The sequence below is a fragment of the Podarcis liolepis genome, assembly GCF_965112155.1.
Source record: "Podarcis liolepis genome assembly, chromosome: 6".
Taxonomy (NCBI): domain Eukaryota; kingdom Metazoa; phylum Chordata; class Lepidosauria; order Squamata; family Lacertidae; genus Podarcis; species Podarcis liolepis.
Window position 1 is genome coordinate 97,874,331 of NC_139559.1, and position 62,808 is coordinate 97,937,138.

The 62,808-nt window shown below is 42.9% G+C and overlaps 3 protein-coding genes across 5 annotated transcripts; 2 read left to right on the forward strand and 1 right to left on the reverse strand.

Annotated features, from left to right (window-relative positions):
* Positions 1-3,365: 3,365 nt before the first annotated feature.
* Positions 3,366-4,350, forward strand: LOC310709914 (uncharacterized protein). Its single transcript, XM_083510031.1, has 3 exons — positions 3,366-3,742; positions 3,860-4,071; positions 4,211-4,350. Exons 1-3 carry the CDS (start codon positions 3,702-3,704, stop codon positions 4,300-4,302), a joined length of 345 nt encoding a protein of 114 aa, XP_083366157.1. The 5' UTR covers positions 3,366-3,701; the 3' UTR covers positions 4,303-4,350.
* An 8,242-nt stretch (positions 4,351-12,592) lies between these two features.
* Positions 12,593-31,184, forward strand: SHCBP1L (SHC binding and spindle associated 1 like; the record flags this gene model as incomplete). Its single annotated transcript, XM_083509863.1, has 10 exons — positions 12,593-12,814; positions 13,852-14,001; positions 19,390-19,604; positions 22,453-22,539; positions 24,268-24,486; positions 27,031-27,136; positions 28,055-28,208; positions 29,418-29,668; positions 30,100-30,222; positions 30,353-31,184. 10 exons carry the CDS (start codon positions 12,593-12,595, stop codon positions 30,587-30,589), a joined length of 1,764 nt encoding a protein of 587 aa, XP_083365989.1. The 3' UTR covers positions 30,590-31,184.
* Positions 31,185-32,026: 842 nt separating this feature from the next.
* On the reverse strand, positions 32,027-60,627 carry DHX9 (DExH-box helicase 9). 3 transcript variants are annotated; one of them, XM_083507048.1, is made up of 28 exons: positions 60,501-60,627; positions 59,137-59,278; positions 58,485-58,625; positions 57,649-57,766; positions 57,356-57,468; positions 56,710-56,858; positions 52,549-52,595; positions 50,847-50,983; positions 50,253-50,342; positions 49,988-50,149; positions 49,762-49,839; positions 48,976-49,167; positions 46,106-46,247; positions 45,610-45,692; positions 44,400-44,556; positions 43,612-43,712; positions 42,015-42,228; positions 41,707-41,801; positions 41,542-41,615; positions 40,150-40,302; positions 39,261-39,421; positions 38,230-38,341; positions 37,695-37,856; positions 37,414-37,541; positions 36,477-36,706; positions 35,451-35,566; positions 34,308-34,508; positions 32,027-32,499 (listed from the first exon to the last, which is right to left on the reverse strand). In XM_083507048.1, the coding sequence occupies exons 2-28, from the start codon at positions 59,245-59,247 to the stop codon at positions 32,235-32,237; spliced, it is 3,732 nt and encodes a 1,243-aa protein (XP_083363174.1). In that variant the 5' UTR covers positions 59,248-59,278; positions 60,501-60,627; the 3' UTR covers positions 32,027-32,234. The 3 variants fall into 3 exon arrangements, with proteins under 3 accessions (XP_083363174.1, XP_083363175.1, XP_083363176.1); XM_083507049.1 differs by having other exon boundaries at positions 59,137-59,275; positions 60,501-60,619; XM_083507050.1 differs by lacking the exons at positions 56,710-56,858; positions 57,356-57,468; positions 57,649-57,766; ... (1 more) ...; positions 59,137-59,278; positions 60,501-60,627 and adding an exon at positions 53,980-54,116.
* Positions 60,628-62,808: the final 2,181 nt, after the last annotated feature.

Here is a 62,808-nt window from a genome sequence, read left to right on the forward strand (position 1 = left end):
TTGGCCCATAGATGATGATGATTTCTTATTTATACCCCGCCCATCTGGCTGAGTTTCCCCAGCCACTCTGGGCAGCTCCCAATCGAGTGTTAAAACAATACAGCATTAAATATTAAAAACTTCCCCAAACAGGGCTGCCTTCAGATGTATTTTAAAGATAAGATAGCTGCTTATTTCCTTCACAACTGATGGGAGGGCATTCCACGGGGGGGGGCACCACTACCAAGAAGGCCCTCTGTCTGGTTCCCTGTAACCTCACTTCTCGCAATGAGGGAATTGCCAGAAGGCCCTCGGCGCTGGATCTCAGTGTCCAGACTAAATGATGGGGGTGGACCGAGGCCGTTTAGGGCTTTAAAGATCAGCACCAACACTTTGAATTGTGCTCGGAAACGTACTGGGAGCCAATGCAGATCTCTCAGGACTGGTGTTATGTGGTCCCGGCGGCCACTCCCAGTCACCAGTCTAGCTGCCACATTCTGGATTAATTGCAGTTTCTGGGCCACCTTCAAAGGTATCCCCACATAGAGCGCATTGCAGTAGTCCAAGCGGGAGATAACTAGAGCATGCACCACTCTGGCAAGACAGTCCACGGGCAGGTAGGGTCTCCGCCTGCATACCAAGTGGAGCTGGTAGACAGCTGCCCTGGACACAGAATTAACCTGCACCTCCATGGACAGCTGTGAGTCCAAAATGACTCCCAGGCTGCGCACCTGGTCCTTCAGGGGCACAGTTGCCCCATTCAGGACCAGGGAGTCCCCCACACCCGTCTGCCCCTTGTCCCCCCAAAACAGTACTTCTGTCTTGTCAGGAATCAACCTCAATCTGTTAGCCGCCATCCATCCTCCAACCGCCTCCAGACACTCACACAGGACCTTCACCGCCTTCACTGGTTCTGATTTGAAAGAGAGGTAGAGCTGGGTATCATCCGCATACTGATGAACACCCAGCCCAAACCCCCTGATGATCTCTCCCAGCGGCTTCATATAGATATTAAAAAGCATGGGGGAGAGGATGGAACCCTGAGGCACCCCACAAGTGAGAGCCCAGGGGTCTGAACACTCATCCCCCAAAACCACTTTCTGGACACGGCCCAGGAGAAAGGAGCAAAACCACCGTATAACAGTGCCCCCTGCTCCCAGCCCCTCTAGATGGTCCAGAAGGATGTTATGGTCGATGGTGTCAAAGGCCGCTGAGAGATCCAGTAGAAGTAGGAAACAGCTCTCACCTTTGTCCCTAGCCCACCGGAGATCATCAACCAGCGTGACCAAAGCAGTTTCAGTCCCATGATGAGGCCTGAATCCCGATTGGAAGGGATCCAAATGGTCCACATCCTCCAGGCGTGCTTGGGAGTTGTTCAGCAACCACCCGCTCAATCACCTTGCCCAAGAATGGCAGATTTGAGACTGGGCGATAGTTGGCCATATTGGCTGGGTCTAAAGATGTTTTTTTAAGAAGCAGTTTAATGACCGCCTCTTTCAGCGGGTCTGGGAAGGCTCCCCCACAGAGGGAAGCATTCACCACCCCACAGAGCCCATTGCCCAGCCCTTCCCGGCTTGCTTTTATTAGCCAGGATGGGCAAGGATCAAGGAGACAGGTGGTCGGTTTCACTCGTCCAAGCAGCCGGTCCACATGGTCTTTGTGGCTTTAAAGAAACTGTGCATCATGAGTGTCGGCTAAGTGCTGGATCTCTTGAGCTTTTTTTTTTATCCACCAGGTGTTTTTTAGTTCTCTGGTTCTTCTTTGAACCTCAGCTTTAGCGTTGGCATAGGTTTTTTTTCTTAGTGGCACAGTTTCTATCTCTTTGCCAGATCTGAAAGGCCTTCCTTTTCTTGTCCATCATGCAGTCAATCTCACTGTCATTCTCATCAAACCAGTCCTGGTGTTTCTTGGTTTGGTATCCAATAGTTTGTTCACAGGCTGCAATAATGGATGTTTTTAGCTTGGTCCTGTGTTCCTCGATTTTATCAGAGAGCAAAGCAGATGGTCCTTAAGAGTCGTTTGGAAGCAATCCCGCTTAATTGGATCTTGAAGGGCTTGAGTGTTCATTTTGCACCTTGGTTTCCTTCCTTGAAGCTTGCACTGAGGTATAATCTTGATAGCCATTGTGGAGCGTATTAGTCGTGATCTGTCCAGCAGTTGTCGGAGCTCGTCATAGCTCTGGTGAGGAGCACATCATGGCGATCTTTAGCACAGACAATAACATAGTTTTAAATTTATTTTTCTGTCGAAAGAGTGTGTTGGTAATAACAAGCTTGTGCGCTGCACATCTCGTCAAAAGTAAGATTCCATTCTGGTTGCTGTTGCCAATTCCTTCTTTCCCAATAGTCCCAGGCCACAGATAGAAATCTCACCCAACTCTTGCATCCAGGAGAATAATTTTATCTTCTGATAGGATGGTATCCAGCTGAGAGTAAAATTTTTCTTTAATGCCTTCATCGGCATCCAGTGTTGGTGCATGAGCGCTTATAATAGTAGCCTGTTGTTTTTTGGTGAGTTTTATTCGAAGGGTTGAGAGATGCTCATTTATGCCGGTAGGGACTTCTGACAGGAGCTTCACAAGATCGTTTTTGATAGCAAAGCCTATCCCATGCATTCAATGTTCTTGTTCAGATAGACCTTTCCAGAATAATGTGTAGCCTCCTTTTTCTTCCTTCAGTTGTCCCTCGCCTGCTCTTTGAGTCTCTTGAAGCGCTGCAATATTGAAGCACTGCAATATTGAAGCACTGCACTCTTGAAGCACTGCAATATATGTTTAGCCTGGAAAAGAGGAGACTGAGAGGAGATCTTCAGCTATCTTAAGGCCTGTCACATGGAAGAGGGAGGATGCTTGTTTTATCCTGCTCTGGACGGGAGGACTCGAACAGATGGCTTCAAGTTCAAAGAAAGGAGATTCCGACTAAACATTAATGAAAACCTTTCTGACACTAAGAGCTGTTTGGCAGTCGAACAGACTCCCTTGGAAGGTGGTGGACTCTCCTTCCTTGGAGGTTTCTAACCAGAGGCTGGATGGCCATCTGTCACGGATGCTGTTGCTGAAATTCCTGCGTTGCAGGGGGTTGGACTAGATGACCCTTGGCTCCCTTCCAACTCTAGGATTCCATGATTCTATGAAATGGATCTGAACTCATGACAGCCACCCACCAGTTTCATATTCAAATCTGCTTCCCACCCCAACCCCTTCTTGATTACTAATAATAACTTACAAAAAGGATCAATAAAGGTCTCACCCATTGTCTATAAACCTTGATCAGAATCCCATGTCAGGTTTTCTTTTGTGAATGAATTAAAAACTAGTTAAAACCATTTTATTTCATTCACAAAAGAAAACCTGACATGGGACAGATTACTACAGGGTAATCACTATGAAGTGAGAAACAGCAGCCGTAGTTGAGGCCAGAAGTGCTTTCCCTTGGTGACCCCGCCGTGTTTGCAAGGGGTTTCCTGTCCTGTCCAGAAATGCTCCGGGCTGGATGAAGCCAGCTCGAGATCTTTTCTAAATAAATGGAATAAAACCGCTTAAGCCACTGAAAGATAGATTTGAAAAGTGACTGTGAAGGGGAACAATGCCCCTTATTATTAAGCAAGATAGCTAAAGTAAGGGGGTCACGTCCTCCATTGTGACACGTCCCCCTGCTGAGTGACTTGGCTGAGCACTTTGGGAAGAGCAACCATTTGAGGATAGGAAGTGAGGGAGATCAGAGATGTTGTGGGAGAGATTTCAGAGACTCTCTTCATGTCAAGTGTAAGTAGGATTTCTCCTTCTTTCTGAAACGTAGGGGAGGTTTAGCTGCCAGGTGCCCCAAATCCAGCACAGAGATCTCTAGAACCCATTTCCTCATTGTTTCCTCTTCTTCCCTAGGTTCCGAAATCTGAGGCGGCTCCGCGGGCTGCTGGTCTCCTGCTGCCGGTTGCCCAAGATACATCCCCTGGTCTGCCAGAAGGAGGAAGGAGATGAGTGGAAGGAGGAGGTAAACATCATGAAGGACGGAAAGGAGGAGGTGGTGAAGATAAGATCGATTTTTGTGAGACCATGCGACCAGGGGATGGAGTCCACCGATACCAACGTGGATGGTGAGTGTTGATCTTTCTTCATCAGGAACAGAGAGGCCAGAGAAAATCTGGCAGTGGGGCGGAGGGTGCAGAAAGATGGGTTATCAGCATAATAATCAATTAAAATATTAAGAATCCTTTCTCTTCTTTTCTCTTCCAGGCAACGGCAGCAGTGAGACCAGCAGCTCGAGCGGAGCTCTTACCCCCCCTCCCACGCCCAGTTCCCCCCTCCCCACAATTCCAAATATATAAATAAATATAGAAATCATTTTTGTATGGATTCTGTTAAGTTGTGGGTGAAAATATCAGACAACACAGTGATTCTTCAAACAGCTCTTGTTTATTCACAGGCCAGAACAGAATAGAACTGAAGGGTTCAGCCAGCCTGCTTATATAGAGCTCCACTAGAACGCAACAGTAACCATTTTCTGTAACTATCCAATCACTGAACGTCACTTTCGATCCCTTATTTACATATGTGGACCTGAACTATCTACAGCATCCCCCTGCTGGCCCAGGGTGAGAACTTCAGTACATAACAGATTCAAATAAAGTTTGGAATACAAAAATGCTAGTCTTTGATCATGTTTTTATCACCGGGGGTTCTTTTTCCCAACAGTTGTGAGGAGGGCAAGAAAGTTACTTGCCCAAAAATGGAAAGAAGAAGAATACCTCCCAGCGAAAGAAGAATGGATACAAAAACTTATGGAACATGCCGAAATGGCGAAACTTACCGGGAAAATAAGAAAGCAAGATAACCAACTGTTTATAAAAGAATGGAAATGGTTTATTGGAGATTTACAAATAAACTGTAAATGGATAAAAACATTGTAATAACCTGCAGTTTTATAAGATTATACAGTGGTACCTCGGGTTACTTACGCTTCAGGTTACATACACTTCAAGTTACAGACTCCGCTAAACCAGAAATATTACCTTGGGTTAAGAACTTTACTTCAGCATGAGAAGAGAAATCGTGCTCCAGCGGCGCAGCGGCAGCAGGAGGCTCCATTAGCTAAAGTGGTGCTTCAGGTTAAGAACAGTTTCAAGTTAAGAACAGACCTCCAGAACAAATTAAGTTCTTAACCCAAGGTACCACTGTATATATTTAAAGTACTTGAATAGATGAGCAAATTCATTCATTTGGATATGCAGAAAACATAAAAATAAATAAATTTAAGGAACAGCAGAAAGGGGGAAGGATGTCGAGTTTTGAAATGTTAAAATGATATTAAAATTACTGATATGTATAAAACTGAAAATCATAAACTCTAAAGAAGAGAAGGGCAGGGCAGTGAGAGATCACCAGCCTTCCTGTCCGCATTCACCTGCACACCCACCTTGCCAGCGGAAGCCTCCCAAGTGGGAGGGGAATTCTCTCAAGGGGCACCCCGTACCCAGGCCCAGCCAGCGGAGTCAAGGGCAGCACCTCAACATCCCAGGCTGGCGCAGCACAGATGACTGTGAAACCATTCAGATATGAATTGTGCAGGGCGAACTGTAGAGCTGGAAGAGACCCCCAGGATTATCCAGTCCAACCCCTGCAAGGCAGAAAGATTCCACTACCCCACCATCAGGATCAAACATGCCACCGTGGCCCTATCAGCGCCATGCTTTAACCAGCTGAGCTGACCAGGCACTGAAGAGACGACTTCATGAATGCATGCTCCCACAGAAAGAGTACCATAGATCCTTCTTCTTCTTTGGCGATCCCTCGTAGCCAAGTCAGATTGTCTTCCATAAACACGGTTTGAACAATGAGTCCCTAAGTGATTGTGGAGGCCGATTCTGGATCCACACGTCCTTCCACAGTGGGGACCTTGGTTTCCGGGCGGGAGTTGATCATGGTGTGGATTTGCCAAGCATGCCTTCCTCTTAGCATGTTTCTCCCTTGTTTCTTGAGTTCGATTGAATCTGTATCCACTGCCATAACATGAGTATCACAACAATCAGTAGATTCCTGTCTGCTGCAGCCTTCATCCACCTTCACAATCGTCGTAACATACTACTTGTTATCATCCACCTGTTCTGCCGTCAAGGACTTCTTGGATCATTCTATGTCTAACTCCTCCCTTTTGACCTTACCAACTTGGGTGACCCTGCTGGGCGTACGAGACTCGTGACGGCTTCGCTCACAAGGGTCATAGGAACGTGCAAGCCCGCTCACCATGACAAGGCGAGTGAGACTCATATATACAGTGATGCTAACCTTTGGTGTACATGACTAGAGAGGCAGCTGATACAACTAATTATTCTAATTGATTGATTTTTTTATATCTGAAGATCACAGGGTGGTTCACAATATAAAGATACAAAACAAGAACACAAAATACATAATAAAACAAAAACAAGCCAATCTCTCCTGAAACAATTTAAAAAGCTGTAGACTGTTAATCAGCCAAAGGCCTGTTTATAGAGAACCATTTTTGTCTGGTGCCTAAAGATATGTAATGAAGGTACCAGGTGAGCCTCCTTGGGGAGAGCGTTCCACAAGTGAGGAACCACCACAGAAAAGTCTCCCTCTCATCTTGCCACACTCCAAGCCTCTTGTCGAGGGGGCACACAAAGAAGGACCGCAGACAATGATTGCGGTTCTTGTTGGGAGAGGTGGTCCTTAAGGTATTGATTGCATCCTGAGCTGTTTAAGGCTTTATAGGTCAAAACCAGCCCTTTAAATTGGGCCCAGAAACTGGGAGAGAGAATAATTAGGGAATTTAAAATTATTGTCAAAGGAGTGGATTAGAGGCCCATTCTCCCAAGCTGAGAGTAGGTTGTCTTTTAACTTCTGAGTGGCATATCAGAAATCTATAGGAAACTAAAGGTAAAGGGACCCCTGACCACTAGGTCCATTCGTGGCCGACTCTGGGGTTGCGGCGCTCATCTCACTTTATTGGCTGAGGGAACCGGCGTACAGTTTCCAGGTCATGTGGCCAGCATGGCTAAGCCGCTTCTGGTGAACCAGAGCAGCACGGAAACGCCGTTTACCTTCCCGCCGGAAGGTACCTATTTATCTACTTGCACTTTGACGTGCTTTCAAACTGCTAGGTTGGCAGGAGCAGGGACCAAGCAACGGGAGCTCACCCCGTTGCTGGGATTCGAACCACCAACCTTCTGATCAGCAAGTCCTAGGCTCTGTGGTTTAGCAGAATTTCAATTTATGAACATGGTTAAAATGTGAAATACAATGGGGATTTCTCTCCTGAATTTCCTGAATTGTGTTACTTACCAACAGGTAATATCCAATTTCTTGGCTTACAGGTTTGTACCTTCTGGCTGAGGAATCTTGGGACAGAGAACATGATGGAGTCTGCTCTGTCCCCCCCCCCCCAATTTAGCTTGGAGTTAACAAGTGATAGCCAACGTCCTCCTCCTCATAGCGGAAGCAGGAGTCGAAAGCCCCCAGAGTCCCTGGAGATTGTTACGGAGCATCAGTGCTTTTTTTCGGGGGGGGGGGGTGTAGGGGTACGCATACCCCTAAACATTTTGGGGATCTAAGTTTGGCCTCATTGAGGGGCAGTATTTCAATATAAGTAGGAAAATGAGAGTACCCCTAAGAAAAAAAAAAGCACCGCAGAGCACCCAGAATCCTTCTGAGCTTTGCAAGCAGCTAGCCCCAAATGAAGCATTCTCTATGTTGTCTCGAAGGTGAGGCTGGAGCAGCTGGCTGGCCTTTAAAGGGCCCTCCTTGCTTTTGGGTTGGGGAGACAGGAGCACCATGGGAGGGGCTGCTTCTTTATCACAAGAGGGCGACAAGGCTGTGTCTGCCAGTCAGGAGAGCCTTGAAGATAATCCAGGCAATTTCCCCTCACCCCCCAAGTCTCGCTCACACAGTGTGTGCTTTCTGGATTGTAGGTCACGTCATCATGTGTGTAAAATAGCTTTGTGATTTAGTATGAAGATTAAAGATGCAAATCATTATGGCAGTATATAAGAAATAACTTCAAACGTCTGTGAATTCAGTATCTTGATATTAATCTGTATGTGCAAGTAGGTTTTGCTTCATGTTGGAACATAGCGGATCCTAGTCATTTTTGTGTATGTTCCAAAAATACATATCCTATTTTAATAACTTGAAAACCCTTTGAAGATGTATAAGCATGAAATGTTGTTATAGGTAAGAGAGCCACTTTGTTATTTTTACATGTGACAAGATTATGAAGGAAGGAAATGTTATTTTTAAACCCTGGAGTGGGCACTGCTAGCAACAATGGAAATAACCATACAACTGTATTAAAAATAGAGAGTTTCCATTTTAACGTATCAAGATCAGCCTGCCTGCTTTTCAAGTGCCAGCCAAAAAACAGTTTTTAAAAGTAGGGAACAGATACTGTGCTGAACTCTTCTTGTATACAATGAAATATAAAATTAAAAAATCACAAGTGGTGATTTTCTGTTCTCAGACCTTGCCACATTTGAAATTAAATGCACCAATCCCAAAATACAGGCATTGGGGGTTGGACTAGTTGACCCTTGGGGCCCCTTCCACCTCTACAATTCTATGGTTCTAGAATGCATCCGTTCTTTTGGGGATGAGCTATTTGTTCAAACAGGATATGGAAAAGTCAGGGGCTGCTCTCTTCAGCCTATCAGTCAATATTATGTGCCCACTGGGCATGCTCAGTTCTCAATAGGCTATTGGGTTGGGGTTCTGTACAGATTTCCCTCTCAATATCTTTTGTACTTCTGCAAACCTTGGAATTCTCCTGGACCTGACTGCTACGTGTGTGTGTGTGTGTGCGTGTGTGTGTGTGTGTGCACGTGCGCTGCCATTTTGGCTATAAAAGCACCAGCACTATCTCCTGAAGAATGGAAACAGAATATAAGTTTGACTTTGATATCTTTTATATGCTCTGTGTAAATCTTTGTAATACGTACAACCATAGCAGTTGCAGTTGTGTTTGGATATACATACAGTGAAGTCCCAATGGACTGCTGCTGCTACAGCTTTAACAAGGCATTCTGTCCATAATTCATTGCTGAAACCCTAGAAACACAAATCCCTTCTTCTTTTAACAGTTGTTAATATGTTATAGCTTACAGTGCAGAATATTTGGTTTCAGAAGAAGTGATTTCATTTAGCAGGTTTTAATCTAAGCAGATCTACAGAAGGGATCAAATAAGCAATTTGACCTTGAGCTCACTTTCCCAAAACTTGCCACAGACATAAATGGATATCAATTACTGCGGATGCATCTTGGACCAAAATAGAAGATGTGTTTACATGAATAATTTGCACCTTCTTCTGCCCTTGCAAATATTTTTTACCCACTCAAACAAGAACTGAAGCCATTATCTTGGGGAGCAAGCGCTCATGCTGGAGAGATGGATGTCTTGCAGCCAGAATACGTGGCTATAGGAATCCCTGCAGCCATTGCTGAGTTAGCTAGACCTGTATGTCTCTGTACTGCCACCCAGGGATTAGTACAAGGGCTCCGCCAACATCTGGGCTGATCTCTCTTAACACCCTGACCCTAAGCACATTATGTGAAAAGAAGTATCCCTCATTTCAGTTGAGTTTATTTCCACATAAGTGGCTTCGGATCACAGTGCCAAAGTTGGCGCAAGGCTTCTGGCTCACAGAGAGGCAACAAGTAAAAGGTGGGCAGGGAAAGGTAGCTGTGCCAAAGGCTTTCTGCTTCACTAACTAGCACCAAGACTTAAGTTGTCTTCAAGGAAGGAAGATTCATTCCAATCCACTTAACGAAAACTGCAATAACTAGATTGTAAATTGTCTTTCAAGAGGTTCACTCCACACAAACCGTTCCTTGGACATTTCCAGGTTATTTATGTATGCTGCCATAAACCAGTTGATAAGAAAATCAGATTGTTGGACTGATGGTTGCTTAGACTGTACATATTTAACTCATGTGTCGTGTGGAATGCCAGGTGCTGCTGAGGCTACAAAATGAACCAGTGCTGAAGTTGTCCAGCTGCCATAACTCCCTTTGTGGCAGACCTGAGGGGTAGGGACGGATGTGCTTTAGAGTCTTGTCTCCAGTCCATCATGTGCCCCTGCTGCTGCTGCTGCTGCTGCTACTATTTGTTTTCAAACCATTTTCTGAAGTGCCTAGAGGTTCCTCAAAAGCTTATCATCTGTTCCTCTATGAGAAGATTGATAATGACAAACTTCCCTAAAAAGCAGCTTGACTTGATATTTGTACTGCTTGTTTTTAATGGGTTTTGATGGTCCTCTGTTTTACAGATGGGTTGATTCTGTTTATATCTGTTCTTTATCATATTATATGTGATGAGTATTTATATGTTCATTTTGTTAGTTGTTTTCATTGTTGCTGGCTAGCTTGAGCAGGATATGATGGAAAGGAAAGATGCCAATTTATTTGCTACTATTCACAATACTCTAAATTGTCAGGAGATGCAGACTAGACAGAAGAGCAGGTATGGGTAGCTGTTCTGGCTTTAAGGGCCACATTGCCTCATGACATAACTTTAGGGGGGCTGCATGCTGAACTGGGCAGGCCGTCACACACCTGTACACACAGATGTATACATTCAGGCACATGGACACACAGGCACACATCATCTAATGCTGATCTGTGCAGACCAGCATAGGGTGAGGAGTGTGATCATGGCACTGGAATGCGAAGAGACTAAAGTATTTCTTCCCAAAATGCTAGTTTCAAAGGAAAAGGGTTAGCAAGGCCACCCACTTCCTCTCACGTTACTCTCACAATACTCCACCATTTTATTTGTAAAACTTCTGTTCGTGATGAGTTTCCTCCTTCTTCCGCAAAGTCAGCTCTGGAGCATTCATCCTGCCCTCTTTTTAAGAACTGTGAACACCAGCAAGACTAGTCTCTACTGAAGTCGGATTAGGTCTGCTGTTATTCTAGAACAGGGGTCTGCAACCCGCGGCTCCGGAGCCGCATGTGGCTCTTTTACACCTTTGCCGCGGCTCCGGGGCGGATACTAGCGAGGGGAGGAGGCGCATTGTGCGCCCCGACACTCCCCACTGTGGCGGGCGCTGTACTGACTGTGACGTCGCATGGGGGCGGTGCGTGCGTTAGTCACACACCGTTCCGACGTCACCTTCCCGGTTTTGTGGCTCCCAGTTTTTCCCCCCTTCAGAAACGGGTCCAAGTGGCTCTTTTTGTCTTAAAGGTTGCAGACCCCTGTTCTAGAATAAAATCTGGTGGGTTTTTTAATCACCTGGAAAGGCCCACAGAGTCCAATCTGATTAAACTCTTTTTGGACACAAATCTACTGAGCTGCAGAACAATAGTAGCTGTTTGTTCTTCCTTTATAGGGAACAGATCCAGCTGGCTTTCTAGCAACATCTGAGTTTTCAATTATAAGGGCTGGAATGAGTAAGAAGGGGCAAAAACATGATTGACGGCTCCCATGAGGTGCATTACTGCAATACACAGCTAATACTTTTCTCTCACTGAATCTAAATACTCAGTGTCTCAAGGATTCCCTCTAGATGAAAATATGAGATGGCAGGTGTTCGCCTGTTTTGTTGTCCTGTTTCTCAGAACATTGTGACCCAACCACAAATGTATTTGGAGTCAATAATATCAATAAGAATGTGTCCAACTGTGAAATTTCTAGTCAAACAGGAAAATGCAATCAGATTGCTCTGGACAGTGTTTATACAAACATAAGAACAGCAGTCCCATGTCCCATATTGTGACCATTTCAATATTATATGCAAACTACCAAAATTTTAGTAGTTCTGCTATGAAAATAAGACACCGTACCAGATTTGCCAGAAACATTATCAAGGGCTAGCTACTATGTAAGAATGTAATGCGTGAATTATTGTGAAAGTCCCAGGTTCAAATCTACACTCCAGTAGGAAGGTTTTGCTCCATAGACTTCTGGTTGGCTACTGTGAGAACAGGATGCTGGACTAAATGGGCCACTGGCCTGATCCAGCAGACGCTTCTTATTTGAAGCTCACAAAGCAGCATTGGGCAGGTAACTATTTCTCCATCTAACATACGTCACACGTGGGGTTTCCACCGTACAGGAGAATCCAGTCAGGAAAGACAAGACTCCACAGGGCCATCTGGTGTCACAGTACTTTATTACATACACAATGCCTATAAATCGCTTCCCCCCAAAATTGTTTTTTAAAAAGCGTTTTATATGCGTTGTACATGCGATATAATGCTGTGGAGTCCCCCCTTCCCCAACAGGGCTTCGCGTATACAAGGCGCTTCACGGTGTCGCTTCCTGGAGGTTTCAATGTTTGCGCCAGCAGCAGCCACCCTCCCTGCTCAGAGCCTGCCTTGAGGGAGCAATGAGGGGGAAGGGGGCCCTGGCAGCCCCGCTGGTCCTCCTCCTCCGCAGGGCTTCTCTTGCGTGGGCCCCTGCCAGGCCGCTCCCCCAGAGGGAACAGGGCGGCACTCCTTCCGACTCCTGCGCGCGGAAGAAGACCGCGCGCCGGCTCTGCGCTCTGTCCCCCAACGGTCCCTTTGTGACCGCGCGGAACTCCGCCCCGCCCATTGGCTGCCTCGCGCCAGGGAAAGTAGTTCCCGCTTATAAAGGCCCTGCCTTTATATTAACAGCTAGAGGGGCGATGGCGTCCGGCGCCGCGGAGCAGCCGGGGGAGGGAGCGGGAGCGGCGAAAAGCCCCCCTGGAAGGGCGAGGGCGCGCCGCCTGGCTGTCACCGTGGGCGGCGCGGGGGAGGAGGAGGGGGAGGCCAGGCCGCTGCCGGCGCAGTTTCCCTCTCAGCTGGGGGCTCTGAGCGGCCGCGGGAAGGCGGCGCTGTACTGCGACGACCTCCTGAGGGGCTGCAAGGTGACCGGGAGGGAGGGAGGGAGGAGGGAAGGTCGAGGCAAGAGCCCGCCCCCTCACCGGCCCCCTCACCGGCACGGCTGAGGCGCAAAGGCCGCCCTTTCCCCCGACAGGGACTCGAGGCGGCTGACGGATATGTACTGTACAAATAAGTATCCTATAGATGGGCTACACGCGTTCAGCTTTACATGTGAACAACTACAAGTGTGCAGCTCAACTCTCTGTTAACAAGTAGGCAGATGGCACACTTGTGGAATGGAGGGTGTGCAGCCCTGGGCAGGAAAGCAAGTGGGAGAAAGAGGCTGATTAGACTATATGCATGTATTATTTACTTAACATATCTAGAGAACATGTACACAAATCTCTGCTTGCATAGCATCTATGGCAGGTAACAATAGTAAGAAAATAGAAGCAAATAAAATTTAAAATTAAATAAAATGTTAAAAATAAGTTGTTGGCATCTGTCTGTCTCCAGAGTGCACCTCTGAGGGTGATGTCAAACTGTGTTAGCAGCAATGAATGCCTTGGCAACGTGTATGAAGGGCCTGGGCTGCCCAGACGGCAAGAAATACCCCCCCCCCCGGCTGATGTTGTCCAAAGGAAAACAGCAATACATTTGGTACCAGCTTGGCTGCCGGTGTTGCTAGGCAGGGACATACAAGGCCCTGTCCAACTGTCTCAGGGACTCCACTCCGGATTGTACAGTTATAAGAAGTAGCTGGGGACACATAGATCCAGAGAGCAAATTATGTTACAGGATAGGCATTTGTGTGCTGAGAAAAACAGTCTGAGGAATTCCCTCAATTTCCACAACCCACAACTTCATAATTAAAGATGGCTTCATTCAGCTAAATCCTACTCGTAGATGCATTGACATATTGTGTGTGTGGTTGGCCGCACCCTGTAGAGAAAGGGATTTGGCTAGCTGGGCAGAAAGGGAAATGATCAATTTTATAGATTAATTTGCAAGGTTATGTTTTGTTCGTTTCTGAAAATATCCAAATACATTTCTGACATTTCTTTCTCCTTTTACATAAAAGGCAGAAGATGCCAATGAAGCCATTAGCAAATACCTTTTGGAAAAGTTGAAGATGAAGGAAAAATGGCTTGGAATCTGGAAGACCAATCCAGAACTTTTTTTTGTTAATTCTGAAGAAATTCCCATACCATATGTTGGTGTGCTTGTTGAGGTAACTACATTTCTCTTTAGAATGTTAATTTTAAAAAATATTTGGTGACAATTAGTACTTTCAGTTCAGTGAATATTAATTTGAAGATAGCCACAATTTGAATACTTTGTTGTGGCAGGAAACATTACAAGTCTCTTTCAGAAAGTTTTTGAATACTTGGTCTTTTTATTACTGGGTCTGAGACATCGTACGATGAAAGTGAAGCTCCCACCAGTTCAGCTATGCCGTTGGGAACGTTATACTTACATCCAGCCATCTGAAAGCAGTGAGGCCTTACCTTTATCATGTTTCTTTCATAGTTCTGTAATAGTTCTATACAGGTAATCCTTTTGTGCGAGGGTTACGTTCTGGACCCTCACGTGCATCAGTGGAATGCACATAAGCCTGCTCCATCCCATTCCATCCCATTTTGGGGCTACTTCCGGGTTTGGCACTGTGTGGTCGCATGTTGCTTGGACGTGCCTAAATCAGTCATTGCCTGCGTTCCCTTTAAAGCACCAAATGGCCTGGCCCCTGTATAACTTAGGAAATGCCCTATTCTGATAATTTCCCCGGTCCCGAATGTTCCATTCCATTTTTCTTTCAGTGTACTATAGTGAAACCAGGACTTTTGCAGGTCACTTCCAGATGACAGGTTTGTTGATGATTCATATATATCAAATAAAAACATGAACTAAAAACAGAAAACAATACATATATCCCCTTTGACTTCCCCCCTCCTCTTTTGTGGATCCTTATGTTATGGCATGCTCTGGTCCATGGGGTCACGAAGAGTCGGACATGACTAAACAACTAAACAACAACAATGTTATCATTCCCACCCACCCCGCATCTCCTTTATAACTCCAGTCTTTAATGAAATCTTAAATGTTCCTTAGTTCAAATTTTTACTACAAGTCTCAAATCAATCCTGCTAATTAATTTAATTGTTTACAATAATTTTTCAAATAAATTTTATATTTCCCCCATTCTTCCTGGTTTATTCTTCCTGGTTTCTAATTCTTCCCATTAATTTTGCCATTTGGGCATAGTCCATTAATTTTATCTTTCATTATTTTTCCTTGATCAGGACCATATCTTCCTTCTATCTCTGGGCTAGCAGCATCCAAGCAGCTGTGGTCACATACATGAACAGTTTTTTTCTGGTCATTTGGTATCTAATATTCCTAAAAGAAAAGCTTTGTTTCTTTGAAAAAGTTATCTTTAATATTTTTTTTCAACTCATCTTCTCCCAGAAGGTTTTTTTATTACCTTATATGACGACCACATGTGGTAAAAGGTGCCCTCTTTTTCTTTGAATTTCCAGCATACATTTGATTTTGATTTATATATTTTAGCTAGGGTAAAGGTAAAGGGACCCCTGACCATTAGGTCCAGTCGCGGATGATTCTGGGGTTGCGGCACTCATCTTGCTCTATAGGCCGAGGGAGCCAGCATTTGTCTGCAGATCGCTTCCAGGTCATGTGGCCAGCATGACCAAGCCGCTTCTGGCAAACCAGAGCAGTGCATGGAAACTCCGTTTACCTTCCCACAGGAGCTAGTTTACCAGGAGTTAAATACCATTTGTACATCATTTTCATGTAGTTTTCTTTCAAAATATACCATGTAAATTTTAAGTCTACATTCCATAACCTCTCCCATGCTGCTGTTTCAATATTATAACCAAAGTCCCTTGCCCAATGTATCATCACTTATTTAACCTGCTCATCTTTTTTTAGCTGTATTAGTTAGTATCAAACTTTATTTCCGTCACAGACCAGCATAAGATAAAAGATATGGATAAACTGAACTCATAAGACTTAAAACAGGTAAGGAATAAAAACTAGCAATTAAAAGGTGCTCATCTTTTGTTTGCCATTCCAATAATAGATTGAAAATTTTGGAAATTAATTTACTTTTGTTTTCTAGCAACTCTTTTTCAAATTGAGAGGTTTTAGTTGAAAAACCATTTTTTAAATCCAACTTAAATACAGTGGTACCTTGGTTGCGGATGGGATCCATTCTGGAGCTCTGGTCGGATCCCGAGGTTTCCACAACTGGAGGGACCACGTATGCGCGTGCAGACCGCTTCTGCACATGTACATGGCGCAGTAGAGCGCTTCTGCGCATGTGCACATGGCAAAACACTTCCGGGTTTGCTGCTTTTGCAACCCAAAGTTTACATTACCCGATGGTCACGTAAGCTGAAGTGCTACTGTACTTCATTAAGCTGATGATACTGCAACCAGTTGGATACAAAACCTCTTATATCTTCAAACCTCCTTAATTTTATCTCTTGGTCTACTTCTATTAATAGGTCTTTATAAGTTACCCAATCATTTCACATATTTCTTATTTTCACAGATATTGCCTCTATTGGGAAAGTTACCACAGTGTTTTTTGTTCTAATTGTTTATATTTTATGTTTGTTCATAATTCATCCTGTTGTTTGCAGAGAAATTAGATAACGTTGGTTCTTTGATGAGCATTCATTCTGATTTGTTTGTGGGGAGGCTAGACTTGTCAAAGCTCGTGTCATCCTACACTTTCTAGTGCGTTTCCCCATCACTTTCCGTGTTGCAAGAAGTCTGAACTTTTAAGGGGAGGTGGGTTTCTTTGCCATAAGGTATTTTTAGGATTGCATTCTAGAGGGTGGGGCGACACAGTGACCATATTACACACATGGGAGCATAGTAGTGTAAACAGGGTACTATTTTTATTGTATTTTTAGGTTTGAAAAAAAGTATAATAATGTCACCAAGATAAAACTTTTCCAGATCAAGTTCAGATACCTAGGGGTACAAATAACCAGAAACTTCAATAAATTATAGCTCCACAACTACAACCCCTTGTGGCGACAAATTAACAAAGACCTAAAGAGATGGAACAACATGAACTTCACTCTCTCAGACAAAATAGCCACGATCAAAATGATCCCCTCCCAGAACTAACCTACCTATTCCTAACCCTCCCAGTCTGGAATCCCCCAACCCAACTCTGTAAACGGCAGAAAAAAACCTACACTTATTTATTTCTCACACAAAAAACCCAAAAATAAGCTCCAAATACCTGCACCTCTCCCCCCCCAGAGGGAGAATGGGGAATCCCCAACATAGAACTATACTACATTGCCAACCAAGTACGCCACATAATCCCATATATACTAAATGATGAGACAAAACAATGGATACACCTAGAAAGGGACACAGTTGAAAATACCTGCACCACAGCATACCCATTCCTCCCAAACAAACTAAGGAAAATTCCCACAACACTTAACAGGTGCACACAGAGCATGCTTAAATCATGGAAAGCAGAAATAGGCAAACTGTCCCCAACCCCATCCCAACTACTGTATTTTTTGCCCCATAGGGCGCACCGGCCCATAGGACGCACCTAGTTTTTTTGGGGGGGGGGATAAAGAAAAATATTTTTATTTCCCCCCCAGGTGCGGGGCGGGGGAAGCTAGAGCTAGGGCTTCGAGTAGCTCTCTCTCTTGCGGAGAGCAGCCTGTTCTGGGTGCTGGGGTCGGGGGAAGCTCTAGCAAGAGAGAGAGCTACTCGAAGCCCGGGCGCGACTGCTCAGCGCGCCTGGGCTTCGGGATAAGAGGCACAAGCCGTGGGAGGGCTCACTCTGAACTCACTCTGAAACTCACCTACAGGTGGAACCTAACACCAAGGAAATTAGGGCTAATACGCCCAGGAACCTCACCAAAATGCTGGAGAGGGTGCACCTCCAACAGGCACATACTTCCACATGTGGTGGGAATGCCCCAAAATCCATTTATTCTGGACAACAGCTATAAAAGAAATATGCAAAATAACTAAGCAAGTATTAGAAATAACCTCAGAACCAGCCCTACTAAACATCTTCCAAGACAATAATGCCCACTCACATCACAAAGAACTCATAATCCACCTACTCTGAGCAGCCAGAAACACCATAACCGGACACTGGAGAGACCTGTCAGGAGTAAGCATGGACCAATGGTACCAAATAGTATGGGAAACAGCCTTACTAGAAAAATTAACCAATACTATAAACGGGAACTGACACGGGGACAAATAGAAGACGCCCTCACCCCAGTATGGCTCCTTTATCACATACACAGCCCAACAAAACAACGACAAGAATCCACCAACAGCATACAAATCAATATAGCTAACCTGATCCAAAACATCCCCCCACCCCACTCACACATGAAAACAAAGTTCATCACAGCCAATCACAAATGAACAATCACACCCTAGGCCAACCCCCAACCTCTCAACACCAAAGAGAACCTGCACAAGCGTCGCTGACGCAAAACCCCACACATACGTTAAGTAAAATAGAAACATCACCCCACTCCCCATTCCCCCCTCCACCTCTTTCCCCCTTTTCTTCCTAATGTAACACTAATGTCTCAACAAATGAAACTGATCTGTAAAAAATGTAACTTGAAAAATGAGACATTGCACATACTTTTGTAAACCAAGAAATCTTTAATAAAAATACATTTAAAAACAGAAGAAGTATAATAATATAACTTCTTCTGTATGAAAATACATACTATTTTCAGTAATAATAATTATTATAGAATAGCCAAACCTTCTTTGGGAGTTCTGCTATACTGGGGCTAAGAGTTCCAGCTCTGACCCAGGAAAACTTGCTTACTGACAAGAATTCCCTTTGGAGGGTATGATTATATATATATATATAATAATAATAATATAATAAATTTTATTTATATCCCGCCCTCCCCAGCCGAAGCCGGGCTCAGTGCGGCTAACAACACTAAAATAGTGCAACATTATAAAACATCATAAGAATTAATTAAAATCAAAATTGATGGCAACCATAAACTAAAGAATTGTAAAGATTGCCAAAGGAGGGAGTCAGGCTGTGCCCTAACCAAAGGCCTGGTGGAACAGCTCTGTCTTGCAGGCCCTGCAGAAAGATGTCAAGTCCTGCATGTATGTATATATGTATGTATGTATATATATATGGGACAGCAGTATGCAATGAAACATGTAGAAGTTTAGGCGAGATTCCTTATTTCCTTCCTTCCCACTTCCTTTTTAAATCAACCTAATTCTATCTTTGCTATCTACTCTCTTGTTTTCTGCGTGGCAGCTGATCGGGGACATTTTTCAGTCTTTGTGCATTCAATAATCTGGTGTTTAGAAAACCTACCATTTCAATGTTCTTTAAGCATAATGGACTGGGCAACCTTATACTCCCATGTGGGTGGGGGACTTAAATTGCTGCAATGTCAGCATAACTTGTGTCATATCCAATAACCTCTCAGTTGACCTATCTTGAGAACAGGATTGTAGCCATAAATTGTATAACAAAAGTCAAAAGAGTTGAGAAATCTATATATAAATCTTAATCTATTTTAACCTTGTAATTGTTTTTTTGTTACAGGTTACTTGCAAACTGCCCCAGAATCCCTCTGCTAACTTCAAAGTTTCTGTATCTGTAGCTGAACCCTTTTCCTCTAATATTAAAAATATTCCAAGACAGTTGGTTGATGAAGTTCTGGAGGAAATGGATCATTGTGTGCCTCTTTTGGAAGTCTATCCTGTAGAGGGGCAGGACAGCGCAGTGTATGATATAGCCAAGGCTTTGGAAATTGTGAGGTATGTTTTTCTAGAGTTTGGGATTCAACAGCATATTAAAGAAGGTGTGACAAAATAGAAATAACTAGTAGAAAAAGAATTTAAGAATATTAGACTGAGGGTAGAAGCTTATTTTTGAAGTTAGGGAGGTAGAGTACACACTTTATGTGCAGGTGATGGTTCCTGGCATCCCAGGTAACAGGTGATGTGAAAGATCTCTGCCTGACAGCTTTGCAAGCTGCTACCAGTCAAAGTGGAGAATAATAGGATTGATGGAGAAATAATCTGATCTCATAAAAGGCAGCTTCCGTTATTCCATTTTAAGTTACAGAACCTTGAAATATTAAAACCTTACAAAACTTACTAGTGGTCAGTTACAGATAGGTAGCCGTGTTGGTCTGCCATAGTCAAAATAAAAAAGTTCCTTCCAGTAGCACTTTAAAGACCAACTAAGTTAGTTCTTGGTATGAGCTTTCGTGTGCATGCACACTTCTTCAGATACACATGTGGTTATTCTTCAGATACACGTGTGGTTATTAGCCATTCGGGGCTGCTAATTTGTAGCACTGACATTATGAATCTGTGGTTTCCAGAAGTTAGGTGCCTATTGCTTCAATTGCACATTCTTGTAGTATTTTATCTCACATCCTTGTTGACTTACCGGTCTGTCATCTGGAGCCATGGCTGATGTAGGAACATTATTTCCCTGGGGCCTTGTTTTGATTCTTATCTTTAATTTGATTCTTCTTGGTTTGGAGCTGTAAGTTCCTGCCATATGTCAGCTGCTTTGACTAATGTGGCCATCCCACTTATTATGCTTTAAAATACTACTTCCAGGAGCATTTCAACAAATCTTATTCAGCCATTGTATCTAATTAGTGACTACAGTTTATTCAGGGTTTGTTGTAAATAACTGGGCAATTTCATCCAAACTTTGAGTTTAAAGAAGTTTAGCCAAAAATAAACAGAACCTAACCAATATTTGGTCCCACCTTGGGGGAAGTTGAAAGCAGGGATGTGGGAACAATCTGTTCTACTTAACTGACAGGAGTACCTATCTTCAACAGCTACTTTCTTATTTAGTGTAAGTTCATGTCAGTTCTGTATTTTGTTTAATCTTTCTATTTTTTTTAATAGAAAGGAAGCCTTCTACTCTTTTACAATATTCTGGGGTTAATGTGGTCAGTCTGTCAAACAGCTAAACATAAAGAAGTTTTTATTTCTTTAGGCTGCAGAAAGAAAGGAGAGCATAAAAGACTTCATAGAAATATAAGGACATTTCAAAATAGCCCAAAACAGAACATCAATATTTTGAACCAAAGTAAGGCACCTATTCAAGCAAAGCCAGGCAAGAGAGGTGTTTAGACATAAGAGAAGACAATACATTTTAGCTGACACAGCTCTCCCAGAAATGAAGTAAAAAATGATTCTTTTATTGAGAAAAAGATGGAATACATTACAGTGGTACCTCGGGTTACGAACTTAATTCGTTCCGGAGGTCCATTCTTAACCTGAAACTGTTCTTAACCTGAAGTACCACTTTAGCTAATGGAGCCTCCCGCTGCCGCCACACCGCTGCTGCATGATTTCTGTTCTCATCCTGAAGCAAAGTTCTTAACCCGAGGTACTATTTCTGGGTTAGTGGAGTCTGTAACCTGAAGCGTCTGTAACCTGAAGTGTATGTAACCCGAGGTACCACTGTATTGTGTACCAATAATATGGTAAAGTTGACATAATACAGACAGCTTGTACATTACAGTTTTTCTGTACTGTATAGGAAGAGGTACAGCAAGATTAACAAAATTAATTTTGTAAACTTTTATTTTGCTTTTCCCTCTTTTGCCTTCTGAATTTTATTATTTCTGCTATATATTTTTGCTAGATACATTCTGGCAATGAATGTCCTTTTTTAGCTTATTTACATGCCCATTTTCTACAGTAAAATATACCCAAAGCATCTCTCAACAAAAATCAACTTATTAGCAAAATGCATAACTTCTGAAAAATAGTATGTCACAAAACATGTAAAAAATGCAAGTAAGATAAAAATGATTAAAGAAAGGATGAGATCCAACATAGTGCTAGTTCAAAAAGATTGACAGTTGATGTTATTCTGTGTTAGCACACAAGCTTAAGTGCCTCTGGTTGCAAACGGGATCCATTCTGGAGCTCCGGTCAGATCCCGAGGATTCCACAATTGGAGGGACCGCTTCCGTGCGCATGCGTGTGGCAGTGGAGCGCTTCTGTGCATGCACACGTAGTAATAACCCAGAAATATACTTCCGGGTTTGCCGCTTACGTATCCTGAAGTTTACAGAACCAGAGGGATACGTAAGCGGGTGTACAACTGTATAACAGTAGCAGTTGTGCTGGCAGTCGGGCGACATCTTTCACAAGGGGAGGACATCCATTGGATTTGGTGGTTGTGCTGTTGTAAGGTGAGGCTGTTTGTAATGGTTGTTGCCTTAACAAGCTGCCACAATTGGATATAACCCATAAGGAATTGGGTATCACAATTCAGTAATCTAGACTTAATAGATAACTAATACAGAGCAAATATAAAAATTAGAGTTCAAAGCAAAATAAATAAAAATAACACTGTACCATTCTAAAACTGGATTCCATGGGGCACTCCATGGGGCCACAGTAGCTTGGCTTAAATGCAGCTCAGAACAGGCAAGGTCTCACAAGGCCAAATGGTTCACAGCAGCTGGATGGTGCCCTTGTCTCTACTCAAGTACTAGGGAGTGGCAAAGATGGTAGTTCTCTTTCTCCAGCCTCCCAAGTGCCTCCTGAACTTTGTAGCCGTATATACTTAGGTACTTTTTATAATAATTATCAATGCAATGCAACTATGGCTTTTATTTAGGTTCTTCTATGACTTCCTTTGGAGAGACTGGGATGATGATGAAAAGAGCGAGACCTATGCTGCACTGATAGAAGAGAGAATTAAGATGTAAGTATGCTGCTCAGGTGAGCTGCCGTTGCACGGTCCCTGCTCCTGCCAACCTAGCAGTTCAAAAGCACGTCAAAGTGCAAGTACAGTGGTACCCCGCAAGACGAACGCCTCGCGAGACGAAAAACTCGCAAAACGAAAGGTTTTTTCGTTTTCGAGTTGCCTCGCAAGACGAATTTCCCTATGGGCTTGCTTCGCAAAACGAAGCTTGCCCCGGGGACAGCGGGTCTTATCTTTTGAAGCAAGGGGCTGCGGGGAGATAGCGATCTCCCTGCAGCCCCTTGCTGCAAAAGACGTCCGGGGGAAGCGGGGAAGAAGCGCTTCGCTTCCCGCTGCCCCCGGACCTCTTTTGAAGCAAGGGGCTGGGGGGAGATCGCGATCTCCCTGCAGCCCCTTGCTGCAAAAGACGTCGGGGGAAGCGGGGAAGAAGCGCTTCGCTTCCCCGCTTCTACCGGACGTCTTTTGCAGCTGTTCCGAAGTGGGGCGGGGGGCGGGGACACCTGCCCCAGCCGCCCCACTTCGGAAAGCTGTTCCGAAGTGGGGCGGGGGGCGGGGACACCTGCCCCAGCCGCCCCACTTCGGAAAGCTGTTCCGAAGTGGGGAGGGGGGCGGGGTCACCCGCCCCAGCCGCCCCGCTTCAGATAGCTGTTCCGAAGTGGGGAGGGGGGGCGGGGACACCCGCCCCAGCCGCCCCACTTCGGAAAGCTGTTCCGAAGTGGGGAGGGGGGGCGGGGACACCTGCCCCAGCCGCCCCACTTCGGAAAGCTGTTCCGAAGTGGGGCGGGGGGCGGGAACACCTTCTGAAGGCGGGCAGGGGGCGAAAGTCTTTGTCCCCCCTGCCTGCCTTCCCAGGGGCTTTTAAATCGCCCCGGACAGCGGAGAAGTCCTCCGCTGTCTGGGGCGATTTTAAAATGCCGCCCGCCAGCATTTTAAGATCGCCCTGGACAGCGGAGAAGTCCTCCGCTGTCCCAGGGTTTTTTAAAATGCTGGGGGTGGGAAGAAAAGCCCTTATCCCCCCCCCCCAGCCTTCAGAAGAGGTCCGGGGACAGACTGTCCCCGGACCTGGTCTGAAGGCGGTTTCCCTAGGAACGCATTAATTGATTTTCAATGCATTCCTATGGGAAACCGTGCATCGCAAGACGAAAAAACCGCAAGACGAAGAGACTTGCGGAATGAATTAATTTCGTCTTGCGAGGCACCACTGTAGATAAATAGGTACTACTCCAGTGGGAAGGTAAACGGCATTTCCGTGTGCTGCTCTGGTCCGCCAGAAGTGGCTTAGTCATGCTGGCCACATAACCAGGAAGCTGTACGCCGGCTCCCTTGGCCAATAAAGTGAGATGAGCGCCGCAACCCCAGAGTCGTCTGCGACTGGACCTAATGGTCAGGGGTCGCTTTACCTTTACCTTATGCTGCTCAGGAATAGTTCTCAGAAACAGCAGATGAGGAAGTACTTCAGATTTTTGGTGAAGGCTCTACTGAGTGATGGAGAGGGCTAGGTTAGAAGCCATTTATTTTCGTAACATGTTAAGATGCTATAAATTGTATTTTATTTTTTTTAATATATAGAGGGACATCCTGTCATGAGAACAACTTCACCTGCAGTTTGAAGTGATGCAATTCTTATTCAAGTTAACCTCCTGATCTGCTGTTTGGGAGAACTAGTAGAGCTTAGTTTTTGCATAAAGTTTCAAAAGGAGAAGCTCTAATTTTCTTAAATCTTCATAGTTGGTGTGATATTCAGAATGGGACTATCCCTGCTCCGATTGCTCATCGTTTTAGAAGAAATCTTGAAAAGTACAAAAGTCTGCATTTGGAGTTGATTCATTACCAAAGTAATATTAAAGAAGAACCCACAGCAGAAGAAGCAGTTGAATGTTGGAAAAAGTATTATGAATTGATAATGCTATGTGGATTGTTGAAAATATGGGAAGATTTACGCCTGAGGTAATTTAAGTTGACATTGATTTTAAAAAATGGTTCAGTTTTTTTGCTTGTTGTCCAAATAGCTTGTTTTAATTACCTATTGCTTTATTAATTTTAAGTACAATTCATTTGTTAGTGAATTAGATGTTACTACAGTGGTACCTCGGTTTTAGAACGTAATCTGTTCTAGAAGATGGTTCGAGTTTTGAAAACTGAAAACTCAGTACGGAAGCCTCAAAACGATAAACTCGAATACGGAAGCCGCATTTCCAGTTTGACTTCCAAGGCGCGTTCGAAAACAACAGCATTTACTTCCGGGCTTACAGCATTCGAAAACCAAAATATTAGTCAACGGAGATGTTCAAAAACCGAGGTACCACTGTATATGTTTAATTACATTGAACATAATTTGTGTAGATGTACACTCAGATTGGCGTGTCCTGGTGTAGTTATATTGTGTATTTCCATTATAAACGATTGCTAGGAGATATCTGATGAAATGATGTCACCTTAACTGTCCTGTTGTGCCTAAAGTGCCTCTTGAATGAAGCGCAGATGAGTTCACAGTCCCACCCCAGGTCTCCTAGTCAGAGCCAGTCAATAGTTTTTCATAAGATCATATATGATAAATGAAATACTCCTGACACCACAGCAGTGGCCTGGACATTTCTCCTCGTATGTTTTCAGATTGTGCCATTAAGGCAGAGACTTGATATTACAGGATTGGACATTTGGGTATACACCTGTTTACTAGTTTTTGCATTTCTGTTTTTTATTCTGTTTGGTGTAACAGCTGAATAAATATTAAACTGGGAAACTCTGCCATAGCATTAAATTTGGTTCCTTTAAGTGTATGTACATACTTTTATTAAGAAATGTTTGCAGTAGTAAATAACAGAAAATACTTAATTTTCATACCATTTTTGTCATCAATGGGAAGAACAAAAGCAGCTCTTCTGAATACACTTAAAAGAAAGCAAATTCCATTGAAATTGGTGGGAATGGCATGTAAGTGTGTCAGCATCTAGCTTAGAGAGCCACATATGATAAATAACTAATTATTTATTAGTTAAGATAATCATCATAATGCCAGTAGATTTATCCAGATCAACAATTTGCAGAGATTTGTAATGGATTGCTTCATTTTTTGAAAGGCAGGAGCCAACGGTAGGTTACATGTCTGCATGAGTAATTATGCGCCTAGTTTCAGTGTCTGGCAACTCAATGGGGAAATTCCTATCTGAGAACTTGTAGAGCTGCTAGCTGTGTTTTGTATAGTCATAAAGAAACTTTCTGAACTTACATAGCTGTCAATGTTTTCTTTTTTTAAGGGAAATTCCCTTATTCCGAATAGGATTCCTCGCAACAAAAGGGAAAAGTTGACAGCTGTGAACTTAGTAACAATGTGTTCTTCCCACAATTGTACATATTTCCATAAGTAATTAGGGCCATAATGGTAAGTGAAGTTACACCAAATAGAAAACCTATTACAGGGCATTTTAGGTACTTTCCCCTTCATATTAATCTAGACAATGAAGGAAAAAGTACCTAAAATCCAGTGTGATAGGTTTTCTATTTGGTGGAACTTCACTTACCAGGAACTCTTATTTTAGAGTTAGAAAGGATTAGTTGTAGAAAAGCAGGACTCCTCCTTGTTACCATGTGACAGTTAGCATGTCTACTTGTTGTCGTTTAGTTGTGTCCGACTCTTCGTAAACCAGAGCACGCCAGGCATGTCTACTTAGTTCTATTAAATTCCACGCGGCTCACTCCCAGGCGCAGACTTGCAGCATTAGTTCTGCAGTTCCCTGTGCCAGTTCAGCTGCTCTTGTTAAATTATTTTCCTTTGTTATTTTGAGACCTTTGCTATACTTAAGACTATGTAATTTTATTTAAATATGTATATTCTTTTGTAATAATTATTCTATGCTTCCATTTCATTAACATATTTAATAGAGCAAAAGTTCAAAAATTGAATGAATTATTGAGAAATCACTGGGGGGCAGAGGACATGGAGCATGAAAACGTTTAAAAATCTTTTTTTCTTATACTAGCAGATACTAACTTTGTAATACTAATGATCTGTGAATATATTGGTTTCTGCTTTTAAAGATTAATCTCCCCTCCAAAATGGTTTATAAAAATGCTATCAAATAGCTTTGACGCAGCACCCTTTAGTTCTTTTTAATTAGCTGCCTTGAATACTGTTTATACTTTAAGTAGTTGAAGTTTAAATTTTATTCATTTTAAGCCAATATTCGTAGTAAATATTTCTAGGGTCTACAGTGCAATTACATCAGTTGTAAATGAAGTTGTCTGGCAAAGAGTAAAAATACTGAATGCTTCATATTTTTTCGCTTTGCATTTTCAAGGCTTTGTCATGCCAGACATTTCTGGTATGCTCATTTTCTGTAGGGATATTGTTTAGGCTTAAATGTCTGTATCTGTTTAAAGCTGAAACAAATACAATGCTAAGCATACTTGAAGCCAATTTTATTTAAATACATCTACAGAATGCTTTGCCTAAGGCATTATTGATAGTACAAAGTTCATTTTAAATTTTAGGGCTCATGGACCTCTGACCCCAAGAATTTTGAAACGGAGGAAAGGACACAGAGATTATGGAAAAACTGTAACTTACATTGTTGCAAAAACAGCAGCAGCAGAAATGGTAAGGAGTTCATTTGAATAAATATCCAAGTAGCTGAGACTGCTGCTTCTCCTTCAGCAAACTTTCCTTGATATCCCTTCTTCTCTCCAACCCTACCCAAACAGCTTTTCCATTATTGCTCCCTTTGTAGAACTGTAAGGTGCAGGATTCTTTTACTTTGAAATACTGTAGACTTAGCTGTTGCCTTCTGCTCTCTTCGTGATTCTCCCGAAAGCAGTTTGGCTGGAAGGGGATTGAATTCAGCAGTCTTTTAATTTAATTTCAGTTTTGCTTGGTTAAAAACTGTCCTAATAAGCTGCTGTTTGTTTTAGTGCTAGCAAAGTAGATGAAGACTAGCATTTTTGCACTGGCAAGGTGTTTATGGAAACACTATTATCATTTCAGAGTGCCTGTCATCTTGGTGCTGGTCACATCCAATATGGCACTTACACACATAACCCATAAAGGAACTTTGCCCAAATTGTTTTTTGTTTTGTTTTTTAGAGAAATGCTAACAACACTTGTGCACTTAATACAGAAGGAAACTAATGTGTAGAGTGGTACTTCTAGTTACGAACTTAATTCGTTCCAGAGGTCTGTTCTTAACCTGAAACTGTTCTTAACCAGAGGCATGCTTTCGTTAATGGGGCCTCTTGCTGCTGCTGCTGTGCCACCGCCACACGATTTCCGTTCTCATCCTGGGGCAAAATTTTCAACTTGAGGTAACTCTTCCAGGTTAGCGGAGTTTGTAACCTGAGGCATTTGTAACTTGAGGTACCACTGTACTGTAGGTAGGGAACAGCATGTAAAGTTCAGAGAGTTCCTAGAAGTATGCTGCATAGAAGCAACAGTGAAAGGATAGGCTAAAAAACCACATTAACCTTTAAAACAAGACTGGCTAATCCCCGATTTTACTTTGTATCTGTCTCATCTGCCCAGGTTAAAGAATTAGCCCCAGACACACTTCTTCAGCAACATGATAACTTAAACCTGGCTTTGGACAGCTGTTACAGTGGAGATAATGTGCTTATTTTCCCAGGAGAATATAAAGCAGCAAACCTTTCCATGTTAACTGAAGATATTGTTATCAAAGGTCAGTAGTGTGCCTGCTGTGATTTTTATCGAATAGATTAAGAAAACTAAAACCAACTATTAGAATAAAGATTGGTTAAATGTGAGGCTCTTTCAGGTTTTCAGAATTTGGAGTGAATCACTTAAGGTTTTATATAAAAACATTTTTTGTTTGTGTCTTTTATTATAGGCATTACAGCTTCGTAATAAAAGTTCTGAAGCAACTGCAAACGTGCAGCACTGGTCATATTATCTGCAATAGCAAATTAATCATCAGCTGTAGAAGAGTGGGTCTAATTTCATGGTCTCCTATCCTGCTCTTGAGCATAGCTTTACAACTATTGCTGGTGATCTGATTGGGACAACAGTCATACCTCGAGTTGAAGTTGCTTCAGGTTGAGCGTTTTCGGGTTGTGCTCTGCAGCGCCCCGGAAGTAACGGAATGCGTTACTTCCGGGTTTTGCCGCTTGCGTATGCACAGATGCTCAAAATGATGTCATGCGCATGCGCAGAAGCGGCAAATCACGACACGTGCAGACACACAGATTCAGGTTCTGGGGCTCCAGAATGGATCCCGTTTGCATCCAGAGGTACCACTGTACACGGGTGCAGCCATCAGTGTTGGATCACATTAGGAACTCTACAGTGCAATCGGCATAGAAAATTTTGTGTCCTGCTAAATTCCAAGTTGGCTCAGAATTGGCTCCAGACTGTAGCAAATGCAAAGCATGGTCAGCTCTCTGTTTTTCTGACAGCCATCAGCCAACCACCAAACTGTGCCACCAATGTGCATCAGTCCTCTGAAGCAGATTTTGCAGTTGGCGTGGGGGCACAGAAGAGAGGAAAGGAAAACTGCATTCTGGTTGAACAAGGACAGCATTGAATACCATCCATTTTTTTTTGAAGTACAGTGGTACCTCGGGTTACATATGGTTCAGGTTAGACTCTGCTAACCCAGAAATAGTACCTTTGCTTCAGGATGAGAACAGAAATCGTGCTCCGGTGGCGCGGCAGCAGCGGGAGGCCCCACTAGCTAAAGTGGTGCTTCAGGTTAAGAACAGTTTCAGGTTAAGAGCGGACCTCCAGAACGAATTAAGTACTTAACCCGAGGTACCACTGTACTTAAAGCTGCTTGGTCAAATGTACATTTCCTCCCTACTCCCACTGTCCAATTTCTGTGCACTTCTACATTTAATTGATTTTAATAATTCCGTTTCTCCATTTTGTTTAGGAGTTGGAAGACGAGAGGAAATTGTGATTGTTTCAGATCCTGTCTATGACAGTTTTATAGTGTCCAGGGCTCAAAATCTGAAGATAATGAATATTACTGTGCAGCAGCAAGGGACTCTCGATGGTATTATAGTAGTTGAATCTGGACACACATTTTTGGAGAACTGTGTTTTGAAGTGTGAAGGAACTGGTGTCTGTGTACTTGTTGGGGCTTCTCTGACAATTATAAACAGTGAGATTACTGGAGCTCAGGTACTCTATTTCAGTTCAAAACAAGATACAATACGCATATGAGAATGTAAGATGCTTTCATTCAGTGAATACACAAAAACCTGGTTTAATGCAGAAGGGGAACTAATAATGAAAAGACTTGATGTCAGTGATAGATAGCATAAATTTCAATATTACAGTTGCCGGTCCACAGGAAAGAGGTGTGAGTGGACGGGATGGTAGATGTGACAAGAAGACTTGATTCCCATCAGTTTTGCAGCATGCAAGTGGGGTTCTGGTCCAGTACTATATGCACTCCTTAGTACTGCGCAGCTGCTAGTTGCTGACCAGAACGCTAAATGATCTGCATCAGTTAACTTGTATTCACACACAAAAAATGATTTTGTTCTGATAACATGATCAGTAGGAACAGCTAGTTGCATGTCAATCCAAATTTTGGTTTTTGCACTCAGGGGGCTGGAGTTGAGTTATACCCAGGAAGCACAGCTACTCTGGAGGGTAACAAAATTCACCACTGCAATAACTTCCGAACCTGTGACTCCTCACATGGTAGTTTTGGTGGAATTAACATTAAGGTAAATTTTTGTTGACAATGGAATGCTACTGTAACAACCTAAATTATTTGAAAAGATTCCCATGTTTAAGAAGATAATTTGATTAAGATGCTACCGAGAGTTTATGAATAAACTTTTGATTCCTTAACAGGTTCTTCCTGCTCCTAAACTAAGGATGAAAAACAATCATATTTACAGTAACAATGGATATGGAGTGACCATTATGAAGCCTTCTGAGCAGCTGTGTGCTGCAGCTGAAGGAACAGTGGAATGTGCTGCTGCAGGAGAGGGCGAAGATTCTGTTTCCAAACTAATGCAGGAATTGAGCCTTGAGATGAGCACAAACATACTAGAAGACAACACCAAAGGCATCAGCATAATTAACTGAAGCTACAGGATTCAGCTACAAAGGAAAACTTGTTGTATTAAAGGATATTAATAAGAGTTATTATGGATACTGATGAAACATGAAATAGCTCCGTAATTTCTATTTCTTAGTAAACAGAAAGCTCTTCATAGCTTGGCAAGAATTTTAGCTTAATTTCCATTCAAGTTTTTGGCACCAGAAGCCATAGCTTATAGCTCAAAATATAACCCCTTGGAGGCTATCAGTTTGAATTCTGTACTCACTATTCCAACTCGGGAATTTATTTTTTAAAAGCCTGTACAGCAGTAAGTAACCTTCAGACTTACTGAAAAGTAGTTAAAACTGCGGATTTATTACTACAAGTTTGTCTTGTTGAGTTAATTTTTACTGTATTATAAACAGGTCTTACGAATGAAGTAGGATATTTTGAACACCAGTCCCATAAAATTTAGCATACTTCTGGCAGGTCAAGGATAGAAGTCAGGGGACAGTATGACTGAGGAGCTAGAGCTAAACTTGACTTACTTAAAATTGATTATGTGAGAAATAAGGAATTCTGGACTTGGAAGTGGAGTTAGTCCTATTCAATTCAACATTAAAGGTTAACTGTCAGTTTTTTTCTGGCCCTTTTATTATCTTTCCACATCTAGTGTTAACACGAATGCATCATTAATAATTTACTGTATTTTCCCGTGTATAAGACGATGGTTTTTGCTTTAAAAAAAAAATAGTCAAAAATTGGGGGTTGTCTTATACATGGATGGTGAATGCACAGGGGTTCTGGTATGGGCAGCCCAGGCTGGTTCAGTTTCTGGCTCTGGCCCGATTTCTTAATTTTGGGTAAAAAAAATATAGGGGTTGTCTTATACATGAGGGCATCTTATATACTGAAAAATACTTAGTTTCAGCATAACTATTACCATAGTTTTATTTCCCCAACAAGATGTCAAAAAGAGATAATGAGGAACAAACATAGCTGTCTTAAGAGGCCTAGGATAGTACTCCTTCAAAGCTGTGCATGCCATGGAAATGTACCTGTGGAGGCCCAGACGTAGAAACTGATGGACTCTATTGAACTTTCAAGTTCTTTAGAGAATGAGGTAAGAGATTAGTGCTATCGCTCTGATCTACCTCCCCGGCATCCTCTCCCATTTCCTAGAACTCCAGTTCCTTGAGAAGCTGGAGCCTATGAAGCAAGTGAAGACATTTTGAGCACTTGTGGAAGACTTGGACCAAATATGACCAACTACAGCAGGGGCAGGCAATGTAGTGCTGTAGTTGCTGAACAACAACTCCCATAATCCCAAGTGGGTGGGAGTTCACCAGGTTTGTGATCCCTGAACTACATCATAGAGACTCTGTGCAAAACCTATGAAATGGCATTCTCCACTGTTTTTGCTGTTAAATTATATCCAACACAGCACTTCTGCCTCTAAAAATATGACGCTTATGAATCTATTTAAAAACAAGTAACTTGTTTTATTAAGATCAAAATGAACACATCATGAAAGAGTATCATAGCAATCTGATTATTTATTATATCAAATTAAAGTTTCAATCCTTTGTGAACTCTAGGACTAGAAACACTTCTGCATAACAAGCAAAGAAACATGGGGAAAAACAAGATCATGCATCATTATTTTTGGGTGGTACTATTGTTCCACCCCTACCACCCCCACCTGCCTCTAAACCCACCCCCTCGGTTTCCTCCACTTTGGTATCCTTGAAAGCCTCCACCACCTCGAAAGCCACCTCCTCCAGCACCACTGGAATATCCCCTTCCCCCAGAACCACCAGGGTAAGCGGTTCCATAACCACTTCCATATCCACCCCTGTAGCCGCCACCACCACCTCTGTAACCACTGCCACCTCTGTAGCCACCTCCATTGTCATATCGAGCCATTTTGGGGGGGCGAGGTCCATCCCCATACCTGGGAAACAAAAATAAGAGTTGTTATTTTTGACTGTAAAAATGCAGTCCTAAACAGGATTATGGTGCTCACACTAGGAAACCCATCTCACATTGATAACAGGTAATTTCTTTTCCACATTTCAAGTATTTAATGCTAGGTTTCAAAATGAAACATTAAGGATTACATTTTCCCTCAAACTACTTAGGATTTTACATTCTTCTCCCCCTCCATTATATTCCCTAAGAAGCCTCAATGATTTAAGTCTTTCCTAATATCTTGCCGTTCTTTTTGTAACTTGTCCAGCTGCAACCGTGTTCTAAATGTGAACTTAATGGAATAATGACATTGCTGTCTTATTTTTCTCTTTCCTTCTTAACGCTTTTACTTTTTACACACGCTTCTTATTAACCCTTGTTTTAATTCAGAAGTATCTTCTTGGGGATTTTTTAATTCATTTCAGGATGGCTGTACACCTTGGTCATCATCCTATGGTGGCTTAACAACCACCTTAATAAAACCACATATTAATAAATAATAAAGTACCACAATAACATAGCTGTCAACGTTTCCCTTTTTTTAAAGGGAAATTCCCTCATTCCAAATAGGATTCCTTGCAAGAAAAGGGAAAAGTTGACAGCTATGCAATAAAGAGAGCAAGAGAATCTGGCATCTGAAAGTTATCAATGATGATGATAATAAGTGCACATTCTTAACGAATTCCATAATTTGTGTGCCACCACTCCAAAGACCTATTTGGTAGCCGCCCACGTAACAAGTTTGGGGGGGGGGTCCTCACATGTCCTTCAAAAATAATACTCAGCAGGCTCATGTGGATTAGATACCAAGGTCTCGGGCTATTAAGGGATTTAAAGGTCAAAACCAACACCTTGAACTAGGCCAGGAAATGATCTGATTGCCATAAGAATGTTTCTAAAACAAATAACGGGGGCCAGATCATCTTTCCCCATGAAGGGGCTACAGCTGCATCACCAGCCAAAGCTGGTGAAAGGCACAGAAAGCTACTAATGTAGCTTGGGTATTCATAGCAGTCCTGGATCAGACCTTATTTCCAAGCTGCAAGTTTAAGGGGAAGTGCAACCCCATCCAGAATATGTTAAATATGTCTTCCTCAACTGTTTGATCGCTCTTCATAATCTGTCTTTCTTTCTTTGAATTACTTGTAATTATTGGTAAACTTATAGTCAATCAATCAAAAATTCACCCCCCCCCAATGCATTATTTGCACTTACTAAAGTTTTCATGTAGCATTTTCTTGCCTTATCATCCTATCTAATAATATCCCCTTTGAAGCCGACATGATTTGCTTTCTTATTTTATTATCCTGAAACTTTGGTCTCATTCTACATACTATTTAGGAGTTACAAATTTTCCCAACATGGATCCCTGTGTCCATTTATCCCAAATTTCATTTTTTGTAATAACTATTTTCTGATAAGCAGGATCCATCCCTTTTAGGATTTTTGTAATCTCTGGTTAGAAGAAAACAGGAAGCTTAAACAAGTGGCAAGGTTTCATTATGACTCTTGAGACGGGTGGGCAACCTTTTTCTATTGAGGGCTACACCCCCTGTCAGGGACCACATTAGTCATAGATTAACTAATCTGGAGTGAAGATAATCCTGCTCCTATCTTCACCATAGTTTATTTTCCCTTAAGCCCTACAACCAAGGGAAAAAAGCCAAACACATCAAACAAAATACTAACTACATAGAAAGGAGGAGGGAACGCCAAGAAAAAAGGAGGGGCGCGGGAAATAGATGGTAGGACATCGAATGGACTCAAGTTCTAAAATAGCTTGGAGCTAACCTCATAGTGCCTGCTGCGAGGTTGATGCCAGCAGCTGATGGTTTGGAGATTTCCCAAATTACATCCAGCATGTTTTTGTTCAGTGGGTCGAGGTCGCTGATGATTTCTGGATTCTTAGTTACTTCCACCACAAGGGCTTCCATTGCTGCACGCAAGGCAGCGATACACGCAGCTGCATTGTGAGGCATACGCAGTTTGATCCTACAGGAGAGAAACAGTTTAGCAAATGAATATACCAGGGGTCTGCAACCTTTAAGACAAAAAGAGCGACTTGGACACGTTTCCGAAGGAAAAAAAACCTGGAAGCTGCAAAACTCGTCATTATAAAAATAACTTTTTTGTCACTTTTTTATTATTTCTTTGTTTGACCCCTCAGAATTACTCCTCCTCATAGAAATAAATGTTAAATTAACAAGTTACCTTTTTTTGTGTGTGTGTTCTTCACTCCCCTTCAAAACAGTGACCAGTGTACATGCCCCTTACAATGTAGCGAGGGGGCGGGAAGGTGACGTTGGGACGGTGCGTGACCAACGCATGCACAGCCCCCATGCAACATCACAGCCAGTACAGCGCCCGCCACAGTGGGGAGTATTAGGGCGCACAATGCGCCTCCTCCCCTCGCTAGTATCCGCCCCGGAGCCGCGGCAAAGGTGTAAAAGAGCCACATGCGGCTCCGGAGCTGCGGGTTGCTGACCCCTGGAATATACTGTATCCATCCCTAGGACCCAACATATGTCCTCCTATTTAATCATCCAAAGTGTTCAATCAGCTGTGCTGTTAGGGTTTGAGGCACATCAACTCAGTATTATAATTTCCCCCAGTAAAGCCTGTTAACTGAAATTCTCTAAGAATACTGAGAATTTAAAAAAGCAAACCCACAAGAATTTTGATAGGGCCATCTAGACAGGAATGGGCATCAACTGCATTTTTTTTCTCATGCGTTCAAAACTCCCTTCCCTCACTTCCACATCTGATGCATCAACACTCAACAGGATCCTAAAAATTCTGTGAAGAATTTCTGTCTACATTCAATGTTCTTACACTTCCTTTCTTATACAGCCTTTTAAAGCTATGAAACCAGCTGTTGTACCTCACAGTCGTTCCCCATGCATTTAGTATCCAGAGCCAATCAAAAGCTCATACCAGTCATCCAACATAATAATCTCCCCATCTGATACAACTTTCTTAGAGCCAAAGAGAAGCAGCTGCAAAGGGCTCACTAAGGTCATGGCTTTGGCAGAGATGGCTCGGGTCCGGATCTGTAAATAGAGAAACATACAGATGTCTTTGTGGATCATACCATATGGAATCTGGGGCATAATATGAAATTACGATAGCATCCTAGCACACAAAGGAAAAGTTTCCAGGTGTCATAGTTACAGTGATGAGCAACACTGCCTAAATAATTAGAAATCAGCAGAGAGCAAAATTTATAGCTGCCAGAAGACTGCCATTCTGTCCTCCTCCTCCTCTAAGTAGCCTTTATCTTCTTCCCTGTTTGCCCTAAAAGCTTCAAATACTGGAATCACACCTATTCAAACTGACATTTCTAGAAATGTACAAAATTCACTCCAAACCAGAGTATATATTGCACTATATATTCAGTGGCTATAAGGACACGAGATACTTTGCAACACAGAAGTACTAAGAAGTTATATGGCTTTAGCCATCTAACTTCAAGAATACAATAAAACTAACTTTGATAGAGGCCTATAATGCTTCGAAAGCTTAAGAACATTGTGCTGATTATTCTAAACAAGAACACATAAACACATTATTTATTAATTTATATACTGTTTTATGCCAAAATAAGCAGCGTATCAGTATAGTCCTCTCCTTTTTCAGAAACCCAAGGACCCACCTTTAACCCAAACATGCTTTTGGGAACCCATTTCTTCTCCTCCCTCCTCTTGTTACGTGGTGGTAGTGCTGCAACTGCAACCCACCTTAGATCAGGCCACGATACAGTGGTGGGTCCTGAACTACTAGCTGAAAGCCAAGGTGTTACCATCATGACAAGAGATCTTCTATAGACTCCAGACCGGCAAATTTTTACATTTCAACCAGAGGATTTTAATTAAAAGCAAACATACAATGCCTAAGATCAAAAATTGTACTCAAACATGCATGGCAACTTGGTAGCCTGGCACATCTTTCACATTTGCCTACCTTTTCTCCAAAGACAAAAAATGGACAAGGATACTTCATGTCCTGACTGCTAAATGGACAGTTAACAGAAGACTTGTGGATAAGTGCATTGCGGCCCTCGGTGGTCAGAATCTTCCTCTTCTCCTTGTGGAAACAGACATTGGGATACAAACCAAAGGCCAGCAGAGAGATGACAACGTCTAGGCTGTTATCCGGTCCAGTGTTGTTAAATACCTGGGTCATCAAACACTCTGGAAAAGAGAACAGGAACTGGCTTTCCAAGTAGTACTTCATTTTATAAGCAAAACTTTAAAAAAGCATTTGATTTCCTCATTTGAAACATATTTTACATTTGTAGAATGAGTGTTTTGAGTTTACAAATATAAACAGATCCCTACAACAAGGAGGCAGAAACTAGTGCAAAGACAGGACCTCCCTGATGTAGCAACAAGATTCAGCAACTGAACATCTAGAAGTCTCACATTTTAAAATCCATTCTGTCCAAAAATGGGATTAAGATTACTGCAGAACACAGCTAGGACAAAAATGATGGAATTTCTTTCTGGAGGGAAATCAAGATACTTTGGACCAAGTTTTAGAGTACAGGTTGCACCTTGGTTCTCGAACAGAATGCGTTCCACGAATCTGTTCAAAAATTGTCAGCTTCTGAAAATCGCTCGAAAACCAGAACACTCACTTCCAGGTTTCGATCATTCAGGAGCTGATTTGTTCGTGACCCAAGGCGTTTGAGTTCCGAGGTACAACTGTACTTTCTATACATACTGCACCCCCTGCCAACAACCACTGCCATACATGGAGGGGGCTCCCTGTATCTAAAATGTTTTTATTATTAAATAACCTTTGACCAAATCGTGTGACATAAAAATGAGTCTACAGAGCCATGTATTTGTTTACTGTGCCACACTCCCTATACTTGAAATTACTTCATGCATATTACCTTCTGGGAATCCAGAGTTGACAAGAATATCTTTCAACTGCACTTTGGCTTCCCAAGTCATTCTCAGAGTAGCCATGTTGAGTCTCTTGTGTTCACAGAAATGTATCTCTGCATTTTCCCCACCCAGTCTGCAAAAGGAAAATGGACAAGACAAACTGATTTGCAACCAACCTGTACAGATGCTCCACAGTACTTTTGCATATACTGAACTAACTATATAAAGCAGGATGCCTTATAAGGTCATGCAGCTGTTCAGTTTTAGTTGTCCTGAATAAATTTACCTGGCATTATCCCAGGCTTGGAAAACTGACAGGAGGGCCACGTGATCAGAAAACCGATTTCCAGCAAAATTTCTGTGAACGTAACCCAGCCTCTTTCCCTCGCTAATGAATGGTTCAGGAAAGCAGGTGGCTGCAGAGATGGTACATACAGCATCTCCCACACTGAAACAGAAACCACAGAATGATTTTTCTCATGGTCTTGCACCTAACAGCCGGAGATCAACTTCAATAAACTTGATATCTAACTATGTTATTAACAGAATATACAGCAGAATTTACTGGTGTGAATGTTAGAGGCGGGGGTGGGGGTGGGATGACTCCTAGCCTCTGTCTCAAACAATTCAAGTTCACAAGTTTGAATAAAAACAGAACGAGTGTACTTCTGGCTCTGAAATAATGTCTCAAGTTAAAATTTGGTTTCATGGTTTTTTAAACTCATTTCCAAAAGAACCCACAACATTCCATTTAGAGACCAATCATAATCAGTCACCCAATCAATTCACATACACTTCTAACCTTATTAAATGGCACTTACTAGAAAATACACCCCATTATCATCATCTTCCCAAGGCGAGGTTCAATGGGCAGTCTAGCTAAAATTCGCCCAAGAGGTGTCAGTTCGTCATTGGAGTCCAAGGCATCAAGCTCTGTGAGGGGAGGAAAAAGGCACTGGCAAAATCTGATAGGGTTTAATTTAACTGTTCATTCAGCTTCACAATTAGTGAAGCATCTACTGTACTATATATTTTGGAAAGTTAGTTGTTTGCTATGCATTTGGACATTTCTTAAGATACCACAATCAAGTTTTTCACGATGATTCCCATATTGAAGCAGCAGGTGTTTGTTCTGTTTGGATACAATTGGGCACCACTTTGAATCAAGATGGCAGCCAGAAAGTTTCAAAGCCACAATGACTTCTTGGTTTCTTAGAAATACTGAGCAATGCTTGGTACAAGGCTGTTAGGTAAATCAGAAAGGTGGCAGCAAAATGAAAAGCTGTTGCCTTCCGATCTTGCCTGTTAGCACCCCTAAAGCACCAGGGCTGGCTATTGTTGTAAACAGAATATTGGACTACATGGAACTTTGGTTGGACTGACCAAGGCAACACAATGGCAAACACAAAAGACATAAATTACACCACCATTCTATAGTGACTGGAGGCTCCACTACAGAAGAGGCCTCTTCTCCAGTATCCATGCTGAAAGTGGGAGCAAGCAGGGAAGGGCCTTGTATAACCTCAATTGGCAAACAGGATTGTGTTGGAGAAAGCAGTTGTGGACCACCATGGACTAGCTTTGTAGGTTAAAACCAGCACTTCTTCTCATAAATAAATTGAGAGTAATTTTTTTTTTAAACACACTAGGGAAATACATTCACTCCAGTGGTTTTGTTAATGTTCTGGCTGTTGCCTTATAGACCAAGTTTTTCAAAGATGAGAGCCAGGCATAAACATCGAGTCATGAAAAGAGCAACTGAATATCTACTGCTTGTGTGTGAAAATGTATGACACAGAATTTGAAAACAGACCACATCTATGCTTACAGACTGGAAGTATCAGTCTAGTACCTCTGAGTGTGTGCTCTGCTTCAATCACTGCGTCCAAAGGAGGTGGCTCTATAGCTTTGGCCAGGAACTGGCCAATCCCTCCCAGTCGTAGCAGTTTGATGCTCAAAGCAATTTCATGCAGCGGTGTTCGGAACATTTCTGGAGTCATATGAGTCTCAAGTCTAGAGACAAAATGGAGAGAGAGAGAGAAATATTTAGGGTATGTTCCATTTCAACTGGTACTACCAATAGCTCTACTCTGCTTCGGCCAACACTGCTCCCTAAGTCCCTTACACACATAGTGGAGAGCTTATTGTCTTAACAGTGTCACAACCCTTCTCAGTCTCCACCAAAAAATGAAAAGACTAAAGAGGTGTAAGGATGAGATACTGATTTGTGAAAGGGATAACCTGACAATCTGTTGTTGATGCAGAACCTTTAGGACAGAATGGGGATCCTTTGGCCATGCTTGCTGGGGCGAGACTTGGGCATTCAAAAACTCCTGGAAGGCCCATCCCTGTCTCGGAGCCAAACCAGGTGACTGTGTTAACCACACATTCACTGACAGGTTTTTAAGCTAATCCATACCCACTTCACAGTCCTTTCGGGGTGCTAGGGGCATGGGAGCAAAACTCCTTCCCCCTTCCACCTCAGCTCTGTGGAAGCTACACCACAGTAGTAACAGCAAAATGGGCAACTTAATTCCAAACTAATAATATAAATTTGCACAATGGTAAAACAGTGTACGTTTACAACTACAGGCTACAGTTCCTCTTTATTTACATCCTAAGGGGGGGGGGGGATCCATACCCATTACCTAGTCTCTGAGGTTGGGTTCATCTGGCTTTTCTAGTTCAGTTAACTATTTATTCAGGAATTTACTCTAAGAATAAGCAGAGTGCACACCTACCGTTCAAAGCGAGCTCTGCTGCAAAGGTGGAAACAGAAGCCAGGACGGACACGACCAGCTCGGCCTTTCCGCTGTTCCAGGTTAGTCTTTGAAGCCCACACAGTGGCATAGTTGGTCATGTTGTTGTGAGCAGTGAAGAGCTTCACCTTTTGCCTGTGAAGTTTAGTTAGAAGAAAATGCATTATCAATTAACTTCCAAGTTCTTAAATATTGAAAACAAAGCAAATTATGAGTGATGCACAGAACCTTAAGGGATTTAGCACTTAAGAGGAAGGTTGCAGCACAAGGCAAGATTCTCAAAGTCTAAGATGACTTTGTGAACATATTAGAAACAGGAGGGCTTGTGATGTGTTAAGAGACAGACACAGTTGTAGAACAGCTACTATGGTGGCAGCTGTCACAGTATAAACAAACTAGGATGAGGAGATCAAATTTTAACAAAAATGAAACATACATAACTGATCATGTGGGACAGAAGGAATGGGAAAACAGTAAGACCTAAAGTGGAGAGGAGCTCTTTATGCACTTCCCCCTCAGCAGAGGATACAATTGACCCAAACTGATTCCTGTCTCTTAGCAGGGGAGTTACCAGTGCGGACTGACCTTATATCTATCCCAAAGGCTGACAGATCTTAAGAGCACAATTGTTAAAAACCCTTTCCTGCTCTAGAGAAGAGCAAGGGGTTCCTAGTTTGCCATAACACTGCCAAGCTGCTCTAGCTGCCTCAGCAACACAGCAGCCCAATCTCTCCCCGCTTTCTTTTCACCTATGGGCAAGGGAGGGACATAGAGAGGGCTCATGTGCAACTGCCAGGACAACCCCCACTTGCTACAAGGCTGGTTCCACATCATGCTCACCAGAGGGTGATGATACACTTTCTGCGATGAGCACGTAGGTAGAAGCCTGGCAAAATCTGCAGAATTAGCTTCACAGGTCCAGTATATCCTCACTTTTCTGAACATGTACCATTGATACATGACTTTAAGAGCCACATTAATTAAACAGATGAACCCAATCCTGTCCTGCCCATGTTTATAAAGTGTAATTTCAAAATGTGTTAAGTCTTACCTTAGGCATGTTCTAAGAAATCAGTGGAGAAAAGCTCCAAATTTTAAGCATTTTCCCCAGTCGCTGCTGCCCCATTACATCCACATGGCAAAGAAAGCATTCCACACACACCTGCCCTAAGGTGTCTGCTTAAGCATCTGTCTGGCCTGCCAGGAAATACAGATTTCCACCAAGCCCCTGGCTGTGTACTTTAGCCTGGTGGTTCCTAACTGTAACAAATGAAAAAGGTTCTGCAAGCTTAATCTTAAGCTTTCTGGCAGGCAGGACAACATAAAACCCGTTTTGCAGATCAAACCAAAGAAACAAGAGGAACAAAAACTCACTTGCAAGAGTCAATAACATAGACGACATCATTAATGGTAATACTTGTCTCTGCAATGTTGGTAGATAAAATTACCTGGAAAAACAAACATAAATCTATTCTGAATACAATATTACCTGGGACTACCTACTACACTCCTTGCCTAGAGTACAAAAGGAAGGCTCACTTTGGTCATTGCAGGCGGCACGGGGTCAAATACTTTGCGTTGCTCCTCTCGGGGAATCTGGGAATGCAGGGGAAGTATTCTGTACCTCTGGCTTCCTAGAATGAGCACAGGAAAGTAAATGTTGTAAAGCTCCATACATACAACTGAACATCCCTCTCACCCCCCCCCCCTATTTTTAAATACTACCATTCACTCTCTTTCAAGCACTCACTCCTTTCACATAAGGGAGACCGAGATCTCTTTCACCTTCATGAACACATCAGATAAGAAGCAACAAAGGCAGGAGGAAAGCTGAAAACTGCTTGTACCAAAGTGTGGATTCATTTCCAGGTATTTCTGCATGGTGTAGATCAGATTCCAGCCAGGCAAGAAAACAAGGACTGCTCCTGGCGCATTCAGGGTCTCGATATACTTCAGCAAGGCCTCAATGAGCTCAAAGGGAGTCTCCTTCTCATTCAGCTGGGCCATGCGGCGCTTCGTTTCTGGGCCATATTCATCACCACAGATAAGGTTGCAATTGGCCTACAAGAGGAGAAAACAGCACTTTGAGAACTATTCCCCTACCAGCAGCTCATAAAGACACACGAATGCCCAGAATAGAAGGGACTGCATTTATTGGTTCAGTTCTCACTGCTCAATAAACCGGAACTTATTCTGGCCCTACTTTCAAAGAAATCTGCTGCCAAGAGGTGAGGACTCTTAACTTGGAATTGTCAAGCAAGTTCTAATAAAAGGGGTTGAAGGTGTAAGGTTTTCATTTACCAACTATTTATTTAAACATTTATGATCAGTCTTTCTATTGTTTGATGCCCAGGACAGCTTTCATGAAATCACAAAATGCTGATTAATGCAACAGATATAGGATACAGAAACCAAAAATTCAGTAATATAGCCACTCACACCAGAAAGTAAACCAAAGAAACAGCAGCTAAAAGTCAGCAACCCTCAGGAACACGAGGCATAAAAAAAGTTTTGGTTTCTAAATTGAAGCAGAGGGAATACCAACCTATCATACATATTAAACCACTTTACTCATTTCCTAGTATGAACCTTCTAGTACGCTGGAGTAATGCCTAAGGCCTGATGTATTTGGTTGCAAAATATCTTGACTCCTAAGTGAAGTGCAGTCTTGGTTTATTGTACAGGGCTTTTGTATAATTTAATCTTGCTTCTTATATAAAGTAGAATAAGCCAAAGTTCAAAGTAGTATAAAGAGGTAAAAATATTGCCACCTGCTCAATTCCCTCCCACAGAAGAATAGAGTTGTAGAGTTGGAAGGGACCCTGAGGTTCAACCACTCTAGCTGCTTACAACACAGGAATCTCAGCTGAAGCATCCCTGACAGATGGCCATCTAACTTCTGATTAAATACCTCCAAATAAGGAGAGTCCACAACCTTCCGTGGGAGACTGTTCCACTGTTGAACAGCTCTTACTGTCAGAAAGTTTTTCTGTACGTTTAAGTTATACGTATGCATGCATTAAGGGATGCAGGTGGTGCTCTGGGTTAAACCACAGAGCCTAGGACTTGTCGATCAGAAGATCGGCAGTTCGAATCCCCGCAACGGGGTGAGCTCCCGTTGTTCAGTCCCAGCTCCTGCCCACCTAGCAGTTTGAAAGCATGTCAAAGTGCAAGTAGATAAATAGGTACCGCTCCTGCGGGAAGGTAAACGGCGTTTCCGTGCGCTGCTCTGGTTCGCCAGAAGCGACTTAGTTATGCTGGCCACATGACCTGGAAGCTGTACGCCGGCTCCCTCAGCCAATAAAGCGAGACGAGTGCCGCAACACCAGAGTCGGTCATGACTGGACCTAATGGTCAGGGGTCCCTTTACCTTTACACATGCATTATCATTACTGTTCTTATGAGTGCTGCAGAAATTGTACATGTAAAAAAACCCCAACACACATCGTCATCTTCACCAGCATCTTCATCTTTATCCTTCTTCTTTTTGTCCTTTGGCGGAGGAATGAATTTAGTCATCTGAATGCAGTCTTCCAGAAAATACTCTAAAACAGAGAGAATATTTATTGTAGGGATTATCTTATCAACTATTCATTAGTAGTCCAGCACTAAGGGCCTTCTGGCGGTTCCCTCACTGCAAGAAGTGGGGTTACAGGGAACCAGACACAGGGGCTTCTTGGTAGTGGAACCCGCCCTGTGAAACGCCCTCCCACCAGATGTCAACAAAATAGACAACTACCTGACTTTTAGAAAACATCTGAAGGCAGCCCTGTTTAGGGAAGTTTTTAAAGTTTGATGTTTTATTGTGTTTTTAATATTCTGTTGGAAGCTGCCCAGAGTGGCTGGGGAGACTCAGTCAGATGGGTGGGATATTATTAGGATTCTGCAGCGACCTCCAGCGGGATGACCCAAAAGATTCTGAAGATGAAGGCTCACCTCTATCCTGCTCAACCAAATATTGGCAGAAAAACAGTAAAATGTCCAAATTACTGTTGCTTTTATCTCCCCAGGTAAAAGGTACAATACAGATAAAAGTTCTGTAAGCATTTAAAATACATAATCTGGTAACTGTGTCTGTACTAGAAACAATTTTATTTCTGGCATTAGCAATTCAATTGTGTCAGCTCTGCAATTCATGCCAGTGTTCTGACACTGTAAGGATATCCCCATGACACCAAATGACAACGTCCTTTATTCCAGCTTTTCTAATATTCCTTTGGGCAGCCATTCACCTTGAACAGGGTAGGTTCTGCCAAAGACCTCAATGATGGGGCAATTAAAGAAGTATTCACAGAACATGGTGGTATCAATGGTGGCAGACATGAGGATCACTCTGATTTCAGGGTAGGTCTGAATGACGTCCCGCAGAACCACCAAGAGGAAGTCAGTCTGTAGAGAGAAAAAACAACCCTTAGAAAAGAAAATAAACACACCTGAACTCTGAATCAAATTTAAGGCACCTATGAATTTGACTGCTTATTACATATCATGTTATCGCATCAAGGGATCGCCAGTTGAGGTACTTACCTAAAACAAAACTTAGCATTTATATTGTTCAAAACACTTCACATCACTACCTTGTAACCTTAGAACAGGGGTGGGGAACCTGTGGTCCTTGCGATGCCACTGGGCTCCATCTCCCATCAACCTCAGTCAGCACGGCTTCTGGTCAGGAATGATGGAGGGGGTGTAGTCCAGCAACATCTGCAGGGCCACAGGTTCTGCAGCTACACAAGGGCTGTTATCCCCATATTTATTTATCCATACAAAAAAAATTATATCTTGCTTTTCCCCTTCAAAGTGGCTAGCAAAATATAGAAATAGAAAAAATAAAAACAGTGATTCCATCATTAAAGCTGTTACCAAAGACACCACAAGACAGAAGGCAGAATTAAGAAAAGGAGGGGCAGATAGTGCAGATGGGTGGTTGAGGAAAGGTGGCTTGCACAAGGATTCCTAGTGAATTCATGGCAGAGAGCCCGGGCATTCATACTGCAGGCTTCTCAATTCACAGCTCAGTCTCTTAGCAACGATGTGACAACTAAAGTCCACTGCAATCTAAACCCCCAATATAAAGTAGTAACAATGCCCCATTCTAGTTCCCACCATCTGATGTATGCTGGGGTGCTTCGGAGTGCACATTTCACATTTGCTCAAAGTTACAGGACCAATGGATAATTTTGTAGAGTTATTTTCTATCTACCCAATTTGCCTAAAGGATAGCTCTGGGTACTAGCACGTAGATCTCTAGCAGGGGCTAGAGGTGAACAAGAGAACCACCAGTTTGTAAGCTGAGGACAACTTTGTTTTAATGGTGCAGAAACACAGTGCCAGCAGAACCTAACAGAAGCACCTACTCCCTTTCACAACAATAGGCATGCTTACACAATGTTAAGAGAGCCAGGTCGCAAACAAGCTGTTTGGGTAGAGTTCAAAGCTTACATTAATGTCTCTCTCATGGATTTCATCCACAATAACATGACTGATTCCACGGATGCCAGCCTCCAGTTTTCTCAAGAGGACACCTTGAAGGAGAAAAAAGAAATTCATGTCAATGAAGATAGGTATCAGGTGAAGGTCAGAAATGGGTAGGGGGGGAAATCCCAGCCCCCCCTCTACAAAAAAAATAAAATAAAAAAAGCCTCCAACCCCTCAGTACAAACACACATCTAAGCCCTTTCTACAGCTCCTTTCCAATTACTACTATGGGTTTGACAGCTACCTCTCTCATGAGGAGGAAATGGCGCCATTTTCATTCTAGTGCAAAGCTTCCAGATAGAGGCTGCATAAAGTAAGTTTCTAAGATTTCAATCATTTTCATGCTCGCTATGACTAAAACCACTGTGAGATGAGGTTCTCCAACTCTGCTTAGCTCCAGATTTTCTATATCACCTCGCTATCCTAGCCTGAAAATGAGAGAATGGAAAGCAGCACACACCTACAGTGCAGAACATCATGCTGGCATGGGGTCGGGGAAGCACCGATTCAAAGCGGACACTGTAACCACAGCTGTTCCCAGGTTCTTCTCCTCTCTCGTAGGAGACTCGTTCTGCCACAGAAACAGCACTGATCCTCCTGGGCTATAGAATTAAAAGAAATATCTTTCAATTCAAAATATGAAATCTGCACCAACTCATCAACACCAATCCCCTGCAACAAACTCATGAATGAAAATCATAGAACTGGAAACAATACATTCAAACAGCATCTATCAAAAGGTGGAAAAATCACAGGTGTCATGATACCAAGGTACCCAAACATTGGATGCTGGGGATTCAGTGATCTGCAATCTCTCCACCCACCCACATCTGGGCAGGAAGAAAGCCAAAAATTAATGCTAGCATTTCAAAACCTGAAATAGTCAGGCCCAAGACAACTCTGATCCAAAAAAACCTTTATCCAAAAAACCTCAGTCCTCTGATAAACATAAAACTGAAAATAAACGATTGTCTTTTCAGTTGTTGAGCAGGGCAAAAATGCTTTAAATAAATTAAATACAAATTCCAACATGTACATTTTCATACTGGAAAACTTGAGGAGGAAAATGCAGTCTCAATTGACAAAGACAGTTTTTGTAAACTGAGACGAGATGATGTCACTGTCTGTACCCTTTTCCTATTAAGATACATTAATAGGAAGGAATACAAGGTAAAAGCCTTCGCTGATGATTTGGTTATAACAATAGAAGACCCTATTAAAAGTGTTAAGGAAGTCTTAGAAGAGATAGAGCAATTTGGACAAGTTGCCGGTTTCAAATTAAATAAGAACAAAACGAAAATAATGGTTAAAAATATGGACCAAGAGATATTAGAAAGAATTCAGCAACAAACAGAGATGGAAGTGGTTAAGAAAGTTAAATATCTTGGGATTATATTAACTCCCAAGAGTATTGATCTTTTTCAAAATAATTATGTACCGATATGGAATAAGATTAGGAAGGACCTGGAAGTGTGGGGGAGAATGAAGTTATCATTTTGGGGAAGAATTGCAACGATAAAAATGAATGTGCTACCAAAAATGTGGTTTTTATTTCAATCAATACCAATAATTAAAGTTGTGACGATATTTAAAGAGTGGCAAAGAGTATTATCAAGATATATCTGGCAGGGCAAGAAACCCAGAATAAAATTTAAGATTTTAACAGATGCAAAAGATAGAGGAGGCTTTGCCCTGCCAGACTTAAAGTTATATTTTGAGGCTGCATGTCTTTGCTGGGTGAAAGAATGGATAAAGTTAGAAAATTCAGAATTTTTGGACTTAGAAGGTTATGATAATAGATTTGGTTGGCATGCATATTTATGGTATGAGAAAAAAAGAGTGCATAAAGGTTTTGAAAATCACATATTCTGAGGTCCGCTGATTGAAGTGTGGAATAGGTACAAAAATATATTAGAGTTTAAAACTCCATTCTGGCTGTCACCATTGGAGGTAATGAGTGTTAAGAAGATCAATATGACCGGGAGTTGGATTACATATGAGAATTTAATTATAAAAGAAGGAAATAAATGGAAATTGAAACCATACGAAGAAGTTAAAGAATATGTGTATGATTGGTTACATTACTTCCAATTGAATGCGATGTTTAAAAAAGAGATGCTGGAAAGAGGCTTTCAAGAAGAAAAATCTAGATTTCAAAAAGAAATTTTGAATAATGATATTAAAATTCTATCTAAAATGTATAAATTATTACTTGAGTGGCATACTAAGGATGAAGAGGTTAAAGTTGCAATGATTCAATGGGCCAAAGATTTTGGTTATAATATTCAATTTGATGACTGGATAAGACTGTGGAAAGAAGGAATGAAATTTACTGCATGTACTACAATAAAAGAAAATGTTATGAAAATGTTATATAGATGGTATGTAACACCAGTAAAACTTGGAAAGATGTATAAAGTTAGTAATAAATGTTGGAAATGTCAGGAGAAAGAAGAAACATTTTATCATATGTGGTGGGAATGTAAAAAAATGAAAGGTTTCTGGGAAATGATTTACAATGAGTTGAAAAAAATGTTGAAATATGCTTTTGTTAAGAAACCAGAAACCTTTCTGTTAGGAATACTAAGAAATGATATAAAAAAGAAGGATGAGAAGTTGTTTTTATATGCAGTAACAGCGGCAAGAATTCTGGTGGCACAAAAATGGAAACAGGAAGAAATCCCGACGAAAGAAGAATGGAGAATGAAGTTGATGGAGTACGCAGAATTAGATAAACTAACGGGGAGAATTTGGAACCGGCGAGACCAAAGATTTACTGAGGACTGGAATAAATTTACAGAGTATATTGAAAATATCTGCGAAGAACAATTAACGTTTGTAGGTTTTCAAGAAGCTCTGTGATAATAATGGAAAGAAATATTTGTTTTATAATAATTGTTAAGATTAATATGGTTAAAAAAAACCAAACAATATAGATGGAAGAAATGTGAATAATTGTGATAATACGGAAAATTTCCAGATAGACTGAGGGAAGTCTGAAAGTGCAAAGATTAGAACTGGATGTAAATTTTGGATGGAATGTTTTTCCTTTATTGTGTTATTTGAAAAATTTTATAAATAATTTTTTTTTAAAAAAAAAGATACATTACTCAGTCATTTTCAAGTTAACTACAGCACAGTGATGGACAATTAGCAAATTAATCTCACAGGGATGGTTGAGAAGTATGCATTGCACCCACAAGATGACAAATGGGAGCGCTAAGGATATATTACGGCTTGGTTTACTCCATTTCGTGGCAACTAATTCTGACGTGTATTATTCCCAAATACTTCACCAATCTTAAGGACTGCTCTGAACAGGCTCTTCACCTGAGTCACAACCACATTACACTCAGCAGCTCTTCCACTGTGAATAAATTCATCCAGGATGTACTGTGGAACTTGTGTGGTTTTGCCACAGCCTGTGGCCCCACGGATGATGACAACAGAATTTTGGTGGATGGCATCCAGAATCTCTCGCTCAAACTTTTTCACAGGCAGGGTTTCCCTCTCTTGAAGAATCTGGGACAGAGAGCAGTTTGTGATTAATATTCAGCAAATAACCTGGCAATTGGCAGTTTCCTGGCTATGTATTAGCAAATAAACCACTGTCTTCCTCACCCCAACTTCTGCACACTTTGAAAGTTTGGAGATCTAAGTATACCCTTTGGTTTCTTCCCCATTACATACAACACAAAGATCTTTTCAAGTGTGTGTGTGTGTGTGTGTGTGTGTGTACATATGCGCATCATACTGGTGAATATGCTTTTGCCAGTTCAAAGACCTACAACCTTCTCTGGCAGACTAGGACAAAGGAGGAAGTAGAAGTGATCAGGCACAATACCTGGCCAAATCTTACTCCAAAGAACCTGCCCCCTAGCAGATGGAGAAGAGCCACTGGGAAATGACAGACAGGGACAAGGTATGTGGAAGTAAGATAGCATGTAGCTTGGGAGTTTGGCTTTATACCCCAAACTAACCCAAGTCTATAAGACATTTTGGCTAATATCTGTGGTAATGTAAAGCAAGCACTCCCAAAAATATATCCTTGCAATTTTCTCTAACCTGTGAAAACCTATCACAAGGCTCAAGAACACTAAATGTCAGCTGACTTACTTTTTGCAGTTCCTGATCATTTTCCAGCTGATACATGAGGTTGCTTTTTAGGTCAATGCTTATCTGTTCTGGTGTAGCCTGAGAAAAGATCACAAGATTTGAAGATACATACAGCTTTAAAATAGGTACAACAAAGCCAACTAAGTAAACAGCAAACAAATTTCTGTAAAAAGTAAAAATGAGTCATGCCAGCAATCACAATAAAATATATGAATTGTAGGCTTACGTATGCCAGAGGACCCTCATCAATATTGCAGCTAGTCCACGGATTCCAGTTTGACTGAGGGGGGGACCAGGGCACAACCCCTGTCTGATTCTGTTTCTGGGATGGTTCAAAGTGGGCCAACTTTCCAATGTTGAGAATAGCAGGGAAGTTGGGATCTTCGGGCTGCCAAGTTAGTTAGAAAAATAACACAGTGCTTAGTGAAAATAGGCAGAATCCCATCTGACTGAGAAAGTGAAAAGAAAGCTGTTCTTGACCACACACTCACCGGTGGAACCGTTTCAAGACACATCTCCTCAACGATGCCTTGCAAGTGAAATTCTAAATCTGAAGAGATGTTGACTTCGTAAGGCTCCACCTATGAAATTGACATGCGTAAAGATGTTCTCAGATCCAATAAAGAAACCACTCCCTTGAAAGATGTACTTGCACAGTACACTTGCTTACAGAAAAGGAAGTCATAATATTCTTGGCTCAGAACACAAACAGGAAATAGATCACATTAAACCACGAAAACTTCTTTCTTTTTAAAAGTACATATATGTGTCGTATCTAAAAACCAAAACATAGCAACTATACTTAAAAGTGCTTAACTTTGGGAGGGCTCATCCCATGGATGTTTTAGTCTTCTGCCTCATCAAAAAGGGGGGAAAATTTAAAACAGAGCAAGTATCCAAAACCAGCCATTATCAAATCAAGAAAGCCAGTCGATACAGAAAGGCTCCACAGTGCTACAAAAAGACACTCTAGCCTGGTGACTATTCAACAGAATGAAATCTTTTACAAGTCTGAGGAATGCATTTGTGCACACGCACAAACACAAGCACACACAACAGCATAGGACATTTGAAACAGGACTCACTGATTCGCCTTCCTTCTTCTTGGTCTGTCCAGAGTAAGGCTCAATGATGTTCAAGTGATAGAGCTGCCTAACCAAAGACAGAGCACAGGACTGTGCAGCCAGCTTTTTGTTTGAGCCATGCTCACGAGCATAGATTCCTGAAATAGAGCAGTCCAATATTGCCATAGTTTGAAATTTTATTAGTCCAAAGAGAAAATAGAGATGTGCTTCACAGCGCCATCTCCCAACCAGAAGTCACTAAACAACAACAATGAAACTTCTCAAAGATCACAAGTGGGAGCCCTGAAATTTTATCAGTGCAAGTAATCAAATTGCTTTGGTACTTAATTACCATCAGGGAACACAAAGAATCACAGGACATTGGAAGGGACACCAAGGCTCAGCTGATCCAACCCACTGCAACGCACAAATATTTTGCCCACGTTGGAAAGCAGTTACTGAGGTTATCTCAGCCAAGTTTGTGCTAGGGCTTGTTTATAAAATCAATAACCTGTTCAAGGGTTATCATCTGTTCAATCTCAGATTTATTTCTACATGTGAGGTTGGTCAGCTGCAAGCAACCACCTCTAATAGAGGGCAGTGGGCCTTCTCAGTAGTGGCGCCCACCATGTGGAATGCCTTCCCATCAGCTGTAAAGGAAATGAGTAACTATATAACCTATAGAAGTATAGGAAACTTTTTAAGGTTTAATGTTTTATTATGTTTTTATATATGTTGGAAGTTGCCCAGAGTGGCTGGGGCAACCCAGTCAAATGGGCAGGGTACAAATAATAAATTACTACTACTACTACTACTACAGCAAAATCAGAGGCTCTTGACATTTCTTTTTCCCATTCACCCACCTATCCCGCAGGGTCTTGGTTCTCTAGTTGTGTGCCTTGTTGGCTAACATGCAATAAGAGGGCTGGCATGTGTGGGCATGGAATCAAGGGGACCCAGAGTAGTTTGGGCTATAGGCTACAACATGTCTCCTAGAGAAAAATATACACCAGGAGGCTTAGTTTGGTCAGAATTGAGTATACACTTCCAGAGGTAATGCTAAATACATTACTTCTGGTAAATGAGCCATCATAGCTGCTAAAGGGCCGTGTCCTGGGCTTTTTAGACTCATCTACTCATGTACTGTGGGACGCGGGTGGCGCTGTGGGTTAAACCACAGAGCCTAGGTCGGCGGTTCGAATGCCCATGACGGGGTGAGCTCCCGTTGCTTGGTCCCAGCGCCTGTCATCCTAGCAGTTCGAAAGCACATCAAAGTGCAAGTAGATAAATAGGTACCGCTCCGGCGGGAAGGTAAATGAAGTTTCCGTGCGCTGCTCTGGTTCGCCAGAAGCGGCTTAGTCCTGCTGGCCACATGACCCAAAAGCTGTACGCAGGCTCCCTCAGCCAATAAAGCGAGATGAGCGCCGCAACCCCAGAGTCAGTCACGACTGGACCTAATGGTCAGGGGTCCCTTTACCTTTACCCATGTACTATCTGACACCAAAGGGGTGCACTGGTTGCCAGATGTGAAATATATTGGCATTATTTTCAGCTCTCCCACCCCACTAGGAAGGGAACTGTACTTCACATACTGATTTCAACTGCAAGTGCCTGAAAGAGTTGAGACTCACTAACACCACCAAAACCAACAGTATATTAAAAAAACTTCCAATAGGGATTGCACAAAATACAACACTAAATTCACTCCCAATAAGACACTTACTTCTAGCCGGCTTTTTGATATAAATGGTCATTTCTGCAATAAAGCTCCTGCAACACATACAGAAAGCAGAGTATTAGGGCTTTAGTTTTTTAGGGAGATCAAACTAGGCACCTCCAACATAGCCAGGCCTTTTCCATTAAGCAAAGCCCAATAAAATTCAAACTTTCACTGTTAACTCCACATGATTAGCACTTTTAAAAAAATTAATGACTTCGTTGTAAAGTAACTGTAAAATGAGCAGCTCTTTCCAAGCACATATTTTTACAATGTTTTAAAGGTTAAGGTGTTCTTAAGAGAATAATTTATAATCTGTATGTCTTGCTGGTTAAAAAAGAATGGGCAAATAATAAGCTTCCAAATTAATATGAACCCATTGAGAAGAAAAAATTAGACTAAAAAAATTACAGTGGTGCCCCGCAAGACAAATGCCTCGGAAGACGAAAACCCGCTAGACGAAAGGGTTTTCCATTTTTCGATGCGCTTCGCAAGACGAATTTCCCTATGGGCTTGCTTCGCAAGATGAAAACGTCTTGCGAGTCTTGCGATTTTTTTCGTTTCCCCCCTTTTCTAAGCCGCTAATAGCCTTTTAGCCGCTAATCCGCTAAGCCTTTAATAGCCGCTAAACCGCTAATAGCGCTAATCCGTTAATAGGGTTGCTTCGCAAGACGAAAAAACCGCTAGACGAAGAGACTCGCGGAACGGACTATTTTCGTCTTGCGAGGCACCACTGTACAGGATTTAATCGCAGAATAGAAGTACAAAACCCAAAAAGAACCAGATTTTTAAAACTCCATTTAGGATTTTGTCTATCTCAGCCTCACATCTGCAACTGCAGGCTTTTGCCCAAAAAGGAGCCAAAATATGACTAATCTGGCAAAATAGGCAACAGTAAAGGTAAGCACATCCCTCAACAAGCTATCTAGGAAAAATATGGCTGAGGTTGGAACTACCCATCTAAGGTAGCAAGATAAATACACAGCTTCACACGGCTCTTATTTTTACCTGCTTTGGAATGCGATCAGTTGGTTTAGTTTCCACAAATATCTTGGTCATTTAAGGTACGAGTGGACAAGGCTATAGTCCTAAATATGTTTATGTTACAACGCAGACACCTATTACCAATGAAGTTTGGGTGACAGTCCTCAGAAAGTTACTCATTTAACTGAGTGGGATGCATTTTTGAGTATACATGTGTAAGAACTGTCAGGTTTTAAATAAATTGCTTGGGAATGGTAATTAACTCAAACTGGGTTTTAAAATTTGTTGAGGTCTCCTTATACTTTAATAGGTGGAATTGCCCCCAGCATTTCTGCTGTGTTGCAAGAAGATCACATTGCACCTGCAACTAGTTCAAGGTTTTGATGTCTCACTGCAAACAAGAGAAGTTATATTACGCTCAGAGGCCTCTTCCTAAACCACCAGTGAACTGACCTTCAGGCACAGCGGCTTCATGAGTCAAAAGGCCACTGGCTCTCAGGGACACAACAGCCACCCTTTCATTAATGACACCGATGCCAGTATGTTTCTCAGCCAGGCTTATATCCAGCACTCAATTCATTCTCCTCCACCTGGGGGGGAACAGCAACACCAGAAATCAATTTACAATAGATCCCCATGTGATTGCTTAGTACAGCCTAAGCAGCAGCACATGTGTGAATGAGCAAAAATCTCTGGTGTTGCAGTTGGCCACCCCTTTCAGCCTGGAGCTTAAACTGCAATGCCGCTATGGAGTCATCTTCCCATCCTGCCATCTGACAGAGCACCCTCTTTGTGCACAAGGAAAGCATGCTTGTGTTTAGAATTATATACTCCCAAACTAGTTTCTGGAAAGAAACATCCAATCACAAATGAAATGCCAGGAAGACATGGTGCCAACTCTCATCTATGATGTGGAATTTAAAAAAAAAATTCCCTGCTGTATTTGTCCATGGGAAACTATCCACTTCTTAATTTTCACAAAATGAATCAGTTACATAATGAACAGACACAGTATTAGCCCAAATGGCCAGTTTCAAAGTTGCAATTAGCTTTTTTATGAGACTACCCAAAGGAAGCATATTTATATTTATAAAAATGGGATAGAAATATGTGCACAGCTCCTTTAGAAGAGCAAAAAATTGTATGAACTGTTTCCAGTACCTAAGCTTTTTTTCTTAAAACTTTAAAATAGGTTGGTTTGGGAATCTGCTTCCAGTTTCAAGTCAATCAGAGTTCCATGTTAGATGAGTTTAAAACAAAACTGGTGTTGGGAGGAGGGCTTTTCGATTTGGGACAAGTTGGGTCTGTGCAAAGGGATGGGCTTTACTCAAATCAGCATGGAACCAGGCAGCTGGCACTTTAAAAGATGGGACAGCAGAATTTGATATAATGGTGACCTCTAGTTATTCTAGAACTGGAAGCAGAAGTTTTTGTAGCACTAAAAAGGAAACATCAAAACTTGCCAATACAACCAAACCATTCTTTCTCAGAATTTTTGTTTGCGTAACTACAGTCATTCACTGGAACAGTGTTTCCCAAACTTGGGTCTCCAGCTGTTGTTAGACTACAATTCCCACCATCCCTGACCACTGGTCTTGCTAGCTAGGGATTATAGGAGTTGTAGCCCCAAAACAGCTGGAGACCCGTTTGGGAAACACTGCACTGCACAGGCTACACAAACTGTGCATCCCCCCACCTTCTCACTACTGAGCAAGTTTAAGTTTTAGATAAATCTAAACCATTGGATATATCGCAGCATGTTTTCGAAAACATCTTTTTGCTTCCCTGCAGACACAAGTGATCCATCCGAGCCTTCCTGGGAGTAACAAGTTCTACACCCTGGAATGCTCTCTGGAAAATAGCAAGCAGGCTGAGAAACGTACTGTCACTCACTGCTCCCATCTTCATCAAGCAAACGGACTGGAAGTCACATTCCAGAGAAGTACAACTTCCACAACGGTTAGGTGGAAAAATATTCTGTAATTAACACCTTCCAAAGCATTCAAAATTAGGGCTGCCACCTTTTTACCAGTACCACTCTTTTGTATTCTAGTCTGTCATGCAGAAATTAAGCAGGCAAAGCTTTTCCTGGGATAGCGAAGCTTTACCAAAGTGATTACTGCACGCCAGGCTGCTGATTTAACACCCAGGAGTAGGGCCAGTAAAAAGATGGCAACCCTGACAATGTTTTGCGTACTCAAAGCAATTATCTCCACTGGAAGCTGGAAGAAAAAAGTAATGTCACAAAGTACACTTAAAGCCAGAAATTAAATCTGATTCTGATTACACAATGGCCCAGTTCAGATGGAACATATTCAGCCCAACCAACTATGGGTCATTGGAGCCAGAACAAGAGAGGTCCTTGACCTCCTGGGTCTCCCCTATTGCACTGCCTTCTCTTGCACACCTGGTGGTGTTTTCGAAAGAGACACCAGAAACCCACATGTATCGCTGCCGTGAGCACTAGCTATAACTGCAGCATGTGCCCTTTTCCACCCTTGACATAAAAGAAATATTCTCAAAGCAGTTTACACAGCTAAAATTGGACGGCCTTAAAAAAAATCTTTCACTCTACAGTTTTATCTTCCAATTCCTTCCTTAAAGAGGATACTCCTGGTGTCTCATAGGCTTCACCAAGCAGATGGTATCAGCTGCTCCTGGCTTCTGGAATTTTCAGAGACAGCTGTGGAAGTGATGCAAGAAGTCCTCCCTCCAGATTTCCTGCTGTTGTTTTGCCAGCCAGAAGGGATCACAGGGGAATTGCCTCCTTGCCCTGGAAGTGTGTCACCAGGCCTGTTTCTGTTCTTTAAGTGCAAATATAGGACACTAAAATACAGACCTCTTCCAAACTCAGCTTCAAAAGCAGCACTGTAGCCAGAAGACTGGCTGTTATCTGGAAAGCTGAAGTCAAATAATGGTAACAGTTCCTTGAAAGGGAGGAGAGAAATGGGGCGGGCAGTTGCCAAAACACAAAACTGTATGTTCTCAGCAGAGGGAATGCAGCTCTATGGAGGCTATGCTCCACTCCTGGCAATGGCTAGATTAGAGAGACTGACAAATAGTTGATTGTACCTTTGTTTACTCAGCGTATCCATTAAGTTAACTAAATTCCCTATTTGAAAGTGAAGCAGCCAAGAAGCATTTCAACATTATCAGCAACACAAAGGAGAAAACCTAGCAAACCTGTTGTGATCAGGCCCCACTTGGGTGTATTTATATTCTCCTTGAATCTTCTCTTTTTGGAAAAACTGGTTCAGGCGTGCCTTGGCATTTTCTAAGGTCCAATTCCCATGAAGACTAGCATTTAAGTCTACTTCTTCTGACTCCAAAGTCTGATGGTAAGAAACAAATGTCTTGTAATTAAAGTTTACAAGGGCCACTCTTAACTTTGTTACATGTCAGTATTAGAAGAAACAGGCTTTAAGATTTCTGGATCATCTTGTCTGCAAGCTAAGATAAGCATTTCCACAGTAAATTAAACAACTTTAATACTATGACTAAACCATTAGATCTGTGTATGGGAGACTCCACATGTTCTGATAGGCAACCCCTGAGAATCTATTTTGTAATATGCCCAGAATTATTCCACTATCCCCCAAATATAGCCATAGATTAAAGGAAGCGTAACAGTAACAAAAGTTACTTCATATGCTAACCAAGAAGATAAAAATATCAAATATTTGAGCTTTACCTGCAGAATAATCTCACATAAATTCCACCCCACCAAACAAGCATATGGAAGTATCTTCTATGTATCAACCGACCTGGAATGATAATGTGGACTGAACTTATCTTAAAGGGGGGGTGGGGAGAGAGAAACAACCCTTACTGCCTGAGCCTCCTGCTCCTCCTTCCTGGAATAGTAATCCTTCAGATTAGCTCCGCGGTCCCACTGAGCTACCCCATAGCCAGAGCTTCCAGCTCCAGAAGAAGGAACACCATCTATCAGGGAAGAGAAGAAAGCAAAGTGTTTCCTAATAGCTGTAAAACACATGCTGTGAGTACATTTTAATAGAATTCCCCAGAGTCTCACCACCTCTGTCTTCCCAACCTCTTGATTTATAAAGCACCAAGAGTGTAACACATATAAGGCATGTAAGACGCAGGTGTTCAGTGCCTTACCTACTTCTGTTTTGAGAGCCAGATGAGGAGGAATAGGCCCTCCCAAAGGTGTAGTAAACCCATCTGTACCTTCTTCTGTTCCAGCCACTTCTCCATCACCAGCACCCACAGCTCCCGCCTAAGCAAGAACAAGTATTTTGTGAATTACAATGTTGCTTTCCTCAGAGTCCCCAATCCCCAAATGTGACCCAGACTCTGCTAAGTATTTTCCTTTCATAGTCAACTTAAAGAGCTGCAAAACTGGGGTGGACTTACTTTTAATTTATTTTTTAATCTGCCATCCTTTCCAAAGGAGCCCCAGGCAACAACAAGTGATAAAACAATGGGAAATATTTTAATTTAAAAGGCTTGTACGTTTACATGTCCTCCACACATCGGGCTCTGCATTCCTATGTGCCTCAGCTTTCTTTTATTTTAAGAACGATTCTAACCCTTAGAAAGTGGGTGGAAAGACAAAACCTCCAATGTCAGTCAGACCCAGAGCAGACTCACTGAAATCAGTTGACATTACTAACTTAGGTTCATTCATTTCAATAGATTTACTCTGAGTAAAACATAGCTGGATACAATCTTCAAATATCATCCACAGTAATAAACTATGCAAGTTTCACAAACATTAGCAACTTTGCACAAGTATTTTGAGAATTCAGTATATGGCCTTCCTTGCAGCAATTTTTTGGAAAAAATGCAGCTTACATTTGGTTTCCAGGTAGTCACTTGATCAGACCTAGACACACTTCATATGCTTTCAGACCATATCCTGGTCCTTGACAGTAAACCTAACCGTAAAATCATGACATACCACATCACATATCCCCCAGAACAGAAACACTTACTCCGAAAGCTGGGATTTCTTCACTTTTGATTTCATTCACTCGAACCAGGTAATTGAGGAAGTCCCTTGCTGCGTTGGTCTGGGCATCTTTCTTGTTGGTGGAGTTGCCCATGCCAGTATAGTTGAAGCCTGTCACCCGAACCTGCCATGAGTGGATACACAGGCTCAGGAAGGAAAAACATGGGAAGCCTCAACACCACACCAGCTCATCGCAAATACCATTTCCAAGTGACTTCAAGTTGGAAAACGAAAAAGTGCAGAGAACAACTGGGCATGCTGCTTTTGAGACTTCTTCAAGTGAGAGGATGGAATGGCAAAACATACAGCAACTTACGTTTACAATGAACAACTCCCAATACCTGTTTGCCATAAAAAGTACAATCTAAACCAGGGTGTGGATGTCTAGCTGCAGTTGGCAAGTGGCAATGGGGATGGAGGACAGTTTCGGTGGAGAAGCAGGGTGTGGGCTTGGGCTGCTTAATGCAGTCTCTGGAGAGCACCCAAAAGCGCCTGGTGCTAGACAAGAGATGTCGCTGGCCCATGCAACATGCTGCCCATCCCAGCTTTAGGAAATATTCTTTTCCAAGCACCCTTGCATGAGCACATGGCGACAAAGCAAAGCTCCTCTGAGCTCCTCAGACACAGGCTCTCACCTCACACATGAACTTCTGTCGGTTTTTGTTGCCCACAGCACGGATTTCGTAAGCTGGGGTGATCTTCCGCTTGCCGCACCAAGCATACAGGAAATTCTTCACGTCCCCCATGGCAAAACTGGGTGGAGTAGTGCAGCCCCTACTGCGGGAGGTTGAAAAACACACTTAAAGCACTAGGACATAGACTAACTTTCTTTCTCCAGAGTAGCCTTCTCCAATTGGCCCTCCAGTATTCTTGAACTATAGCTCCCAGGAGCCCCAGGCAGCACAAGGCGGCAAGACTAGGGGCTTGATGTCCCCCATTAGCTATAATGACATTTTCCTTTTGTTAGGAGGACACAAATAGAAGCCACTGACACAAAACAAGAGGGAACTCAGGACTCTGAAAGCACTGGCCACACGGAGATATAATGCTACAATAAAAGAGCTGGAAGGGACCCAGAGGGTCATCTAGTCCAACCCCCTGCAATGCGGAATATTTTTGCTCAATGTGGGACCCAGGGCCCTGAGGTTCAGAGTCTCATGCTCTACCGACAGAGCTATCTCACATTTAGCACAGCCTCCCCCAATGTGGTGCCCTCCAGATATTTTGGGCTGTGGCTTCTTTGTCAGCCCCAGTCAGCACAGTCCACACTATTTCAAGCTCAGCTACACGAGAGAAAAGACAACTTATTTCCATAGCTGTTACCCCACTCTAAATTCTTTGTTTCTATCCTTACGTTGCTGACGGCAATAGTTAGGTATTTATTATTTATTTATTTATTTATTTATTTATTTGTAAGTAATCCGGCGATGTCCCTGACAGGGAGTCAAGGCGGCTTACAGATGAAACAGGAACACCTGAGGCTGCAACACAGGCCGCTCTAGCTTTATTAAAATATAAAGGTGGTACAGAAATGTAATGAATACCTAAATAAAATAAAAATAAATTGCCGCCGTCCCGCTTCCAACTCTACAATTCTATGAATCGAGACCAAGCGCCGGCTCGGAGGTGGAGGCGATCGCCGGTGCATTCCTAGTGCGCTTGCGCGGTTTCCCCCCTCCACAGCCCAAACTAAACCCGGAAATCAGGGGTCGTTTCACGACTCTGCCCTTCTCGACTCTATGCATGAAACCGGACGCCAACATAGCAGGGAGCACAAATGCGCACGCGCGCCTGGCTCCTGCCCACCAACCCAAGCAGCTCTACTGCGCATGCGGCTTCCCACTCCATTTTCCCCGCCGCCTCGTCGCGCCTGCGCACTCTCCTCCCTCCCCAGCCCGTTTTTCTCTCCACGGCGCCCCTGCCCTCACACCCGCACATGCCAATGATTATTTTAAAAAATGAAATCCTGCTAAATGTAACCTTGTCCTGCGCCGGGTACCTCTGCCTCAGCCCCTGGCCAGCATAGGAGCTTCCTCTGCCCGTCAAACGGCTCCCGCTTCGCCAGGTCCTCCGCCGCTCGCCACAAAGAGGCCAAGATGGCGGCGCCTCTGCGCCTGCGCACTTAGGGGAGGTGACGGGCAGCCCCGAGCCACGGAGAGAGCGAGCGCCCCAGGCGGATGGAAGCGGGACTTCAACCCAGAGCAAAAGCAAAAGCGCGGAGCCGCTGCGAGACTGGGCGGCGCGCAAGCATGTTTTATTTCATTTGCATGTTCATTTCACTTCATTTGCATGTGCATCCTTTGTTTGTTCAAGGACTAACCGAGGGCAGAGTTCTACGAAACTCTAGAGAAAGCCAATTCGCTTTGCTGCGTTTTCACTTTTAGTGGGCACTAAGGAAGGTGGTCACACTGTTTCTGTTCCAAGCACTCACTCAGGGTTTGTTCCTTTTGGAAATGAGGCACAGTGGAGACTGTGGTGTCTTTATGATATATGGTTTACATACAACTTGAGCCTGCAATGGATGGGTTCACAGCATCAACACCCCCAGTGGCAGAGCTTCATGCTTCGGCACCGGGGTGGGTGGGTGGCGGAGAGCAGGCGAGGGCAGGGCTGGCGCACATCCGGGGGCATTGCCCGTAGGGGCGTGGCACCCCGCGCAGGCGGGGGCAGCTGCGAAGGCACCCCACCGGGATCGCGCTGCCGGGGGTGGTGCGCTCCCCCACATCCCTCTTCCTCTGCCAGTGAACACCCCAAGGGGGTCTTGTTTCAACTGTTAACGGAGAAATCCGAGGGCTCTCTTGGACAAGAAAACAAGGCCACCAGCCAGGAATACCAGAGCAAAACAGCAGCCAGTAGGCTCGGTCTTTATTGAAGACTGGCGCAACAGGACTCCCACCTGCCACCAGGTGAAACAAGATGGAAGCCCAGAACAAAAGAAGACCCCAAATTTTATTAGTTATTAATCCCCCAAACTACACCCCTAGAACTACATCATGACTACATCATTGACACATCACAAAAAGGAGGGGTTGAGGGAGGAGTTGTGGAGGTAACCTGAGTGTCCTGTCACCTGGCTGGTTCCTCCTTTCCCCCTGCCCATGAGTCATTTCCAGGGGACAAAGGGGAGCTGGCGGTTTCCTGCCCCCAGAGGGAAGATCTGATCATTGTCCTTTGTTCCAGTCCATGTTGAATCCACTCCCCTATGCAAGTCCTTTGTGACCTGGATGGTCTTCTGTCTGGGACCATCAAGGTTGTCATGCCAACTGGGTAGGGCTCTTGTGTATGTGCTGGTACAGTTAAGGGATTATGGCCGTCCTGTATCAAACCATCCCCCTTTGATAGTCCTTCCTTCATGGAGTAAAATAAAAGTAAGTCCGATGTATGGTTGATTTGCTATGAATTTTTAACAGAAACGTCGCGTATGTCCTGTGTGTGTGTGTGTGTGTTGTGTTTGTACAAACTGAATGATTTGGGGGGGGGGGGTCCTGCAACATTCCCATAGCCATAGCCTTGGATTTATACAACCACTGTGCTCTAACCCTCTCTCCAGCTTGCTGCCTTTACCAGCCTGCAACCTTTCCCTCCTCCAGGTCACATCAAAGCCAACTCTAAAACACTAACAATGGGTTTTGTTCAGAGCTGGAGGAGGAGACCCACCCATTTGGCATCTGGCATTTTTCACTTTCTTAACAGCCCATCACCTTTCCCTTTGTTCTCTCCCAGGCAACTACCTCATGAGTATAGGGAGTGGTGGAAGCTTCAGCTCCCTCAATATTTTGGAGCAAGGGGCTCAGCACCCCCTATACTGAGGGGGCTGCCCCCTGCCACCACAGGGCCCCATCGCACCACCCTGCCGCCAGGTGAGTGCTAGGCAACCAGGCGGGACACTCAAGGGTGAACATCACACTCTGTGTGCTCAGTCCCTTGTGTGCCACACCCCCTCTCTGCCCTTTGAGTCAGGCTTGACTCGGGGATGCAACTGCCGCAGCCGGGAGCCTCTCTCCGCTGCGGTGGAGCTGCATGAGGTGCAGCCCAGTTGAGGAGAGGGGTGGCGGCTCTCTGCCACCGACTCTCCACTCAGAGGAAGCTGCCTCGGCTGGAGCCAGGCTCCGATGGGAGCTGGGAGGGGGGTGCCCCCAGTGGATGGCAAGTTGGGTGGGTCTGGCGGGGTTGGGGGGGCATCATGCGTGTAATGTCATGCACATGTGATGCACCCCACCCCAATGTTGGGTGCAACACCTGCTCATGAGGCCGCTAGCCTGGCTTATATTTTAGCCATTACCGGATCCAGGGGTTTGGGAGGCTTG

Coding starts and splice junctions, on each gene's coding strand:
- LOC310709914 (XM_083510031.1), top strand. CDS start 3,702: ATGTTGTGGGAGAGATTTCAGAGACTCTCTTCATGTCAAGT. Junction 3,743..3,859: donor AGACTCTCTTCATGTCAAGT/GTAAGTAGGATT, acceptor CTTCTTCCCTAG/GTTCCGAAATCTGAGGCGGC. Junction 4,072..4,210: donor CACCGATACCAACGTGGATG/GTGAGTGTTGAT, acceptor TTTCTCTTCCAG/GCAACGGCAGCAGTGAGACC.
- DHX9 (XM_083507048.1), bottom strand. CDS start 59,247: ATGGGGGACGTGAAGAATTTCCTGTATGCTTGGTGCGGCAAGCGGAAG. Junction 58,626..59,136: donor GACAGAAGTTCATGTGTGAG/GTGAGAGCCTGT, acceptor CACTCATGGCAG/GTTCGGGTGACAGGCTTCAA. Junction 46,248..48,975: donor GTAATGTGGTTGTGACTCAG/GTGAAGAGCCTG, acceptor TTAATTCTATAG/CCCAGGAGGATCAGTGCTGT.